Raw genomic sequence first — 72,089 nt, 5'->3', positions numbered from 1 at the left:
GAACTAATATAGTATTACTAAATAGTGAAAAAGGAGTTATCAATAACCTAACTAATGAACTTATGCCATTATTTTCTAAATATCCAAGAGAGATTGTTTTTTGTTATTTAAAAATGAGAACTCTAATTAGAATTAAATATTTATATTCAAAAACTATTACTGAGGCCCAAGACAGGAAAAAAGATAAGAAACTAAAAAAATGTAGTTAATTTTTAAAATAAGCTGCCTTTTTGTTCAGTTGACAGATTTAAATGAAACAAAATGTTCCTTTTTTAATGAATTTCAAAATGTGCCTTTTCTATATTAAAATGTTCCTATTTTTCTATTTTAATAAAAGTTTTATTTAAAAATATAGTTCTTTCTTCTGACCACGTCCGACCACAATAATTGAAATCCCAAAAATAATTCCCAACGTATTTATATTCTTTCACATTCTCCCAAGAATATGCAATTTCACCACATTTTTGCCAAGATTTTTTTTACCCATGACAGACAAACTACACGGTACTTATAAGACACCCTACTCTCCGTGTCTACGGGAAAACCGTCAACCAGCTACGTCACTCGCGCGGGAGAAAGAGAGCTAGCGAGTTTTCTCAAAAGGAACGCCGGGCAAAAACCCAAATGCGCTCCCCTTGGAAACGAACCATCTGAAATTAGCGTTTTTACGAGCATTTTCATTAAATGTTCTACCTCGAGGCGTTTGATGGTAAGAGTTACGATTACGTCGTCGCCGGGTCCCTCGGGGGTGGTTGTGGGTCCGCCAGAGATGTATTTTTCGGATGGCTGGATATCTTGGCCCTCCAAAGCGGCGGGTGACGGACAGTTGGGATAAAATTTGTCGTGTTCCGTTTGGGGTACGTCGCCGGTTTCGCAACTGCCTAACTGTCCGTGGCAGAGGTAGCATTCGACTATGCCGTCCGAGTCTACGGCGAAAAGTCCGGCGTGGGCCAAGTCCTCTTTGTTCACGTGTACGTTGTCCCATTGCTTGAACGTTTCTAGCCGACCGGTTACGGTGTTGAGATCCTCGTGACTAGCCATCCCGATTCTCTTTGAGCTACGGAATAATATTTCTGGGTCTAAACCCCAAAATGACGTAATCTATAAAAATGACGTAATTTAAAAATGACTCACTAAAGATGACGTAATCTACACCATGAAACGTAAAGATTACGTAGATGCGTTGTGGTTTTCATAAGCCAGCCGCTATGGGAAAGAGGAAGATGTCTCCGCTTAGGGTACCAAAGAAATGCTGGATATGCTCGGAAATATATCGGTCCGTGAGAGGTTTCAAACAACATTTAATGACTCATTTATCGTGTAATACAATGAAAGAAGATTCGGATCTGGCGTGTGATTGTGATGCGAGTGAATCGCTCCATTACACGGAGGCCGAGGAAATGTCAGATGATAAAATTATCGATTATCTTAACGAACTTATTGGGGCATGTAAAAAGCGCGGTGCCACAATGGAATCAACCGAGTCAACTACAGCTAACCTGCCAGCCGAATTAAAAATGCCGACTGAAAAGGAAATGGCTGCTTTGATTTATTTTCTAGAATATTGTAAAACTAATCAAAGTCATAATATTAAAACCACTGTAAAGAAAATGTGAATAAACGTTTTTATATTGAATACATTGTTATTTTTAAAGGTGACCGTATAAAGTAATTTTTACATGGGTAAATTGACACTTAATATTTTTAAAATTCTAAAAGACGTTTATAATATTTTTCCAACGTGGGCGAATGAATGGACACAATGAACTATTAATTACGTAATCTAAAAAATGACGCGCTGACATGATGTTATGCAAACAGCCGGTAGCTATAAACCCGAGTAATTGGCCTACTTACCTATAGGTCAATGGGTCCCTCGTTATTTCAAGATGAATTTTTATTTTAATACGTTAAAATAAATTTCGACTATACAAATATAGTTTTCGCATTTTAACTTTAAATATAGACTATTTTACCATTCTCGAGTATCTTGCATCTTGAAATTGTTACGCATACGTGGTTACCATTTAATTTTGGAATACATCACCAAGCTAAAAATATAAAAATTGATAAAAACTTAAATGGCTACGTCCTCATCCGAGAACAGCGGAGATGGATTTTACATTTTTGGTGGGAACAATCGTTTGTTATAACCATTTTAGCGCGAAGAATCCACACCTGATGGAAAAACGACACTTTTAGCTAGCGAGAGGGGACACCCGCTGTGTCTATTTTACGCGCGGGGGGCAAGGGCCATCTTCTATCTACCCTTTACCCCTTAGGGCCGATATTCCGTAAGACGGATAGATTTGCGCATCGTAAAAGTGTTTGAAAATAATGTTACTCGGGGAAAGTGTTTGTCGGTGAAAATAGTTATGATTAGATACACAAAAGGCTCGACCCATTGAACTATTTGGATTTATTTCATAACACCACTCGCACGTGGAGAAAAGTGTTTGACAGATGCCGTAGGGGGCCCATTACTCGGGTTTATAGCTACTGGCTGTTTGCATAACATCATGTCAGATGATTCCACCAGCCCTACCGAATAGGGACGATCCCGCCTCTCCCGTTACTCGCCTTATCGCGAACAATCCTAAAAACGCATTACTAATCGCGTTGATTTTACTTTTAATGGGACTTGTAGAATTTCTATCTCTTTGGTTTACCAATATGGCCGTCGCTATACACATAACACCGCAAAATTTGACTAATCGCGTGAGTCATTGAGTCAACCCATTACGTCATCCTGATTACGTCATCAAATTATTATCGCTATATAAGGGATTCATCCCCGTCATCCATCGGCAGTACACTACAAACCGTTTCTCGAGCATCATGTCTAAACGAAGCTGTGTAGATAACGTTCCTGGGCCCACTAAAATGTCTAAATTTGATCCGACTCAGCGGAAAGTTAACCCTCGGTATTAACTTTCATCCGAGCTTTTCGTTACTACTGTTTTACGTCTAAGCTCGATATATCTGTAGCTCTATGCAATAAAATCACACACCAGGTCTTTGAAATGTCTTCGCGCGCCTGGGACGATTTATACGAGCACTGGGAACAAATAAATGATCCCCAAAGGCTGCCCTTTCGATCACCGTTCCCGTTATCAGACGCGCTAGTGACCGCCGCCATGTCTGACCAAAAAGAATTAACCTTGCAAAGTACGATATCCGAAGCGTCGGTCGTAATCAAAGCGTCGGAAACTCGAGAATTGGACAGACTCAAATATTTCATTAATTCGCACATTCAACTCCTTAAAGTGAACCAAAACTCTTTGAATTAATGGGTTACGTTATAACCGATAATTATCGTAAAATTTACGAAATATTGTATAAAGAACCATGCGCACCCAACAATTTATTTCTATCGGATGAACATGAAAGGTATTATACCGTTGTCCGCTATGCGTCCAATTACGTAACAGCATTTAAAATTATTGACGATTATAAAGAAACAGTGGCCAACCAAAATATGTTTTGTGTATTTAACTTTTACAATTTGTTTACTATGGTATCTACCAACCATAAATATATTAAAAATAAATTGTTTTATCTTTAAGCGTTTTCATCCGCTTAATGTACTGTAACTTTGAAGGTATTAATAAAACCTTATAATTTGTATACCTTCTGCTCTTTTTTTCCAAAACACTTTTACCGATGACCGCCCGCTATTTTACGCTACCCTTAGGTGCCCGAAAGTGTTTGTCGGCGAAAACCAACCAACTCGAAAGACAGGGGGGCAGACATTCACTATGAGGGGTAGGCTGTTTGCATAACATCGTGTCAGTCCACACCGCCATAGCGACATCATCTAACCTATTGACCCAGGTTTTATGAGGTGGCATAACCTCGTAAATCAGCTAACATCGTAAATCAGCTAAACTTTTGACCCGCCGAAAATGTACGGAAAATGGGGCCCCTACAGGGGCCTGTTTCACCCCCGTTTCCCCTATTTAAAGGCTGTTTGCATAACATCGTTGTCCACACCGCCATATTGGGAGATAACCTATTGACCCAGGGTAAATCATCTAACCTATTGACCCCCGCCGAATATTGCCGCAAATGGGGCCCCTACAGGGGCCTGTTTCACCCTACTTAACGGCTGTTTGCATAACATCGTTGTCCACACATCCGTAGTGGCAGATAACCTATTGACCCAGGGTAACATCGTAAATCAGCTAACCTATTGACCTAACCTTTTGACCTGTCGAAAATGTACGCAAAATGGGGGGTAATGCTTACCCCCACAGGGGCCTGTTTCACCCCCGTTTCCCCCGCCCGCAGGGGGCCCCTATCGGTAGACACACTCCCTTATCTCTGTGGTCCGCGACTTCGACAACTGGGGTAATATCAATCCGAGGTTTCGTGGTCGTGGTCTAAAGGACATCGACATGGAAAACACCATACTTGCCTACTTCGTCGCCTATCCTCGAGCGAGCGTCAGGACTGCCAGCTTTGACTTAGGGTTGGATCGAAACTACGTTTGGAGAACACTCAAAAGACACCATTTTCATCCTTATCGAGCGACACTTCAGCAAGGACTGCATGACGGTGATAGACAGCGCCGACTCGACTTCTGCAATTGGTTTTGCCTCATGGCTGACGCACACCAGGATTTTCACGATCAACTTATGATGTCCGACGAATGTTCATTCGGAAGAGATGGGCCTTTCAACCGTCAAAACCAACATATGTGGGACTACGAGAATCCACACTGGGATTTCCTCACCGCCACCAAGTGCAGTTTCGCTTAAATGTGTGGGCTGGTCTGTTAGGTGACAGAATTATTGGCCCGTTCTTCCTGCCAAATCGTCTGAACGGTTAAAACTACTTGGAGTTCCTTCAAAATGAAATATCCAACGTGTTGGACGACATTCCTCTGGCCGAGTACAGACGCATCTGGTTCCAGCAAGTTGGGGCGCCACCCCACCAATATCGTGACGTGGTTGCATATCTAAACGACGAGTTTCCCGGAAGATGGATCGGAAGAACTGGTCCTGTTCGTAGGCCTGCAAGATCCCCTGATCTAACACCACTCGACTTTTTTCTTTGGAGATTCGTAAAGGACTACGTATACCAAACACCTGTGACGAGCGTTGAAGATTTACGACAAATAATCATCGAAGCATCCGCCGGGTGACTCCAGAAATGGTTCGGGGAGCATTTCGCAATATGCAACATCGTGCATATTTGTGCATTGCATCAGAAGGTGGCATTTTGTAGAAGTCATTAAAAAACATTTGTCACTTGGGCTAATTATTATTTGTTTATTTTTCGAAATCTTATAACTGAAATGCATGTTACCTACAATTCGTTAAAGGCTATTGCCTGCTAGTACAACTTTTTCAAATAATCAGCTAGGCTAATACCCAAGGCACCACCTAAGGCCTAAGTCGTCAAGCGACTTTTGAAGCCTTTAATTCAGGTGGCCGGGTTACAATGCGTAGGAGGGTGGTGGTAAGCCCTGCATGGCACGCGATCGAGCCAACAGCTCCCTACACTAACTATTACCGTTCTCTGTTTTTTCCCCCGACCTCCAAACTCTTTTGCAGATCTGATTATTAACTACATAGCTGAAAGCATAAGTTCCCTAAAATAAATGTTCATGTGTGTTGTGATTATGCACGATTGTTTACGTTAAAGCAAGAATGTATTTATTTATTCTCAGGGAGAATGAATATGTCGAGACGATCGACGGACACGTTGAGGCCCTAACCCCCTCATGCTAAGGGGGGGGGGGAGAAAAAGGAGGCGGTCTTTTTTTTGCGTCCTCGCAGCAGCGTTAATCGCGTCGGAAAACGTAATTTTTAAGAACCAATGAGATTGCAGTATTATTTGATTTTATTAAAGCGGAGGAGCATACCGGGGGGCACAACGGGTGGAATTAGAGACACGCTAAAAATAATCTCAACATATTCATTCTCCCTGAAAATAAATAAATACATTCTTGGTTAAAGGCTATTGCCTGCTAGTACAACTTGTTTTTCCCCCGACCTCCAAACTCAGTGAAAAATAGGTCTTTTTCAACCGAACCAAAATTATTTTTACACTTTCGACTATGCCCTACAAATTTTCTATTGAAACATTTTGCGTGACACCTACCGGTGAAAAAATAAATTTTCCAAAACGTCACAAAATCGTTCGATTTTTCTGAAATTTAGTAACCAAAGCCTTCCATACCTAACAAATAAACCCTGAAAATGTCAGAACCCTAGCATAAATACATTTTGAGAAAAATGGCCTGATCGAGCAAATTGAGACTACGCTTCGTTTACTAGACAGGCGTGTTCATAGGAAAAACCTGTTAACACCTCTGTAGCACTGTAAAAGCTGGGTTAATATTTGAACCCGCGGCGCCACTAGTAACACAGCTCAAGCTAGGGGAAAAATTGACCAGCGTCGAGATGGAGCCACAATCGGTATGCAAGTTGAGCCATAGAACACGCCTGTCTAGTAAGCGAAGCGTATATATAGTCTTTGGTACAGTGGCGGCGCCAGGAATTTTCGCGACGGTAGGCAAACCAAATAAATGGGCCCCCGACCCGGGATCTCCCTTTTTTCAACGAAATACTGCGTTGAACAGAGGTTCAGTGTTTTCAAGTTGCTTATAAATATAGTTGAAAATAGGCATTGTTAATCTGTGTTCACTCATGATTATGGTATTAGATGGAAAATTTTCATTTGGGTGGTTTTTTCAAATTTGAATTTAAAATTTTGATACCCTGCACCCTATACCATTTATTTAAAAGCTCAAGCAATTTATTTTTCAAATGTGAATAAACCCTCATTAAAAACAACTTTCCCCAAGTCTGAAACACTTTGTAGTTTAAAAATAAAGTGGTTAAATATTTTTGGGTTCAATAGTTGTATTTCTGGGTGAAACATTTGCATTTATTAAAGTTATCGTGTTGAACGGAGCTTTAGTGTTTTCAGAATTATATGTAAGGGAGGTTGCCTTTAAATATAGTTGAAAATAGGGATTGTTAATCTATGTTCACCTTTTGATTATGGTAGGAGATAGAAATTTTTAATTTAGGCAACTTTTTGAAATTTGATACTCTGCACCATATATTATCGGTTAAGTTAGAAGAGACCACCTATGGACTGTGAGAAGGATGATAAAATACGCGAAAAAGTAGATTAGTCCATAATTAAAAGGGATAATATATCTAAATCCTGAACAAATTTGAAGAAATTAAAAAAACTTACTAATAACTCGTACCGATAGGTCTTCGAGCAAATCTCGGATCAAATAGATCAATAGATTTCCCGCACGGTACTGATGAGTTCCAAATAGAACGAAACCGGTCTACCGTTGGAATTTCTGGCTATTTTATTTAGTTTTTATTTAGTTTTTATGTAGTTTATTACTCGGAGATCTAATTGATCCGAGATTTGCTCGAAGACCTATCGGTACGAGTTATTAGTAAGTTTTTTAATTTCTTAAAATTTGTTCAGGATTTAGATATATTATCCCTTTTAATTATGGACTAATCTACTTTTTCGCGTATTTTATCATCCTTCTCACAGTCCATAGGTGGTCTCTTCTAACTTAACTTATCGTATATACTATTCTCCACCACACTCCCCCCTTTTCGGCTTTCCGTTGCTATGCAACGCGTTTTGAAATTTTTAATGTTGAGGCTTAGTTTCTCTTTTCGATATAACAGTCATCAGCCAGATTTCCCGCACGGTACTGATGAGTTCCAAATAGAACGAAACCGGTCTACCGTTGGAATTTCTGGCTATTTTATTTAGTTTTTATTTAGTTTATTACTCGAAGATCTATTTTATCCGAGATTTGCTCGAAGACCTATCGGTACGAGTTATTAGTAAGTTTTTTAATTTGTTCAGGATTTAGATATATTATCCCTTTTAATTATGGACTAATCTACTTTTTCGCGTATTTTATCACCATATATTATCATTTATTTAAAACTCAAATTTGAAAAAGTGATCTAAATGGAAATTTTCCATATCTTACCATAATCAATGGGTGAACACAGACTTACAATGCTTATTTTCAAGTATATTTAAGGGCAACTTCCCTTACATTAAATTCTTAAAACACTGAAGCTCTGTTCAACATGATACCTTTAATAAATGCTAATTTTACCCAGAAATACACCTATTGAAGCCAAAAATATTAAGCCACTTAATTTTTAACTTACACAGTCTGTCAGACTTGGGGAAGGTTGTTTAGGGTGAGGGTCCAATCGTATTTGAAAATTGCTTGAGCTTTTAAATAAATGGTATAGGTTGAAGGGTACCAAAATATCAAACTCAAATTTAAAATAACTACCTAAATGAAAATTTCCCATCACCTACCATAATCAATAAGTGAACACAGACTGATAATGATTATTTTAACTATATTTAAAGGCAATTTCCATTACGTTTAATTCTGAAAACACTGAAGATTGTTCAACGCATAACCATTAATTTATGCAAAATTTTTCACAACAAAGCAGAATTATTGAATTAAAAAACAATTTCACCATTTTCATTTTAACATACACAGTGATTCAGACTTGGGGAAGGTTGTTTTTAGTGAGGGTTCAATCACATTTGAAAAAAAATTGCTTGAGCTTGTAAATAAGTGATATACGGTGCAGAGTATTAAAATCTCAACAAAGCTCAAGCTTTTTTTTCAATTGTAATTGAACCCGAGTGGTTAATCACTTTTGAAATCAGCTGTACATATCAGCAGTGAAATCTGAAATCAGGTGTACAAAATTTTTCAACAGTTAATAACCCCTCGATTGAATCCTCATTAAAAATGAAGTGGTAACATATTTTTGGTGAAAAATTTCCATTAATTAAAGTTGTGTTGGTCGTGCAGATTCATTGTTTCCAAAGTTAAATGAAAAGGAAGTTGTTATTAAATATAGTCAAAAATAGGCATTTTTAATCTGTGTTCACCCATTCATTATGGTAGGAGATAGAAAATTTTCATATCGACAACTTTTTGAAATTTGAATTTGAAATTTTGATACTCTGCACCATTATCATTTATTTAAAACTCAAATTTGAAAAAGTTGTCTAAATGGAAATTTCCCATTTTTTACCAAAATCGATGGGTGAAAACAGATTAACAATCGCTATTTTCAACTATATTTAATGGCAACTTCCCTAACGGAAATCGCTAATTCCATTGATAAAAACATCCAGTTTACAAATGAGAAAGAAATTGAAAATACGATACCATTTTTAGACATCCGTATAAAAAGAGAAAAAAACGAATTTAAATTATCAATCTACCAAAAACCTACACATTCTGAAAATTATTTAAATTATAAATCAAGCCACCCGAATAAAACTAAAATTGGTATATTAAAAAGCTTAAAACACAAAATAGAAAAGATTTCTGACAACCCTGAAAACGATAAAAAAATTCAACGTAAACAATTAATAAAATGTAATTACCCTGTTAGTTTAATAGATGATATTTTTAATAATCACGTGATACAATACCCTAAACCAAAAGAAAAATTTGAAAATTTAATTGTGCTTCCGTATAAAAAAGGTATAACCGAGAAAACCAATAGACAGCTAAAAAATTTTAATATTAATTTAATAAGTAAAAAATCTGAAACTTTGGCTTCAATTTTAATGAAAAATAGACCTAAAATTGATAAAGATAATGAAACTGGCATTGTTTATAAAATAACTTGCGAATGTAACCAATCATATGTAGGTCAGACTAAAAGAAAATTTAAAGTGCGGAAAGAAGAACACAAAAAATGTATAAAATTTGGTGAAAAACACAACGGGATTGCAAGTCATGTATGGAACACTAAGGGACATACAATAGACTTTGACAACGGGGAAATAATCACACATGAAGAACATTATTTTAAAAGAGATTTTAAAGAGGCGGTAGCCATAAAAAATGTAGGTAAACTTAACTTAGATAAAGGAAAAATATGTATACAAAACTGGGGGAATTTAAAGATAAACAATAATTATATAAAAAATAACAAATATTAAAAATAACAAAGATAAACAAGTTAGAGAATCATAATTTGATATGTTAAAAATATAACCACTCTAGCCGTATAATCGTCTGAGTGATGACGCTTGACAAGGGGTCTCGTACCCGAAAGCTCGCAATGTAAATAAAAGAAAATATGTTTTTATAAAACAATTATTCTTAATTTATTTTAAACACGCCATGAAGTATCCGTCGTCGTATATACTTTTCCAATTAATCAGTATTCTAACCATGGCCAAATTAAACATCTACGATTATATCCAGGACAGCCGCGACGTGTCCCTCTTTTACAGTTACAAGAAGTGCGGAATAAATTTAACAAAATCAAAAAATCATCTTACGTTCCTCTATCAGTGTAAAAACAACGAAATTGTGCCGAAAACCTTCAAAGTGAAACCAAAACTAATATCCACGAAAATCAAGAAGTGCCAAGAACGCCTGGAAAATAGAATTCGGGAACAAGGAATAAAAGACACACGTGATAGAAAAAGACGTTTAAGTAGTGAGTTTAAAACATTAGAAGACCAATTGTATACATATATAGATTTCCAAACCGCAAATTTACTTATAGATAATGTAGAACAAGCTATTAAAACATTAGATAGTTCATTAAATGAGACCTACAAAAAGAAACTAGAGTCCTTAGTAAACAATACCGTTAATCATATATTAAAAAACAGTCATAAGTGTAACTACGACTCAGTAGTAAACATTTCGAGTAGACCACTATCAGAAAATGAATTAAATTAATTATCAAAAGGTCTAAATTTTTCACCAGTTCAGAAAAAAAGTGATCTAATTGATATATGTGCTGAAACTGAAATACAATTCAAACGTCTAAATCTCACAGATGAAATAAAACAAGACATTAGAAATATGGTTAAGAACAGTTATAGTAAAACACCACGAATCGAAAATTTAACCAAACCAGAACAACATGCATTAAAAATGTTAAAAAAAGATAAAAATAAAAAACTGGTAAAAGCCGATAAAGGCGGTAAAATTGTAATAATGGATAAGAAAGATTATATCAGTAAGATCGAAAATATGCTAGAATCCCCTGAATATGAAAAAATTAAAGGCGACTTGACTGATTCGATCGATAGGAAAATTAAACAAATCGTGAATAAGGCGGTCAATAATGGTGAAATTGAGAAAACGAAAAGATTTTTTTATTTCACTGACTGTTTAAAAATTCCGTTTGTTTACGGCTTAATAAAACTACATAAACAGAACCATCCTTTAAGATTAATTGTATCGTCGATAAATAATGCGACTTACAAAACCGCAAAAATGATAGCTAAAATAATTAAACCCCTTATAGGCAATAACGGTCATAATTTAAAAAATTCATATGAATTGGTTTCTAGACTAAAGGAATACCCTGTAAGCGAAAATATGGAATTATGTAGTTTAGATGTTGTAAGCCTGTACACAAAAGTACCTATCGATAAATGTAATTACCCTGTTAGTTTAATAGATGATATTTTTAATAATCACGTGATACAATACCCTAAACCAAAAGAAAAATTTGAAAATTTAATTGTGCTTCCGTATAAAAAAGGTATAACCGAGAAAACCAATAGACAGCTAAAAAAATTTAATATTAATTTAATAAGTAAAAAATCTGAAACTTTGGCTTCAATTTTAATGAAAAATAGACCTAAAATTGATAAAGATAATGAAACTGGCATTGTTTATAAAATAACTTGCGAATGTAACCAATCATATGTAGGTCAGACTAAAAGAAAATTTAAAGTGCGGAAAGAAGAACACAAAAAATGTATAAAATTTGGTGAAAAACACAACGGGATTGCAAGTCATGTATGGAACACTAAGGGACATACAATAGACTTTGACAACGGGGAAATAATCACACATGAAGAACATTATTTTAAAAGAGATTTTAAAGAGGCGGTAGCCATAAAAAATGTAGGTAAACTTAACTTAGATAAAGGAAAAATATGTATACAAAACTGGGGGAATTTAAAGATAAACAATAATTATATAAAAAATAACAAATATTAAAAATAACAAAGATAAACAAGTTAGAGAATCATAATTTGATATGTTAAAAATATAACCACTCTAGCCGTATAATCGTCTGAGTGATGACGCTTGACAAGGGGTCTCGTACCCGAAAGCTCGCAATGTAAATAAAAGAAAATATGTTTTTATAAAACAATTATTCTTAATTTATTTTAAACACGCCATGAAGTATCCGTCGTCGTATATACTTTTCCAATTAATCAGTATTCTAACCATGGCCAAATTAAACATCTACGATTATAACTTCCCTTACTTTGAATTCTGAAAACACTGAAGCAACGTTCAACACGATATCTTAATAAATGCAAATTTTTTACCTAGAAGTACAACTATTGAAGCCAAAAATATTTAGCCACTTCATTTATACCCTTCACAGCCTGTCAGACTTGGGGAAGGTTGTTTTAAGTAATGGTTTAAATAGAATGGGGGAAAATAGCTTGAGCTTTCAGATAAGTGATATAGGTACTTTGCTACCAAATTCAAATTTTTAAAAGTTGTCTACATAAATATTTTTACTTTTCCAGCAGAATCAATAAGTGAACACAGACTGATGATGATTATTTTTAACTATATTTAAAGGCATTTTCCATTACGTTTAATCCTGAAAACACTCATTAACGTTAATTTATGCAAATTTTACACACCAAAGCAGAATTATTGAACTAAAAAACAATTTCACCATTTTCATTTTAACATACACAGTGATTCAGACTTGGGGAAGGTTGTTTTTAGTGACTGTTCAATCACATTTGAAAAAAAATTGCTTGAGCTTGTAAATAAGTGATATACGGTGCAGAGTATTAAAATCTCAACAAAGCTCAAGCTTTTTTTCAATTGTAATTGAACCCTAATTAAAAACAACCTTACCCAAGTCTGACTTGCTGTTTAGGTTAAAAAATAAAGCGGTAACATATATTTGGTGAAAAATTTACAATAATTAAAGTTTTGTATTGAACGCAGATTCAGTGTTTCCAGAATTAAATGCAAGGGAAGTTAACTTTAAATAAAGTTGAAAATAGGCATTGTTATTCTGTGTTCATCCATTGTTTATGGTAGGAGATGGAAAATTTTCATTAAAGCTTTCTTCTATGTGATAACCTTAATATATTCAAATTTTAACCCAGAACCGCAATTATTGAACCTAAAACATATTTAACCACTTTTTTTAACCAACGCAACTATAAGCTGCAGTGTTTATAGCCTGCAATTTAAGGGAAGTTGCCTTTAAATATAGTTCTTTAATAGTCTGTGATCACTTATTGTGTAAGGCACCATTTAAAAAAAAATAATTAGAATTTTTTATTTTAGTAGTTATTTAAATCTTTTCTCTATTTTTTGCAAGTGCATTTAATCATAACTTTTGGAAGACAAAAAAACGCCTTAAACCCTATAGTGCTTAAGGTTCATTTATTAAAATTATTTTATTGTATGGCTGCAGTACACTCAAAGAAAACATTGAAGAGTGTCAATTATAAAACATATTTTTGCAGTATTTATGAAAATCAAGATTGAAGAACATTAAACTGGTAGAATTTGTGTAATGTTATAGGAACTATTAAATTTTAAATAGTCAGAAAAGTTACATTTTGTTGAAATTTAAAAAAAGTAAATGTAATTGATGTTAACGAATGTGGGCAGCATTGTAATTTAACCACTGTAAAAATTGTGAATCTATTTTTAGTAAATTTTCTTAACTTAAGTTGTTTTAATTGTATAGGTGTACCACGTCTTTGAAATAAATTAGTTCATTCAATAATTTACTTTTATATATTTAAATCGAAAATTCCTATTCACATAAAAAATTTGTTTATGTAATTATGTACATACTTACCATGTAATAACTGATATTTAAATTTATTTTGATTATGCCTATAACAACAGCGTAATTCCTTGTCACAACAGGATATTACATTGAAGGTTTTTAAAATACTGTTAATTGCACTTTATACTTCCAAATGTATATTATATATACTGTAGCAAACTGTTTTTACTTGCTAAGTTTGCATGTATTTTCCAGGTAAATTACTGTAAATTTAACAGTAATTGTTAAGTGATCAAGGATTGAGCTGCATGCCTTCGTTAAGTGTTCCCTTTGTGTTCATTTACTGTACTGGTGCTTTTTTCGGTTGGCGTTCCGCAGATGTCCGATGTTCTGTAAGCATTACAGATGCTCCAATTTGGTTTCACTATTGTTCTCTAGGTGTTCCGAAAAGAACACTTGTGGAAACGGATGAAGATCGTCTAACGTACACCTAGAGTGCACTTTATTACATCTGATAAACGCTAAGAGTACATCTGCCCAAGCGTTCTACAGATGTCAGATGCTCCAATTTGGTTTAACTTTTTGGCGTTCTACAGGCGTTCTTTAAACGTCTTTTAGGTGTTCAAAAGATTTGCAGTATAGTTTAACAAAAAGGGAATATATAGTTTAAAGTTTTTTTACGCTAAATATTTATTTTACATTGTTCGCTCGCCCTTCTTCGCTTCAACTTCAAAAGGCTAACTGAAACCAAAACTTTCGTTCGGCGTAGCAGGTTTCTGTCCCTGCGCTTCTGCAGTACAGACTTTGGGACACCCCCAATTCCTCAGTTAGTCACGGCCTAATTGCGACCAGAAACGTCCGCTAGAAGCCTTGAAATGGAGGTCAAAAAATGGACTTGGGCTCTTTCCATTCCTCGCGCCTACGCGTTACATGAGAAGAAAACATAATAATTATAGGGATACAGAAAATATAAACCAAGGTTACAAAAAATAAAACTTATACAAATTTAAACGAATCCAAAACAATTTCTATCACTTATACTTAAACAAAAGGACCTAAATTAAGATTTTACTAGGTTGCCATTTTAACTCCTTCAGCGTTTAGTTTGCAAGTTCTCTCCCCGCTTTTACACTCTAAAAAAGGTTGGGTTAAAACATTTGGGAAACACATATTTTGACCCATTTTGAGTCAATTTTGGTTATTATGGATATTTTGGGTTAGACCGTTTTACCGTATGCAATTGGGTTATTTGGAAATTTACCACTTCAACCATACTTGGGTTATTTCATACCAAAAACAAAGTATAAAAATTTAATTTCGTCAGCTGTGGTTTCTACCTTTGTCAATTTTTTCATTCGACATAAATCTCGCCAAATTTTTATCACTAGTCACTACCAACAGTACTGGCCGTCCGGCTTACAAGCTAATACAATAAAAGGAGGAAAGTTCATGTAATGTTAATTTTATTTTTATCTAATAGGAGTATAGTTGAACTTCATTGGATTAAATTAATAAGCTATAGCTTTTGTTCTTTGTAACAAATGTTTAAAATGAAGAATAGAAAATTTGAAACTAAGCCTTTGATGGTTAACAACAGCACTAGGCTATTGACCCAATTAATTTAGCAAATACGATAAACTAATTAATTGGGTCAAATTAATAGCACAACCCTTTATTTTGCGCTATTTTTTTACCAAAGCCCATAATTTTGGGTTATTTATTTTTACCCAACCATTTGGGCAGTTGTTAATTTACCGAATTTGGGTTGTTTTCATTTATCCCAAATTTATTGGTAGGTGTAATACTGACCCAAAATTTGGGTAGAATTTGACCCAACCACTTTTAGCGTGTATAAGGGTTTCCCCCCGAGTTCTTCGGTTTCCTTTTCCATAAAAACTTGTAGAGGTTAGCGGTTATAGTAAGTGTAGAGAGCTGTTGGCTCGCGTGGCATGAAGGGCTATACACCACTCTCCTACACTGCAAATAAAGAGTTCACCAGTAGATCACTATCGCACACATTCCAAGCGCAAAAGGTTCTCTTTTCGAGTTTTGTTAGTGAGCTATTGTGACCTGTCTGCGTTATCTTTATTTCTGTGTATGTACCTTAATAGCTCTATAAGAGTTGTATCGAGTTGTTGGCTCGCGTGGTATGAATGGATTGACACCAAACCTTCCTACGCATTTTAACTATGCTTTATGACTTGCAGGTGGTGCCTTACAGGTATTAGCCTAGCTGATTATTATTTAAGGTCGCTATCAACTTGTTTAAAGTAGTTTTATAAATTTTTTATATATTTTCCGTTAACATTTCTAAAACGCATCTCGGCATTCCTACAAAATATTATGAAGAAGCTTTGCGCTTCCTAATCTTCTTTAAAAGCACTCAACTTCCCCAGTAGCAATCCGATTTTCGGTCGGGTAAGAGTCCAAGTCGGATTATGCGCGTCTTGCCGACTTAATGTTAATTTAATTTAATTTAATTTCTTACCGAAAACAGCGTTGTTCATTAATTTCAATAGGTCCTTTTCAAAGTCATTGGATGCCATCTTTCTTTTCTCTGTGTTGAAGTCGATATAAGTCTTCAACCAGGCTCCTTGCTCAAATTTCAAAACTCTGTGATATTTTAATATTTTGAGCCCCTTTTCCACGTAGTATTTAAGGTTTATTGAAACATTAGGAACCAGTTTCGGTAGGTTTTTTTTCGATTGGAATTTGTAGCGATGTCATTTGTTCCTTAGAATACGTGGACCAATTTTCTGGTTAAATTGTCATCGATTCTGGTGCCAGTGGGTAGCAATTATGGACATCGTGTAATGCGCTGGGATTTTCTAGGTCTACTTCGACAATAAAACCTTCCGGAAATTACTATTTCCCGTTCACTGTCTGAAGACGGATCAATCCATTTGAAATTTCTGGGTACGGCGTCGCACATGACTGTTCCATATAAGTTATTTGCATCTGTTGATTAAAATTATTAATAAAATTAATTTTTTTAAATATTTTTTAAATTTATTAATTTTTTGTATAATTAAATTTATTATTAAAATTTTGATTATTTTTACCGAGATAGCAAATATAACTCTCAAGCTTGGACGGATCATATGTATCCAGATACTTGTTGTTCGCCACCTCGAATACCCTTTTCCATGTCCTCATCTAGAAATAGGTCCAAGCGCACTTTCGTCATAAAAAGGGCCGCTTGCCACACAAAACGCGGGCCTGTGTACGAATGTGCGGGGTCTAGACTATACGAATTCACGCACATCTGACGGAAATTTTGTAAGACGTCAGACAAAACATATAGGTCGTGATACCCTCCTTTAAAACCAAAACACATAGATATATCCCCAACTTTGAATGTTCTCCAAACGTTTAGCGCGTGTTGCTAATCGGCTTCACTTAATGACTCATCAGTTAGATCGTTGTAAAAGCAATCGATGGGTGGGAGACAAGTCTCTTTGAATCGATCTTCTTTATCCATGTACGAATACGGATAGACCCCTTTCCGGTTGGAAAACCGAGTTCAATAAGGGAAACTTCCCAGGTCCACCTTTTGCTAAATTTCCAACGAGCGTTTCAAGTGAAGCAGGCAAGAATCGGATTCTGTCAACAAAACGCAACATCCTAAGCGCAAAGGAAATGTAGGTTTCACTATTGGTTGCGATGCAATCAATATTTTAATTTTTAATTTTAGCAATTTGTTGCATGATAAGATGAGAGTCGTATCTGAAGGATTTTCAAGTAGTAAATAAAGTTATCTTTAATTATAATTGATACACATTTATATTACCTGCTTAAGTTGTGAAGGAAAACTGGTATTAATTTGAGTGCCTTTAACTTCAAATTGCCACCTTGACACGCACACCCTCTATACGTTCCCTTGTAGTGATCGTGGTCGCGGGTCTTGACGGAAGTTTTCGTAAACGATTCCTCGCAAACGTAACAACGGGTGGCGGTCTGGTATGATCTTTCTTCATCATCCGTAAGTTGCATTGGCATATTCCCCTTTAACTGATCTGATATGAACGAAGAGTCATCCATAAAAAAAGCAATTAAACGGACATAATTACCGCCTCACGACCAATGTGAACTAATTTTCTCCTTAAACGTAACAAATCGGCTCGATTCATGAGATTTCTAATGCCCTTTTGTTTCTGAAATTATCCTCGCTTGATAGAGAAAACCCTTTAAACTACAAAATAACATAAAGGTTTGAACGACGTACCATTATAAGTCGTATTCCTTTAAGTAAAAATAGACACTCGGTGCAGTTCCTGAACACAATTTGATAATTTACTGTATAAAACCGGGTTGCAAAGGATTTGTCTTACGCCCATTTTGGGTTTTAGGGTTGTTCAAACGTTTTCAAAATATAACGCTAGTTAGGTATTTATTTGTATTTCGTTTAAAAAAGCAGCCGGTTAATACTAATTTTTTTTTGTTAAAGTTCTATATGAAAAATAATGCCGTTCGTTAATAACGAATTATCACAGAGTTGAATAATGGCCTATATATCAAACATACTCGTCGTGGAATTCAGATCTTTTATCGAAATGCTAAAAACACCATACAGGGAAGCACAGTTGGTATTGTTTTAATCAATCATTTAGTGATAACAAGTCACTAACGCATAAGTTTTTATTAACAATTGATCACATCGACCTCAATCTAAATTTATATTTCCACACAAAATTATTTTAAATCATTAAAAATGTGGAGCAGGTATTAATAAAATATTCCACAAAGTTTGTAAAAAAACTGGATTATTTAATAATTATAATAATGTTACCGGAAAAGCCAAAGTTTTACAGAGATGTGTAATATTATAGGGCAATTTAAAACAACTACCTATTTTCGACCTAGTGGTAAATTAGACCAACTGTTTTAAAAACACTTGGCACAAAAATTTGCAAAATATATCATGCTCCGATAAAATCCGTAATTATTCTACAACAATTCTGTCATTTTGTTCGTTGCAAGTACTTATTTATTTACAAAAATAAAACACAAATTTATCCAATATTTATTTTAACCAGATAATATGTAATTTTTCCCACCTTATTCCTATGTACCCAGTAGTAAATGAATTTACACCTTGTAAATTGAACTTAGTCAAAATTAATAGACTGTAAACAAAATGATATTAATTTGCTTTTCCCTTTGGTTTGATTTATGTTACATCTAGTTCTTACATCTCTAATATCAAGTTGATGGATTACTACTTTTATAATGACAATTGCATATTCCATTAAAAACGTCTTCTATGAAAATGTTTCTTAATGCGATATTTTACTATAATTTTCATAAAATAACACGACAAATAATTATTACATCTTTTAAAGCTTACTACGCGCCACAATGTTAAATATAGTATGTCAAATATGTTATGATAAATTTTATATTTTTAAAATTTAAAAAAATGTTATCTTTAAACTTTTGGCCATTTATCTAATAAAGCTTTTTTGACCTAGCAATATATTACACAGAACACCATTTTTAAATAAATTTTAAAACCTTAACGCTATAAAGTGTATATGGCAAATACATTAATAATCGCCTAATACCAAGGTTGACAGAATCGGCAACCCACTAACCTCACAATATTACCATAGGCTTGATTGGCTCCATTTTCATCACTTTTACTCAAAGGTAAAACAACTAGAAGTCTATTACCTATCCTTTAATAGTACCGCCCAAGGCTAGAATGCGCTTATGCGATTCATATACACTTCTCCCCGGTAACTGGTACTTATTTTTGTTGTTATATTTGAAATATTTTACGAATTCAAGTATTTAAAGTTTTAAATAACCCTAAACATCACGATAACGAGATTAATTCTTATAAGATTTAATCATACGGTTACTACATAATACATCAACACATGATTTTCTAGAAAATATACTAATATTTTCGTATAAGTGTAAATCTTCTTGTCCTATAATAATCAGACAATTTGTATTTTAAAGCCGAACTAATAAATAAACAGGTACTGTGTAGGAAACTGAAATACAATGCAAAAAATTAATCACTAAATAAATATGTTTCATTATGTGTGTATATATTAATAACTAAATAAATTTGTTTTTATTATGTGTGTATATATTAATCACTAAAAACTAAAAGCAATATTTTTATGTAACATTTTAATTACTTTTGCTATTTTTGAGAAACACTTAAAATCAACAACCACTGCTACGGTTTCTTCAAATTAAGTTCTGAATATATTGAACTCCATTATCTGTGTCGCCAATTCTAAGGTTTGTACATCTATAACTATCGCCAAAAAATAATTATAATCTAATCAATAACAGATGCCAAACTACAAAATGTGTTTTAATAATTGTGCATCAGTGGCTCATCATTCTTCCAACGCTTCTTAATTTTTTTGTTATTTGCAAATTTCAATTTATAAACAATTTCCGCGATTTGACGGTTTATTTAAATACGCTGCTGGTTGGTTTTTACTCTGTAAATAATTAATTTTTATGTTGTTTTTTATCATAGGGAATCTTAAGTAGTTATACAAAGGAAAAAAACGGGTTAATACAATGTAAAGGAGGTTGGTTGACATATTTCATTCGTACTATTTTTGAATATCATTTAGCGAATCTGTTAATTAGAATAAACATTTGTTATTATGACAATCGAAACAAGTTGCTGCATTTAAGGGCAATCACCTTGAAATTTTCCGTCGTACTTGGAAGATGTTACTTTACCTACATAATTTACACGTTCAACCTCCCAAAAATATAAAATATAAAACCAAACTCTCATGTTTCTCTTTTCTTATATTATATTTTTTTTAAATTAGATAATTGCTTTTTTTATTATTTGATGCGTATTATGTTTAAAATAAAGTTTGGTAAAAAATAAAGCTAAAAAATAAAGTTTTGAATTGAGTTTACTCAAATAATTTTTATTAACCATAAGGTAAACACTGATCAAAATGATACCTTGTTGTATGTCACTTCTAGATTTAATAGTAAACATAATTAAAAAAATTACATATAACTAACCTGCACTTTAAACTCTATCAATACAGACGGAGTTTTTCCCGTTATTTACATAGTATTATAGAACCCACTTGTTAAATCCAGAACCCCTCGGGATATCTATTCATTATAAAAAGGGATGCATATTGTGAAAGTAAAATACGTTACAGACTCTGCTCTATTAATCTCCTGTCAAACATTCCTTCACGTTTTAAGGAAAATCATATTTGTGTGGTCGGTACAACGAAGAACAATATAATTAGCGAATAATTAGATTGCTACATTATGAACAGGGATAAAAGCTAAACCCTAAACAAATTTAAAAAACATTTAAAAACTTACAAATAGCTCGTAAAAATAATATTCAATTAACAATAATTTGGTTGTCATTTGGGTTCTGATTTATTAAGTGATAAGCGACTAGAGATTTTTGGAAAAAATATCTTCACGGAAATTGTATGTATAGTTAAAAATTTAAACGTGGTTAGGTTTAATATCCGTTTTTCCCCGAATGATTTACATTCTATTTTTTAAGTTCTGAATAAATTTTAAATCAGAAAATTCTTAGATTTTTAATTGGATTGTTAAAGCGTGTATACGTATTATAAATATTGGAATATAAAAATTTCTACTATAATTAACGCTCGGTATTTTAGATACAAGTATATAGTTATAATTTTATATATTTTTTAAAAACTGAGCAAAATTATTTTGAAAACAACTTTTTTGTATTCAAAGAGGAATAGGTATTTACGAGAATATTGTATTAAAATTAAGGATGTATAGAAACTCCGCGAAACAATATAAAAAATACAAAATTATAAACTGTTTTTATTGACATTTTTTAACCTTTTATTAAATAAATTTAAAAACAATTAAGATTAATTATATTTATATACGCTGTTTTACATTATACTATGATTTGAGATATATATTCACTCTATTTTTAACAGAAAGTGTAACTGCAAATGTTTTACACAAAATTAATACAAATTAAAACATTTTATTCTAAAATATATCCGAGACAATATGAAATCAAGTCAAATATTTCATGTTATGTTAATGTAATTCTGATAAATGCAATAAAACATGAATCGGGTAAAAGATGAATCCATAATTAATTCTAGTGGTAAAGTTATGTAAAAATGTTATTAAATACAATACGGTTCGAATATCTTAAACCCCAATATGTCATCTTCAAAACTTGTTGTAGCCTATTGAACCAGAAAATGTACAAATACAATAAACAGACTAAGATAAGATAATAACTTTTATTCTTAATTTGTTACGTTTATTCAATACACGAAGAGTAAAAGTTCACAAATGCAAATTTTTCATGCGGGCAAATACATGAAATTAAGTTTTAATACGCTTATAGTACTTAAGATACCTAAAAATTCCAGATAATAAGGCGTACGTAAAGTCTGGTACCTTACAATATTCATTTATCTGATTTTAAGTTTAATTTACCCTTATATTTCTTTTTTGTCAATTTATTTGCAGGTTTTACATGTAATTTCAGAAAATTCAAACTGATCTTTTATTAATCTCGTATTAGCTCTATTATTATCCTACCACCGTCTGTAGAAATTTTCGAACCACCTGTCAGATGTGTATTACGAAGAAACCAACCTACTTATTAATCAACTAAAGTCTCTAGATTCTTTACAAGGTTTCATTTATTTTTTATAAATTTTAAATTAATATTTTAACTCTATCAGTATTTTTTTAATTTTATTTGGTGAAATTCGCTCTGCAAACATAAAAACTGAATATTTAAATTTTAAAAACAAACAGATTAAATCAGAAGCGCATTGTGAATTAAAGAGAATTAATAATGACACGTTAATTAAGGTTTAAAATTATAAAATAATCGATTTAAATATCCTCTTTTTAAGGAACATGTTTCTGCAATTAATATTTCTATTTTGAATTCCACAGTTAATGTAAAATTAAAAACGAGTACTTAACAGTTGAAATGTATTTGTGATTGGGAATACGATAACTGATCTGCTTTTAAAACTGAAATCCATAAATCAAACGGTTTTATGATACAGGTTGTAGAACATGTCGTCTAATTAGTAAATAATAATTTAAGCTAAATTGTTCGAAATCTGATACCTTGGATTGAAAACAGAATATAATTTGTGTTAATTAATGTTTAGTTTTTATCTTTTTATTAGAATAACAAAATCTAAGACCGTTGCGCCCGTACGTTCGAAAAAGCACACAAGTTCAACAAGTGACGTTGCCTGAGAAAATTCACTTTATTCTAGTGAGACATTCCAAATCTGGCTTTTTTTAATAATGATTCTTATATATTTTATCTTAAATTATAATAAAGGCTTTTACAGATAATTGATTTATAGAAACTACGCTTACAATATAAAATACAAAAATGATACTGTTTTTATTTATTTTTGCGTTTTTAATAATTAAATTTAAAAACATGATGTTTATATTCAAAAACCAAAGCCATTCCATTATTAGCAATGATGCTGTTGTTCAAATGTAATGTGTAGGGGGAATTCAGCATAAAAACCGCTCTTTTAACTACGTAAACACATTACAACAGCATAAAATCCAATAATTTCTTAGTTAATATTTATCATCATATTCATTAAATTATACTAATTAACAATTACAAGTTTTAGCCCGAATTTCAAACCTGATACCTAATTTGGTAGTAAAGAAATATCTTCTACGAATTAAGGTAAATATAACTATATTTAATTGTATCCTTATAATATTAATATTTTTTTAATGTTCTATTTTTACAACCTTTAATTTTTTTCAGATTACTAATTATCTCTTAATTAAATAGGCTATTTTGTACATATTTTAAGATTGTCTTATTTTTAAAATGCTTATTAATTGTATTATTTAATTTGCAATTGTTTAAAAAATAATTTTATTGGTGTAAATTTTTTATCTTATTTATTTATTGCACTTTCCTGGTAGCCAATACTATTATTGTTATTACTATTATTATTAATGGTTGTTAAGTATTATTCACGATTGTATCTTCAAAAAGTAAATTGTTAATAAGCTTTGTTTTTAAAACAATTCATTTTTATTTACAATTTTTTCAAATTAGAGGATTTATTAATTGATATTTTATTAATATCTAGCGTTTGTTTGTAAAAACCAGTTTTTTCTTCTCACTGGCTCTGTTGAATGTCTCCTGGCGAAACGTGATCTGCGTTTATAATTTTATCGTTTTACCGCGGAGATGTGTTACAATGTAGGTAACAAGATAAGGGTAAAATTGATTTTTATAAACATTTTTGCGTTTGAAAGTGTGATATCGTTAGGAAATTGTTGAAAAATCCAAACTAGTTTTACAAGGTTGTAATGAGTGGATAAACTCTACACGTGACAATAATTAAGGGGTGGTTATCAATTCAGTTTTACAAGGTTACAATGTTCTATCCTAGAGGTAATTATAATTTATGAATTTAAAGATATAGCTCACAATCCGGCAGAATTTCATAGAGTGTGCTTCTGGTAACGCTGTTCAACAGAAAGTTAAAATTATAAATCAAATAAAGTAAGTCATATTTAATTTAAAAATAATTAAAATTATTAAACTTAATTTTGTTTTAATTTAGCCACCAATAAACGGCCGTTCGTTCACTGTGTATAGTCAGAGAAAATTATATCTACGTGTATTCACAATATTGCTATTTTTAATTTAAAAGTTAATTAATAACCAATAGTTGAATACAAATTGTTAAATGCTTAAATAATCGAAAGTGAATAAGCCTATTATTTAAATAAAACAAACAATTATTTAAATAAATACCACTTTTTTTAAAATAAATACAATTTTTATTCAAATAAATGCTTGGTTGCGTAAAAAAACATAATTAAATAAGTTAAAATTATATTCTTTTTCCCAACGTTTTTAAAATAAATCGCCATTTTGTGGATAATTAATAAACAATTCCGAACACTAGTGAAAGTAACAATAAAAACAACATTGTATCTTCAAAAATAAATAAATGAAAGAGTTATTTTACATTGACAAAGTAGTACGTTTTTATTGTAGGTGGATAAAATTACACATTTGAATCGCTAAAACATTGTATCTTTAAAAGTAAATATATTGAATTTTTTATAATACAATAGTGACTAAATCTCTGGCGGATATCGTCCAATCAAGCACATTGTAATGTTTTGAAATGTTTGTTGATAGTTTATGTGATTAATTTATTATTTTAAAATCATTGTTTTTTGGGAATTTTTATTAATTACGTTACTTTAGAATGTATTGGAGTACTATTGAAAACCAATTTCCTGTTTGGGGAAAATTATACCTTTGTAATGCAAATGTAAAAACATTGTATCTCCAAAAGTAAATAAATTTTATTTTATTTCGACCGGGGTAAAACATAAGTGGCTATATCTCTGGCGGATATTGACCAGCCCCATTGTAATTTGTTTTAAAATCTGTATTGATTGTTTATTACGCAATTATTCAAAAAGTAAATAAAGTTTTATTTCAACAGGGGTAAGTTGGATATCACGTGATTGGGTGTGGTTGAAACTTGTCAAGGCTATAAAGCGAAGGTTTCCCCATCTCGTAATTAACTAATTAGCATTTTAAATGGCTAAAAAACGAAAAAATAAAAAAACGATATCAAAAGTAAATAAGTCGAAGTATTTGGTGGGGTCAAATATTACCGCCGATATCTCGGTCCGAGCTTGTCCGATCGTGTTCAAACTTGTTGGGGTGATAGACCGAGGCTTAGGGGTGGTGGACAGTGCTCGAGCATCGAGGCCAAAGGTCATCTTCAAGGTAAAATTTGAGATTGAAATTAAAATATGTTTTTTAATTTTTCCAAGGTCAAAAATTGGTTTTTGGAAATAAATTTGGGGTTGTTTTGGCGGCCATCTTGGCGGCCATCTTGAATTTACATGTTCATATTTAGTTATCCTCTACTTATACTCGCGAGAGGAGGCCTTTCACTGCACGTTTCAGAACCGGCTCGAAAACCCTACTGATATCTATCAAGCGGTTTTGGCATTCCCACGTGACCCCCTAACGAGGAATTATAAAATTTCTTGGTGTACAAAACGATATTCGAATTTTGTCCGGCTCACGGACTAAAGTAAAATATTATAATCTTCCACATCTATTTTACTTTAAATTATAAAAACGTCTTGCCTTAAGTCTTCTATTGAAACCAAAAATTTAATTTTAAATTAAACTTTTTTGAGAAGAAAATAGTTCGACTATCCGCGATAATCCGCCAGATTCCCGAAACAAAGACTGCGTTTAGACTCCTGTTGCACGTTCCGATTCTTCCGAAAGTAACGGTTTCCCTCAAAAGTGTATCACGTGGTATATGTATGACCTTGCCCTTCTAGCTGTTTAGAAGCGTAGGTGGAACCGTGGAAATAGTGTATGGGCCAATTCCGATCGGGACTTTCTATGGGAGACTTTTGAATTTTAAAAGTGAATGCGAAAGCCGTCGTTGCAGCTCTAATATTGTAATAACATGTCTCCTAAATAATAAATTAAATAAATTGTAATATGAGGCAGTCGTAATTCAACGAAATAGCACTCATTGGCGTAGACAAGGGGGTTTCCGGGTCAAAACAACTCCCTTGGGCCTACCTTTGATTCTACTAAATTTCCACTCCCTTCTCAACCCCCCTCTTAATATTTACATACATGAACTCCTCTCTTGGCCACTGGAATAGCAAAAACCAACCCAATTTTAACCACTGAAAGAAGTGTTGGTGTAAGGTCGGGCTTTAAGGCGAAACGTCGTGTGTGAAGTCTTCAGTCGGTAAAACCTACAATATTTTGACCAGAGTATTGCCAAGACGTTATTTAAATTCTAATTTCTACAGTCGGCAACGAGTCGAAAAATTGGACCAATATTATCTGTAATAAAAATATTGGTCGGTATTACCGACTTTAAATTTAGCGGTGGAAAAAAAGTCGGCAAATGCGACTTATCTGAAACTGACTGTCGGAGAGTCCGACTCATGCATAACTATTTGAACATCAGACGGCAAAGAGTAGGAAAATTTACCAAATTTTTTCATATAATTATAATAATATTATGGGATAGCTCCATTAATAAGTCTTTGTCGGCTAAAGCTTGCTCCACCGTGCTACCTCTATAAGAGAATGTGCATTTCATTTCGATTAGACCGACACTTGGTGTTTCTGCAGGATCATAAACAATTCCTTCTGGCGAGGCTCCAAAATAAGGATTTTTTTTATTTATAATAAAACCGCAAAAGATAACTCCTACATCATGCCCAATATTTTTGAAACAATTCAAATATTTATCGATGGCTATTGCCTCATTTGTTATTCCGTATTTTACGCTTGGTATTTTATTCAGGTCTTTACTGAAAACAATATCCGCTATGCTTTTGTCTGACCAGGCTTTAAAGCGCTTGACTGCCGTTCCAAATCGCGATGCTATGTTCCTTTCACAAATTATAAACACTTTGGCTCATTGTGTTTCTCTCAATGGAAGTAGCCTCCAAATAACTGACCTGATTTGCCTATATACAACCCAACGTTTTTGATTAAAAGGAAGTTATTTTTAGTAAATTTTAAATTTACCATTAACATTTGCTCTCCCCTTCTGATAATGGTAGATAATGAGTTTGAGCCCCCAATCCGCATCGTTTATCTGACTAGGAATAGTAAAGTGAACTTTTCTGTCATAAAAATTCTTGGGTTTAATATCTATGGAAAATTTGCATGAAAGCCCATCTGCTATAAGCGGGATTTTAAAACCCAGTGAAGATGCACTAGGAGCTCTACCAAATTGAGTTTTTTCAAATTCTTATTAAATAAAATTGGGTGCCAAGCTTTCAGCGAAAGAACTATCTGCAAGATCATCTTGTAGCTTTTTTACAGCGTCGTTTAACTACGATTCATTTCTCTCGCCGAACCTTGCGAGCTTCGTACAGTCTACTCGTTATATCAGGAGTAAACCCATTTAATTTTAGAGCTCTCCAGTTTATATAATGTAGCTTAAGTGGTTGTACGCTCTTTTCTCTGGGGCAGTTCCATTGCTGGGTAACTTGGAGCATGCGAGAGACGGCGGTGCATTGTTATAATGGTTTTCTTTTAAATGAGATACAAGCCTTAATAAATCAACCACAGGTTCCTTTTGTGCTCGCTTTACACTCATAATAACCATCGGTTATTTGAATTGAGTTTCATGTTCTAATCGCACAGATCCACTGGTTATATAGTTCTCAGTGGCAAACTTGTAGCTCCTCTCAAACGGAATTTTGGCTCTCAATGTTTTGCTTTAGTAATCTAAAATATGGTGTAGACTTATTTTGGGTACTTTGTCTACGGAACTACTGTATCCAACAATTGGGAAAATTAACCTATTATCTATAATATTGGAACCTACTATTCTATTTAAAACATTTAAGCCTTTGCAGCTATAGGCCGCAACGTCCGCATCCATCTTTAATCTAACAGGCTGAAATAAAGAAAAGATCCGAGTTCACTGGGCTCGAACACCGGTATTTGTTTAAGGCTGTGGCAGTCGAAACTCGAGGTTCATTTGGTAAGGAATGCCTGGAACTAATCCACGCTATAGGCCGCCGTATAAGGGTTATCACCGGATAGTCGCGTTCTGTGCAGTTCCTTATCCAAAGAATCGCGATCGCCATTCAGCGGGGCAACGTGGCGTCCATTTTAAACACTTTCCCCAGAGGATTGCCTATATATTAGAGGTGTCAACGAGCCGAGCAAACTCGCGAGGGCTCGCAACTCGACACGCTCAAAGTGTATCGAACCGAGTCGAGCTAAGAATAAATGAGTCGAGTGTCGAAGCGAACAAAAACGTATCGAGCCGAGTTCTAGAGCTCGCTCGTTAATCAGCAGAAAACGAACCGAGCCTATGTCATATCGAGCGAACAAAGAGTCGAGCGTGTTTCTTGGCGAGTGAGCACCGAGTCGAGCTAGTTTCGTGGCGAACGAGCAACGAGTCGAGCTAGTTTCTTGGCGAACGCATCGAACTACGAGCTAAAAAGTTGAGCCCTGAAACGAATCAAGTGCCCTCGCTTGAAAAAACCATTGGCTCGCTATTTAATAGCTCGAAAGCTTACTTTCTAAGGTTAAAGGAACGCATATCGTAACCCCTTTCTAATAATGGATATTGGGTTCATAATATTTGAGGCATTCAAGGACGTTCTTTGGGGGTGGGAGCAACCAGGTAGTTGCTCAGCGATAATCATGGATGGTGATGAATATATAAAACTTTTTGTACATTATAGCTGGCCTTTATTTTAAACTCAGACAATAAACCATTTAAACAAATGTGGTTTCCTGGAGCACTAATATAAATGTATTCATTTCATTAGTGTAGCTTGCCTAAGCTAGGGTCGTAAATAAAAGGGATAATATATCTAAATCCTAAACAAATTTGAAGAAATTAAAAAACTTACTAATAACTATATTAATCTTATATTTAATGAAATATTTATAAATTATATTAATCTTATATTTAATGAAATCTCTGGGCGAGGCAATGTGGACCCGGTAGGAGATCTAAAGGCTGAAATATTACTTTTGGGAGGCGATTGAGGTGGAATACATGGAAGATGGCGATCATCATGGTAATCTTCGAAACTATAACTCAATTTTCCTATTTTCAAGGGCTCTATAAAAAATTAGAGGACAATCGAAAATTAAAATTTATTTTCATGTCACCTCCATAAATTTTGCTTTTCTGGTAATCCAAATCTAACGTTCTCTTTTTTACCTCGTCATTTTTTCAATTTAAGATAAATTACATAACTTCAAAAGTGTATTAAACAAAATTCCACATACTGGATCCTTTTTAGCAACGACAGATTTTGAGTTGTTCTGTTCATCCTCTTCGCTAATTAATATTGACTTTTCCTTATCACTGACAGAGGAAGTATCCTTGAAAATAGCAAATTTTTATTTATATTTTATTTAAGTGAATTAAATTATTGGTTTTATAAATGAAATTAATTATACACACGGAAGTATATGGATTTTGCTTCTTAATTGCTTTATTTTCGAGTATTCTCAATGTTTTTTGGGTTCCATTTATTTTTAAGATTCTTTTAGTTGTACGTCTAACTGCTTTTTTCACCTCTGGTGTCCTTAAATACTTCAAATTTGGAACTGTAATTATTTTAGTACAATCACTTAAATCCTTTTCAGTTACTATAAGATAAGAAACAAAATATTAACAAACCAATATGTTAGATTTATACCAAGTATAGTATAGGCATGAAATCCGTACTTTATGAAATTACACTAGAAAATAATATCTACTTACTGCCCAACATTAAAATTGATACTTATTCATCACATCCTTCAGTTAGTAGACTATATTTATTTCTCTGTCGGAAGTCTTTCAAATGTTCTGGGCCGAAGTCTTTAATTTAGTCAATGAAACAACTTGTCTTTCCTCATTACTCAGTAACTTTACTAAGACAAATTTTGGCACTTGGTCATCTGTACTTTTTACTTTGAAGCTTGTACTATGATTCATCCAAAGTTGACTGATCAATGAGGCACGAAAGGCTTAGTTACGAAAACCAAAGGCTACTATTCTCTTAGCAATAACGAAGTACAAATCAAAAAATAAATGTGAGGAAAATTATGATTCTGGAAGATGCTTTGTGCCCGGAAATTGCCATAGAAACAAATAACAACATCGTAGTTTAAGAATGCCAATTTGAAGAAAGCCGTGGTGACTAGAGTCGAACGTAAGATAATTTTTAAAATTTTAGTAGTTTGTATGTTTGAAGTGTTTTAGTTTTAACCCAAAGCGACTATATTACTTACTAAATAAATCAAATTTATTCACTGAGGATTTTCGATTGATTTAAAATAGAGGGCGTTAATCAAGGATGAACTACATTATTTTGAAATTCGACCGTAAAGTGATCAGATTTAAATTTGGCCTCAGCGAAAGAACTAAGACTCTTCTGCTCCTCGCACTTGAAATGCTACTCTTTCAAGATTGCACCTGACGAAAATTTTTATACATTGAACTCAGTTATCGTATTCATAACTGATTTTATAATCGATGTACAGAACAATAGTGGTCAAGCTTAGAAGAACTACCACGGGACTTGCAACGATATTAGTAATATTAAGCGGTGACTTAAGCGTATCGTAATGTCAGCCATTAGCAAAGGCGTAACTTATTTCGATGGCAGCGCCCTTGAATATCATGTAGTTAATTCCGTAAAGATGAAAGGGGTCTATTCCAATTAGAAAATAAATTACTTTTTAGTAACTCCTATTCAAAAAAAGCATAGCATAAGTCGATTGCTATTTAAACGTCCTTTCTATAGAACTTAAGTTATGTTTAGCCTTGGAGATTTTATAGACTCTTTCTTTTAATAATCGCCGCGATTTAAACAAGGAGGATGAAATTACGAGCCAGTTAATGTACGGTCCACCACTTAGAAAACAAAATGTGAACAATATATCTAAAAATCGATAGGGTGTAGGTCATTTACAAAATTAACGATTTCATTATCCCCGATTTCAAACACAACAACATTAACTTTATAGTTCGTGAATTTAAATTCCAAAGCGATTGAATAAAAATGATTAAAGGGTTTCGCAACCAGACCTACACCACTTGTAAATTATTCATAAGACACTATTTGTACACTATAAAAATGTTAATGAAATATTAGAAACGCGTTACATGTTTCGGTATAATTGGCGTGTATAACACCGTTCTCAAACGCTATTTAAAGACTGAGAACGGCGGCGGATACGCCAATTATGCCGAAACATGTTGTAACGCGTTTTTAATCTTTCGTTAAAATTTTTTAAGTGTATAAATAATCGTAGTAGAGTTTTAACTTAAACCACAACTCCTTGTACTTTCTCGAAGAATTAGTTTTACATGTATCCATTCGTGACGTACTTATTTTGTTTAATGGGAGGAAACTAAATGGTGTGTCTGTCCACATAAACAAAAAACTTCCGAACCTCAGCCTTGGTAGCGGGCAAGAGAGGGGCTGAGGAAGTGGGAGCCAAGTAAGAGGGTGCCAGCGAGTCAGTACACGTGAAATTCGATACGAGGGATTTGCCACCGGAGCACGGAAACAGCCCAATGTCGTCAGCACGTTTTCCGTCATCTCTTGAAAAACCCGGGGGCTCCAGGACTGAAGGTACTTCGGTAGATGCGAGCGCACGACGTAAGAGATCGTTCACTGCGGCGTGGCCCGAAAATCTTCCTGAGCTCTTTTTGCAGCTTAAGCCGGGCGTACCATGTTAATAATTATGACCACCACAGACACAGGTATATGGGTTACAGATGCGGGAACCCAACCGAAGGCCGATACCCATCATATAAAAGGTTAAATACGATGTTCTTAGAGGATAACTCTGCTTTAATGTTTTTTTTCTGTGGAAATAAAAAGTTTCAACTGAGAAATTCTTCTTAAAACTAAATGAAGTCAAAGAACCTTTCCAAATTACTTTTGAATAAAAAGTATTCAAATGAAATCAAAAGAAAAAATTTTAATGTTAAAACATTTATAAACATTTTGTATTAAGATATTGGGAGGATATCAGGACAAAATCTTAGAACAAATGTCATTTTGAAGTTTTATGCAAATTCAAGGTTTATTATATTATAGACGAAAGAGTCGTATTGTTACGGCAAAATATCTTCGGAGCGCAAGTATTGATTAACAACTCCGGCATTCGCTTCGAATCCCATAGCTGGTATAGTCGCAACACATTGAAAACACTAGTACTTCGGATATGGTGACGAATTTGTTGGCTTCTTCCGACATGAATTCAGATAAAGATAAACAATTAAAATCGTATCTTATTAAATATTATCTGAAACATTCGTAAGATGTACATTCTTTTGCATAGTTGTCACTACCCTCTTCGAAAAATCGCTAACGCAAAAATGATCTAAGAATTTTATCGCTGGTAGTGTTTTTTTCTTCGAAATAAAATTATGCCCGCAAGGCGTCTTTTCATAAATTGTCAAGGGTTTCCAAATAATCTTAGAAATGTATACATGCTTATTAATTACGATAAATGACTGAAAGGAAGCAAATCTTATACAATCATTTCTTAAACCTGTAGATTAGCTCCAGGAAATGACAGCAGATTGACCAAACCATCGAGAGCTTAAAACATTTCACCAAATTTGACTCCTGTAATCATCCTTTTCCGTGTCGTTAATTAACAACTTAATTTCCCAAGAATAAATTTTAATAATATATTCAAACGTGATCTTTGACATACACGAAGAACATGGGCCATCGTGTACAAGGAACAATGATAAAGCGGGGCCAACAAAATTATAAGTGTTTCTCTCAAACGCTGCTGGGCTGGTCACTTAAGATCTTGAATTCTCTGGCCTAGAAGAAATTAAACTTCGGATGCACCCTTTAACTAACAACCTCAAAAATTCCCGCGTCGGCCCTCTTTCGCCAATTGAGCCTTCCGCAGTGTCATACAAAAGTCCAATTTGTGGGCTGGGTTAAAACTTTTTCTTTTGAAGGCCAAAAAAAGCTTTACAATAAACATACTCTACTTAAATTAAATGCGTTACTCGAGTTCGATCGATTATCTGCTTCAGATACTAAATAATGTAATGTTTTTTTTAAATGGTGGTTAAAAATCATCCGCTTGAAGCGACTTGTAACAGTCAAACTTCAAATTTAGGAGGCATATGGTCGTCGTATACGAAGTCCAAGATCTGGTCTTACCATCAATCAAATCCGATTATTTTCTCTGCCGTACTTTCTTCGTTAATAGTTGACGAAACTGTGTTGCAAAAAAGTCTCAATGAGTAATCGGTCGTAACTCTATTTTCAGGTCCACTTTCTTTAGTTTTAAATTTTATGTTTGGCTTCGTTGGACTAGTGAGAAGAATAACTTAAGGTAAATCATCATCGATATCTGATAAGGTAAGATCCAAAGCATCATCATCTTTAATATTTGCCAAAGTATCCTCTCAGCCAGCCGAATCAACGTTACTTGTTTCCACCGTTTAGAATAATAATAATTATAATCAGCTAGGCTAATACCCAAGGCACCACCTAAGGCCTAAGTCATCAAGCGACTTTTGAAGCCATTAATTCAGGCGGCTGGGTTACAATGCGTAGGAGGGTCGTGGCAAGCCCTGCATGCCACGAGATCGAGCCAACAGCTCCCTACACTAACTATTACCGTTAACCTCGACAAGTTTTTTATGGAGGGGAAACCGAAGAACTCGGGGGAAAACCGCTTAAACCAGTGGAGGAGAGAACTTGCAAACTCATCGCAGAAGGAGTTGTTCCGAGTTTTCACCCAGTGCCACAAGCTGGGACCGAACCCGGCTCCTATTACTGCGAGGCAAAAGTGCTAACCACTCCGTAACTACTAGCTAAAAAACCCGTTTCAAAATAAAAAAAACTTAAATAACAAATATACGCGAAATTGTCAAATATTATAGTTTAAAAATGGATATATTTTTACCGTCTTTAGCCGCGACCAGTTCCTTTAACAAACAGGGCTACTCTGGAATTGAAGAAAATATTTCCAACGAGATAAATTCGACGGACGCATCCAATATACAATACACCGAATCTAACTTTTCTTTTTATAATAGATCTCGATCAGTGTTTTTAATCGCACGCTCCAAATTTATCCCTTAGCGAGATCCCAACATTTCTCGTCTCGTGCGATCAGCATGCTGGCGATAGGCTTTTCTTGTTTTTCGGCTTTTCGTTCGCGTCGATTTTTCGTTTCAAGGCGACGACTTTCGCTTTACATGCCTCCAAATACGCGATTCTCGCTTCGCATCTCTCACCGTTCACTCTAGCAAAATTGTTATTGCAAGATAGCGTAGTCCAAGCTGTAATAAATATTATTAATCATGTAACCTTAGCCTTATACGAAAGCAGTGAAAACATAGATGAAATTACCTCGTAGTGACCAGCAGCGTTGTCAGTTCCTAAAACGCAAATTATAGTACCACAGGCAAAAAAGTCTCGATCTCAAAAACTATTATCGTATGCCTGAAAACTGGCGGTAGATTTAAATTGTGTGTGAAAAAGTGACGTTAAACTTGTGAAATCCAAAATTTTAATAACACTTAAAGTTCGACCGATTGAAAACGTATGTTTAAAAATTAAAGTTTCAACTGGTTTTCTGCCAATTATAAAAATTATCGTACGGGTGAGTAGAATTATCGAAAAATGCGTTCTATATAGTTCATCATTCAAAATATCGTACGTCCCAAAAATGATGTTGAAATTATCGACGTGTACGATAATTATCTGGTGACCAGCGCTTCAACTGCGATAAAGCTTCGATAGTATTTAATTTTATAATCGAAAGAGTAATACGAAGAACTAACTTACCCACTTATTATTATTATTATTATTATTAATTTAATTTATTGGTGCATTTAAGAGGTTTTACAAACATTGCAAAAGGTATACTACACCTCCCCAATCCACTTAAGTTAAGAAGAAACTTGTGCGTGGTGGGGATATGACTAAATTACTTTAATAATATTAGTCTTTGAAAAAGCAGTATAATTTAACGGTTGATGTTTTTTTAAATTATACATTCTTTTTTAGTATAAACGTTAATTATAAAAAAGTAGAAGTGAAGAGAAGCACATTGTGAAAAACTAAATGAATGAAACTACGCATTGTAACCCGGCCACCTGAATTAATGCCTTCAAAGGTCGCTTGATGACTTAGGCCTTGGGTATTAGCCTAGCTGATTATTAATATACGATTCTAAGACTTAAAACGGTTTTAAAATTCACAATTTATTAATTTAAAAAATCCAACGTTTCGGAGGAACTGTTCCTCCTTCTTCGGCGATTTTTACTGTCAGACTTGTAAAAATCCCTGAAGAAGGAGGAACAGTTCTAATAAAACGGGAGTTAAAAATAAAATATTACCTTTTCCCGCTTTGCCATCGGTTGAAAGAGCTAGGCCCTCTAGCGGGATCAGTCGAAGGTGGTTCGTAAACATTTTTTCAATATATGGACTTACATCTATTTGTTGGATATTTAAGAGGTTCGGAGAAACATGGATTTGCTCACTGGAACAAGGATTCAAACTGTTTGGAAACTCAGTTAGACATTCTTCATTTCAAACATTTTAGGTAGAGTTATCTGACCAACTACTTTCATCAGTGTCATATGCGCAGCTTGTCAAACTATTTCGGATTCCTTGTTTTTCATTCGTCTTTCTATTTAAAGGACTTCTAGATCATTTTTAACTCATTGTTTCTAATCTTTGTGTGCCATTTATAGTTCCACATCGATATATATATATATATATATATATATATATATATATATATATATATATATATATATATATATATATATATATATATATTTATATATATATATATATATATATTTATATATATATATATATATATATTTATATAAATATATATATATATTTATATAAATATATATATATATTTATATAAATATATATATATATTTATATAAATATATATATATATTTATATAAATATATATATATATTTATATATTTATATAAATATATATATATATTTATATAAATATATATATATATATAAATATATATATATATATAAATATATATAAATATATATAAATATATATATATTTATATATATATATATTTATATATATTTATATATATATATATATATTTATATATATATATATATATTTATATATATATATATATTTATATATATATATATATATTTATATATATATATATATTTATATATATATATATATTTATATAAATATATATATATATATATATATATATTTATATAAATATATATATATATATATTTATATAAATATATATATATATATTTATATAAATATATATATATATATTTATATAAATATATATATATATATTTATATAAATATATATATATATATTTATATAAATATATATATATATCGAAGTGGGACTATTGCTATGGATTTATTGTCGTTAAGTGTTTTTCGTGGAAAAGCAACGACACGGTAGATGGAGCTGCGAAAAATAAATTTTGTAAATTATTTTGTTGGCTGCGCTGGGACTCGAACCCAGATAGCCGCAAGCCGCGTAATCTCTTATACCGACGAATTTACCAACCAAGCCAGGACGCTCTGTACAAATTTTACTCGGAACTTCTAGTCTTTCTTTGCAACGCGGGGGGATTTGTCAAGTTAAGTTGTCGCAATTCCCGTTCCTTTTTCCGGGTTATTTTACGTATATTTACGGCGTTTTAGGGTCAAGTTAACCTCAAACTTCGCCTCCCCCCGCCCCCCACCCAGTGGATTTCCACGAAGGGTGATACGGGCGTGGCGGGAAGTTTGAATTACAGTGTGGGGCTACACAACGTTTCCCGATGGCCAGTTTCAGGTCTGCCAGGTAAACAGGGGGTACAATTTAGCCCCCCTTATCGAAACCGTGTATGCTCAGAAGTACTAAGTAAGGGTGGCACTTTCTTATCGAAACCGTGTATGGTCAGAACTAATAAATAAGTGTGGCACTTGCTTAACGAAGTCGTTTATGTGTGGCACAAAATAATATTATCGCCTTCTTGGCGAACTTGTATAGTTTGTATAGTTGGTCCAGATATTTGGTCTCATTCGATAAAACTCTTTGACGCTCACGCAGTGCCGTTAATTTCCGCCCCCTCCGAACAACCCCCTTAAAGGGAGAGTGATCGAAAATACCAATTTTTCTATAGAACAATAAAAGTAAAAGATTGGAATCGTCTACGCTCGCGTCTACTTGAAAGAGTGAAACCAAAAAATCCAAATGGGCTAGCACTTTGCCTAGCACTTTGGCAACAGGCCTTTAAGCTGAAAAGTATGCGACCATGGGGACAGAATCTCCGTCTTGCCATATTTGTAGTACATAAATACATTCTTGCAATGATATGATTTATGCAGTTGTTAATAATTCATATTAAATATCTTCTCTAAGAAAATACTAATTTAATCACCGAGATAATATAAAATCACATGGCCTCAACAGATTTTGTATTGCTTTGCCCACCCGCGTATCCTGAGGGTGGGCGGTGGCCCCTCTTTAACATAGGATGGTAAATGATATATCAAACGATAGGAAATCACATGGCCTCAACAGCTTTTAAATTGGTTTGCCCACCTGCGTATCCTGAGGGTGGGCGGTGGCCACTCTTAAACACAGGATGGTAAATTATATATCAAAAGATAGGAAATCACATGGCCTCATCAGATTTTGTATTGGTTTGCCTACCTGTGTCTACTAAGGGTTTATGGGTTTGCCCACTCGAATACACTGATGTGGAACTAATATTACGGCCTGGGCCGACTTGTTTTCTATAAAACGATTGTCTTTGAAATACAAAATACTTTAAATAAATTAACAGATGTTGGTTTTTACCATAGAACCAAGTTGTGGAGACTCATGGCACAATTTCGCAGCAACAATTACATCAGATGGTGGGTACCTGTTAACGCAATATTTTTAATATAAATAAATATGTATTATTAATTATAATTAATCAATAGAATGCGATTTATACGTACAAAGAGTGTTTATCTATAAGATCATAAACAATAATATTGTTAATTTCTGTATCCTTTATTTTCTTATACTTTTCTGTCAGTATTTCATAACGGACATTTTCACCCACTTGCAATGAAGGTAATTTGTAGGCAACGGAAAATTGACCTCTGCAATAAATTTCACTTTTTCGAAGACATGGTATGTTTTCACCAACTATTAATTTCGGAAAATAGAACTATATTAACTTTTGTATATTTATAATCTGCACTATTTATTTTATAATTTAATGTGATGTGATTCAATTCAAATTAATGGGAAATAAAATTTACCAACTTTTATGTTTAATTTAAACGTGTACGTTTTATAAACCAAAATACTATTGTGTCCATATACCTCCCTTTAAAATCAATACATTTTAGTTACGAATTAGTTCATGTTTAATAATAATAATAATAATAACTTTAGTTGGCTTTAGTGAAAATTGAGTCTAACAATTGTTAATTGGCTAAGTCGCGAGGCGACTTTTATGCCGTAGCACCGAAAAACATTAAACTTCATATTTTCATATTATCGTAGCAAAAGAAAATACATTAGAAAAATTGATTTACAACAACGCAGAACAAAGAAATAATAATTATTAAAAAATTATAATAGTAGAGGACCTAATCAAATAATATACAATTTTATATATGTGGTTGGTTTTTACTTATCTATAATAAAACCGGGGCTTTCTTAATAAATTATCGCGCGGCTTTTTTAAAATTATTTAATCCAATATTGGTTGGCGCAATAAAGTTTGTTAAATAAACTCGTTCTTTTACAGAATATATAATTTAGTTTGAAGCTGTTTTTTGCAAAGGGAGTTTCTATATAATACATTGATTTCCAGTGAAAAATTTCGCTAATTTACTAAGAGTAAATTGGTTATAAAAGGTTTTTACAATTGATTTAAAAATAAATATTAATGAGAAATAGAGAACAGTTTCTCAGATATTAAATAGATTGTACATTTGAAAGATCGGACCTGTAGTGTCTCTATACATTTTGTTGTCAATAACGCGTAACATACGTTTTTGTAGTAAGAAAATTCTGTTTAAATTAGTTTCAGATGTATTTCCCCAAATGGGAATACAAAACTTAATAATTGAATATATTAGACTAAAGTATAGTTGTTATTTGAGAGTAGTAGTAAAAAACTGTTTGCATTTATTAATTTTTGAGATATTGCAGGCAATTGTTTTAGCAACATAGTCGGTATGGGTATTCCATTTTAATGATGGATCGAACCAAAGTCCAAGGTATTTATATTTATCGACCTCGTTTAGTGTTGTATTACCTATAGATATATTGAGCGTAGGTGGTCGTTTTTTATTTATATTATGAAATTTCATGTATACAGTTTTGTCTAAGTTTAATTCTAGGAAATTATCCAAAAGCCATTTCTGAATCCTACACTCTAAAAAAGGTTGGGTAAAAAAATTGGGTAAAATATTTTTTTACCCATTTTGAGTCACTTTTGACCCAATTCGGTTTATTACAACTTAATTGAGTAGTCTTGTTTCACTAAATGCTATTGGGTTATTGCACGTGCCCAACTTGGGTTATTTTCTGCACACAAAGTGGTATAGAAAATTTTGTCGTCACTCGTCAGCTAAACTTTTGGTTTCATTTTCGTTTCCCGCCATCTTGCCTATCAAAGTAACAAACTAGCTAGTCCCTACAACGGACAAATAGGAAAAGTTTCAGATGTTAATTGAAAGATTTTGTTTAATGGTAATTTCACATATTCTACTTCATTTTGTGAAAAATATCCGATGTATAAATGAATTATCATTAGAGTTAATTTGCATTCAACAGTTACTTCTAAGCCTTAGATCTTCAGGACCTTTTAGAAGTTATAACTTGGTCTTTGAAAGTTGGAATTGGAGTACATAATTTCTTTGAGGTTTAAAGTTAGAACTTGTTTCTTTAAATAATTATTAACGAAATCTAATAATAATGAAGGTTAAAAGTAAAGCCTTAAAACACATTTGTTAAGTTAGAATGGTACATGTACATTAAATATTTGGGGCTTAAAACTGGATTAATTATTAATGTAAGCTTCAATATTATATTCTATTATATTGATAATAGAATTGATGATGGTGAAGTTCTTTCAATATGCTAAATTATGGTAACATCATGTTGTTGTTACAAAGTCCAATTACTATTTGACTAATTATTATATAAATAGTAAAAAACTAAAAATGGAATTAAAATAGGTCAAAATTTAAGGTTCAATATTAAAATAATTAGAAAATTTTATAATAGTGTTAACGTGTGAAAAGTCCACAAACTTAACATAGCACCGTTGTTTTAGTAAGGGCTAAAGATCAACGGCGTGTCTATTTACCCCCGATTTTCGGTGGCGAATAGCCTGTGTCTATTTACCCCCGACAATCGGGGGTTAGGTTAGGTTAGGTTAGGTCCCCCGAAGTGAAAGATGATAACATTGATTAAGAAGCAGCCTATTTACCACCGAAAATCGGGGCATCATTTTTTCCGTGGTAAATAGCACCGACCGCGCTAGCAAGTCTATTTACCACCGAATACGAGGTACCCCCGAAAATCATTAGAAAGGGAATTGTGGAATTTAGTTTGGCATTTTCGGTCGTGTAAATATAATAGAATCCAGTCCTGGCTCTTTCCTCGTACGCCTAATAATTGTAGTTTTCTTAAAAGTCGTTTATGGTCAACATAGTCGAACGGTTTTTTAAGATCTCAAAAAACTCCAATTCCGTATTCACCATTGTCTAGCCAATCGATTATTTTTTTATACACTTTAGAGAGAGCCGACTCCACACCCGAATTCGCTCTAAAGCCAAACTGCTTATTGGATACTAAATTAAATTTAGTGCAGAATTTTAGTAGGCGTTTATAAAAACATTTGTCGAATATTTTGGAGAAAATAGATAGTAAAGTTATTGGTCTATAATTTTTCGGGTTGGAGCGGTCACCTTTTTTGAAAATTGGAATGATTATCGATTTTTTAAGCAACGTAGGATAAATACCGTTGCTAAAAGATAAGTTGATAATGACCGATTTGCGAGACCCTTTTAATAATTTTAGGGCTTATATCGTCAAAACACGGATTAATTCGTTTTAAGGCTGCCTATTATTTCTTAGATTTCATTACTCGAGGTGTCTTCGACGAACATGGAGTTACATAATGGATTTATATGTATATAATTTTCTTTATTTTGATTTTCGTCAACCGTTATATCAGGATTAAAGTATTCGGAGAAGTTTCTATATATTTATAATAATGTTTACTAAATTCCATGTTTTCCTTGGATTATTTCGGGAATTTAATAGAGTTGTCCTAAACATTTTGCTCTTGCATTTTTTATAAGATTATAAATATTAAAACTTTTAGCCATGGTTTATTATAAATTGTTAAATTTTAAAAAAGCTGCTACTTCATGACTTAGAAAAAAACTTTATTTTATTCGGTGCTTTCGGACCGTGGTCCTTCTTCAGCGAGTGACTGTTACAAGTGATTCCTTAACACTAATACAAAACCAAAAATATTTCTACCATTGGGCAATGAGCTTTAACCCTACTCTCGGACTTTCATCATTCCAACACGCGATGAAAGTCCGAGAGTAGGGTTAAAGCTCATTGCACTGTTTGGTGTACCTAGATGTTTGAGAACTTCTTCAAAAGTATCAATAAAATTAGCAAAACTATTATGACATCGATATAAGACACAGATATATATATTTCCAATTTTAATAGAAAAGATTTAACAACTTTCCGTTAATATGCATGCTTTTTCTATTATTTCAAAATGCATGTTATTTTTAACAAAAAAAAACCATACCTCCACCCCGATCAGACTCACGACCATTACCAACAAATGTATAAATAGGATAATCTGCAAAGTTTTTGGGTACCGCGTTTCAACTAGGGCAAACACGTCAACTTCGAAGCAAAACTCGGTACAACAAGTAGAATAAAAATTAGCAAAATTTGCATTAGTACTACGTATGTTTTTATATACTACAGGGTCTTTTTTTTTGCTCGGAAAAGTGTTTTTTTTCAAAAACTATTTATAGTACCGATTTCAAATTTGGAAGGTCAATTCTCTATACCGGGGGACAACAGTTTGAGAAATTTGAGCGTTTTCGGTAATGTTTTTCACCAATTTTGAAAAATTATTTTTCGACCACTAGGTGCGAGATAAAAAATTTCTATTATAAAGTTGTAGGCCGTCATCGAAAACCCTTAAAAATTGTTCACTCGACGAAAAACAATTTATTTATCAGTGAAAATTCGAGCTTGAAAAATTTACAAGTTGGTGAAGCCAAATTACGATTGTTTGAAACGATAATTGAAACCGAATTACCTAATCCAGTTGAAACTTTGGTTAAAAAAACGACCGGATTTAAAAAACACGAGGCTATAGGTCAATCCTAAACATGCATTGGGTATTTAAAGGAAAACTTTGGGAGATTATTATCAGTGTTTGATAATATTTCGAACAATGCCTCGTTATTCAGTAGCTGAGCGTACCGAGATAGTTGCCATTTACTATGGAGAAGCAGCACAAAACCTTAGAAGAGTGACTGAAATCTTCGCAGAAAGACATCCAAATGGAGCACTATCTGTAAATACAGTAAGACGAGCAATTCACGATTTCAATCAATTTGGTAACGTGCAACCTAGGTTTCACGGATTGGGTCAACCGGATTTAGACTTCGAGAACAATGTACTCGCGTACTTTGTGGCATATCCTCGCCACAGTTGCGCTAACGCCGCTGCTGATTTGGGTTGTTCTGCAAATCGTGTGTGGAAAATTCTTCGTAAGAATCGCTATCACCCATACAGAGCTACGCTCCACCAAGGACTAATTGACGGAGACCATCAAAGACGTTATGAATTTAGCAACTGGTTACTAAATGCTGTCCAAGAAGAGAGACAATTTTTGCGCCATGTTTTGTTCTCCGACGAAGCGTCATTTTCTAGAGATGGGCCCTTTAATCATCAAAACAGCCATCTTTGGTCTGACATCAACCCACATTGGGGTTTTGAATATCATCACCAGGTTCAATTTGAACGGGTCAATGTTTGGGTTGGACTTGTTGGAAACCGTTTGATTGGTCCCTTTTTCCTGCCGACGAACCTCAACGGCCAAAGGTATTTACATTTTCTACAGAACGAACTGAGTGACGCAATCGACGACCTTCCATTGGCTGAAAGACGTCAGTTGTGGTTTCAGCAAGATGGCGCCCCTCCGCATTTTTCCCGGCAAGTAACTGAGCACCTCAACAACGAGTTTCCTGAAAGGTGGATAGGGAGAAATGGTCCAGTGCATTGGCCAGCAAGGTCACCTGACCTAACACCGCTGGATTATTTTCTCTGGGGATTCGTTAAAGCAAAGGTATACGCCACGCCCATTGAAACTAGGGAGGAACTCATTAGACGAATAATCAGTGCTTGCCGAGACGTCACACCAGAAATGGTAGAGAAAGCGTTTGAGAACTTAATTGTCCGCGCACAAACCTGTGTTGCAGCCAATGGTGATATTATTGAAAATGTTTTGTAAAAATTTATGTGAATAAAATATCTGCATTTAAAAACCAAACGTGTACATTTTTTCAAGTGTGAAAACTCTACTACGTTTGTATTAGACTTGTTCCCTTTTCAATTATCGTTTCAAACAATCGTAATTTGGCTTCACCAACTTGTAAATTTTTCAAGCTCGAATTTTCACTGATAAATAAGTTGTTTTTCGTCGAGTGAACAATTTTTAAGGGTTTTCGATGACGGCCTACAACTTTATAATAGAAATTTTTTATCTCGCACCTAGTGGTCGAAAAATAATTTTTCAAAATTGGTGAAAAACATTACCGAAAACGCTCAAATTTCTCAAACTGATGTCCCCCGGTATAGAGAATTGACCTTCCAAATTTGAAATCGGTACTATAAATAGTTTTTGAAAAAAAAAACACTTTTCCGAGCAAAAAAAAAGACCCTGTATATCAATCATTTGACAAAACAAATAAAAATTCCTACTAATGGAGTAATTAAAGTTAGATTTTCATTTTTTTTTTCATTTTCTTGGTTGCAAAATCTAATCTATAGATGTCTTTGCGATAATAATTTAATTAGTTGCAACCTATTTGAGACGCTCTGGTAATTTGTTTTTACCAAACAATCTTTATTTATAGCGGGTGTAGTCTTGTTCTACGTAGATATTAGTTCCTTTCAGTTTGGTGTTGTTCTTAAGTAGGGACATTTTTTGGTCATATGTTTCAGCTTGGAATATAATAGGTCTATTCTTTCCTGCTAGAAATGCACCCCTGCGATATACTTGATTTGGTTTAACTTTGGTAGTTATCTCTAAGTTACTTATTAAAAGTTAAGAGACTGAGTCGCTCAATTGGTTACGGTCTTCAAGTTCATTGTCTTGAAGACCGCGTATTAGAAGGTTTTTACGTCGGATGACAACTTCTAAGTTCTTTAGCTGTTGATAAGACCTTATCTACTTTGTCTTCTAAATCTGCAATTCCACTTTTAATTGGATCAATTTTATCTACTTTTCCCTGTATTTGACTTAATGTGGTTTTGATTGCTAATTGTTTTTCAGTTAATTTATCTAGTTTTGCATTAAAGCTTATTCGACTTTTACTGAGGACATCAATTTTGGAGGATATAGTTTTAAGTTCGCGAAGGACTGAATTTTTTGTAACTTCTTCTGAGTCAGACGTATCAAAATCATCATCACTTGCTAGGCCAGTATTGTTTAATGGATTTTTTTGCTTTTTTAGAGCGAGTAGATCGACCCATTTTGGGTTATACATTTAATTTAGAGTTGCCAGGCAGAATTCGTAGGTAGGTAATGATATAAAAGTAAAAATAAGATTAAATAAAATTTTAACAGTTATAAGGACGCTTCCGTGTTCGTGGCCGAAAACGGGTACAATTACGAACGAGGGGGTTGCAAGTTTAAGGCTTTAATAGAGCATACCACGCCAATAAATGCAAAGCGAGTTTTTAGGCTTGCTTTGGCATCGTGTACATCACATTTATTTGAGGCTCGAATTGCCCGAGTTGCCGTTTTTGGTACCAAGTGTAAACGAATTGAGGAAACACAACCAATGCAATGATAATGGAGTTTATTGTAAATCGAAGTTCAACTTAATCTAATTCAATACACTTTTAAGAAATACAACTGGGACGCTAGCTTACTGTTCTAGAGGGGCCAAGTGTTCAATTAAAGTTACGGGAGGACTGGTTCTGGAAGACACAGCTTTGATACTACAATAAATCAAGGGATCCGGTACTGGGAGACTCAGATTTGATAATAATTCAAGGGATCTGGTACTGGGAGACACAGATTTCTGATCGGAAGATTACTTACTAAATTATGGGTCGGACCGATGGTTTCTCTTGAAAAAATGTTTGGGGAACCTACCATGTGGTTAGCGGTTTCAAATATCTGAATCTACGGGGTCGAGCTTAATAATTCAAGGGCGTCGCAAAAATAATCATATAACGAGGGCCTGATATAAGCCACTATTATCCCCTATACACTTCAAAATACTAATACAAAATAATGCAAAAAAAGAACAAAAAGTGTTGATACAATTACCGCCAACTTCTGGCTGGACTTCTTGTACTTCCGCGCACAATTACTTTTGTGAACACAGTCTTTGTAGTCACAATACCGCACTGCACAGTCCTTTCTTGAGGGACACGACTCCGCACGCACTTCTCGCGTTTGTACAACTTCGACTTGGGCCCGCTGCCCTCGCCCACCGTTTACTCTGACCTTCTTGACTCTGTCGTCCCAAAAAAACTGCTGTGCTCTCTGCCCCGGGAACTCTCTTTATATCCCTCCCTTATCTAATCTTTATCTTATCTTTAAACTCCATCGGGATACCTCCCGCAACGAAATTAGTAGAACAAATATTTACAGCGCGCCTTCCCGCTAGTAGATGACGCCACCATCTGGCTCTCCTCGGCCCGCTTGGCGAAAAGAACAAATAACACCGTCGTCTGCTTTACTATAGGCAGCTCGTATCCCCTAACATACCCCTTATTTCACCCCAAAAAATGTCAGGTTCCTAACACAGTACCAACCTATAATAATATACAAGAGAGGAGATTATTTCAAACGTCAGGTTTCAACGAATTCTGTCGGCGTTGTGATTTCTTGATCGAGCTGCCCGAGATTCCCGATTGCACAATTGATAAGAGATGATAAAGTCCGATGAGAGCCACATATGATTGTATTTTTTATTTTCCCTTGACTTTTCCTCCTTTTGGCGTTTTTTAATTGAAATAGAAGTAGTTTATTGTTGCCTAGTACGTAATATTCTGTCTTAGCTGAGCACTCTTGGTTGGCACAACATAATTATGCTCCTAAACGTAGATTTAGCAAGGCAATCAACCAACCTATAATAATATACAAGAGAGGAGCTAATTTCAAACGTCAGGTTTCAACGAATTCTGTCGGCGTTGTCTATCTACCCAACAACCTTGAATGTAAACCCTATTAGGAAGACTGAGGCTTTTTACTTAAAATTGCAAATCCACAAAAAGTTATAAAAACAATTTTTAATCGATTACACTCAAATTAAAAATTTATTTGCGCAATGCGTTTTAGTAAAACGTTCCACTAAGATCGCATGTACAAACAACCAATCAGAGTACAACCGCCCTCCTCTTAGACATTGACGTACCGAAAAGGGGTATTTGTTTTTGTCAATTGTAATTTATTTTATTGACCAAAATAATAATAATAATATACGTTTAAAAACCACCTATGGACTGCATTGTAAAGGATTGCAGTCCATATGTGGTTCCTTTTAACTAAACATTGCGTATATACTTACCTCCACCACTTCCCCTAATCGTATTTCCGTTGCTTTGCAACTCGTTTTTAAATTGAAAATGTTTAAGCTTAGTTTCTCTTTTCGGTGTTATAGTCGCAAGCCAGATTTCCCGCACGGTACTGACGAGTCCCAAATAGGACGAAACCGGTCTACCGTCGTCCATTTACGTGAACCAGGCAACCAGAACTCTCCCCTTAGAGCCAGCCCCGAACCGAAAATCGTCCGCTGCGTTCCACTTCGGAAAAACATTATCATACAGTATAGTTCAAATGAATAGGCACATCGGATTACCTTGCCGTTATGCCCCACAACGAACGGTTTTTCGTCACTGAAGACCGACCCGATGCCATTGTTCAGGTGTCCAGTCTAGGTTAGCGGTAGCAAATTCCGGCCTCCCTTGGCGGTTTATTATCCTTTCTTTCTGACCGGCAATCCTACCGCTCAGATTACTCCTTACAAAGGTCCTACTTACAGCCCGTCGTTATATTGAGCTCTTGAAAAATGATTACTTCCCAAGCGTATTGGAGAGGTTTTAAAACGGCAATTTCGATTTTATGCACGACTGAGCGCCAATCCACAAGGCGAGAGCCACGGCAGAAATATTGGAAAGGCTTCGCACTCATTTCAGCTTTAGGGTAAATTTTTAAGATCACATATCTAGAATTAAACTTTGGCCAGCGAGCGAACAGTTGGCGAGATGGTAAAGTTGATTAAATTGGGTCAGTGATGTCATTTCGAACAGCGAAACATTTTGTGTTTTTAGGTGTAAATATAATGAAGTTTTCAAATAACGAATCTTTTGTTCTTCTATTTAGATTATGAATTGCCCTGCCAAAGGGTATGCTATGAACCCCATAGAAAATCTATAGGCAGAAATGGTTCGTGCTATTCACCATACAAACGTAAGGAATGTCCAACACCATCTGGAGGCGGTACAAAATGCGTGGCGTGATCTAAAATTGAACTTTTTTTCGAGCCTATCACAATCGAGAAGTTGTTGAAAAACGTGCCGCAAAGTAGTATAGTAAAAAAAAACGATGGAAATTCCTCCATGTTTGTATTGTATTGCATTTATAAGAAATTGTCATTGGTTGTTAGAGTGTAAATAAACTTTCATTTGAACTCTGTTCGTAACCATATTTAGTTCTTAAATTTTAACGGCCGGTGGTCATAATCCAATTTAGTTCTTTTATTTAAAGCTGACTACTCAAGATGTAGGGCAAATAATGTGGTCTTGAACCCAATTGGTTTTCCTACTTGAACGCCTCCTTCCACGTTAAGTTTTTGTTATGGCGGTTGTGGGTAATGAGTTTGTTGTGTATGCGTTTAGTATGTATGGGTGTTTTCTCTCCAACTTCTTCTTATTGACTTTTCGGACGGACAGAGTGCTGAGGGTCACGATAAACGTCTTAACGTCCAAATGGCAGGGTGTCCAACAATTGTTTACGGTATTCTTCTTAGTATCAATTTGCGATCGCATCGGGCGGGATTCGAACCCGAGCCCTCGTGCATGACAGGCGAGTGTTCTACCACAGCACCACCGATACATGTTACGGTTCAAAGAAAATTATAAGTTCAGCTTAAGCGGAAGAGTATATTAATAGTTTTTAAAGTCAAAATTTTTTTCGTATGAAAATTTAAAGGTAAAATCTTGTTTACGCGCGGTCAGCAGATAAGATGGTTAAAAGGTTAAACCCGTTAGTTTTTTGTAATTTTTTTCCTTTTTTTCCAGTGGTATATTTTTATTTTTTGTGTATTTGGCATATTAGTTTTCAAGCGTATTAGTTCATTTATGAAGAAAATATCGAGTTGTATACATCGTGCTCTTACACTTATGTTGGTCTGGTTTTTAACTGGGTCATCATTACTTCGTTATTTATTTTAAACGTTTTCTCGACTGATTAAGATGTTTAATGCAGTTCATCAATTGGGTTCGTTCGTTTTTATTTATAAAGAGCCCTTACTATTCAGTCTACGGTCATTTATTGATATACGAGCTGTCGTTTAGTCAAGTGGCTTTCTGTGCTTTGTGAATGGTAAGTTTTTCGCTTCTTGTTAATACATTTTCTATTGGTGTGGATATTTGGACATATACGATTCCTAATGCAGTCATTGATTTCCTGGGTGTGCGAGTCATTATATGATATGGGAAATTGGACGGTATTGGTCTTTTTCATGCGGTATGTGTCACAACGTCAACCAGATGTCGAATATAGCTAATCTGCGGTATCTTCATTAAGGGCGAGTGTTGAAATAAAATGACCGTTAAAGATGCGGCAAGTATTTCATAAGCGAGAAAAATACAAATACCCTCTGTAGATATTTCTTTCATTACAATTTGCTTAGTATTATATTTATCTGATTAACTTGTTCTGTAAATAGGGTTAAATTCAATTGTGCATTGTTTTAATACGTCTAACTCGCTGTGGTAACTATTTAATTTATATTATTCTGAATAAGTTACACTCGGTTGTTTCGTCAGAATTATTTTAATTAAAATTAAATTTTTATACCGGGCGGGATTGAACCGGGATTACGTTTTTAAGGGTCGTCTCGAGAAATTTATACCACTAGGTACAATTCTTCCGAGGAGAGGTATATTTTGGCTTGCCAACTTGTTCAGCTGTAAACAGTTATTAATTTATTGATACCTTTGGCAATTTTGAACCTTTTAGAAATTCAAAAACAGATTTGGATTCTGCGTGACATTGCGAGTCAATCGGACCTAGCAAGTATAATTACTATTATTTTTCCACGTGAGAGACCGTAATAAATGTGCATAAACATTTCGTGGGCATATTCTTTCCAACAAGCCATCAAGCAGCTCTATGTCAAACAGAACCGAAATGGCGGCCAAATGAAATCGGCCGGAAACTTTTGTCCGGGACTGTGCATCAAACTTTTCTAATTGCAAATTTCCCTTTTTGACTAGTATATAAGCTCGTCCCGAGTAAGTCAAAGTCATACAGACTTCTGAATTATAACATGCAAACAGGGCACCTTTAGACAAAAGAGTAGTAGTGGCGGTCTTAAAATATACAGCAACCTTTTGCCCAATTCCAGATTTACCCAGTTTCAATTTAAGAACCTTCGAAGTTATTTTTCAGGTATCATGAGTATGATTATTTTTCGAAAACCTTTTTTTTACAAAAATAACTGTGTATTCATATTATTATGTGATTTTTAATAAGCTGGAGAAGATGGATTTGACCATCACTGTGGAGGAATATGTCCATACCTCTACGCTTTATTCGGCAATGAACTCCATCCCATTGCTCTCCACTTCTCTCACATCTTCACCTTCGACTTCTTTCGTAGCAACCTCATCGTCAACGGTCGCGTCAGTATCACCCACTTCAACACCTCAAGCATCGACATCCTTACCCCCCACTTCTTCTACCTCTAGAAAAGTCATTAAATAAAATCACTTAACGAAGAAAAAATTAATAATTAAATAACTATGATTTAGAAGCTTTTCTGGCTTTAGAAGAAATCATAAAGCAAACTCTCGGAGAAGAGTTTCCATATTTATAATTTAAAAAATAAATACAAAAACAAATGTGTTTTTCTTACATATAAAAGACATTATATTTTAGAGCTGAATAGATGTACCAATGAATAATAATGGAGATATCGGTTAACACGAAAAAAATTCAGAATAATACTGGAAATATTGGTTAACGTTAAGGGGTCTCTGAGATTTTATCATATTACAAAATCTACAGTGGGATATATAGATTTTTTATAAATAAAAATCTCTCACATATATGGATTTCAGAGTCTAGCATCTATCAGATTTATAGGCATGAAAGCGGAGGGTTTAAAAGATCGGGTCAGACCTCCGCTCTTTACCAGTTGCGATAAACAGCTAGACCGTACAAATGATTCCGTGTACCGAATGCGCGAAACAGTTTTCTAAAAAGTAAATTTTAAACAACATGTAAATTTAAAATACGTTTCTTCAACCTGTACGTAGCATTAGTTTTGCGCAAAGATACAAAATAATTCATCAGAGTAGCCCACTTTCTGCCACTCCAGACTCCCGCTATCAAAACAACCCCCAACAGCTTCACGATCTCCTAAAAGTCGACGTATCCGAGCGAGGGGCTAGTCACTCGCGAAATGTGTACACCAGATTTCGCGAAGTCGTTAAAAATATCTTAATTTTACAAGCAAAGTCTTTAAAAAAATGACGAAATCTTTTTAGCGAAGTCTAAAAAAAATTCTTTAACCCCTGAAATCTGGCGTAGTCCGACAAAGTCCAATGAAGTGATTGCAAACTTATAGAACCCCAGCAAAGTCTCTGAAAGTACTCAAAATTTTAAACTAAGTCTCGCGTATTCTTATATCGAGTTCCACGAAATATTCATCTTTGAATTTTTTCTTAAATCCTTTTTAATCCTTATCTCTCTCCTGCCATGCCTGCTGCTCAACTCTTTCTTTCAATCACGGGGTTAAACTTTAATACTGGTTCAACACACAATAGGGGTTAGAAGTATGCAATTTCTGGGAATTTCATTTTTGGGTTTTGTAGACGATTCCGCTCGGGATTCCGTGAATTTTCGGACAGTAGTCCCGTGCGTACGGTACGGTCGAGGATCCAATTTCAGGACGAACTTAGTTGCTGAGTTCTAGTATCGAGCGTGTAGTGGGCAAATAGACAAATTCCTTGCCTAGTTACGTACAAATAAATTAGTACGAAGTTATTTTATCCGTGTTTTTTTTTAATACTGGAATTAATCGTACATCGAGTTAAACATGGAAGTAAATATGGATAAAACCACGGATAAAAGACTCGCGGAAACTCCATCGAAGGAAATCTCGAACCAAACACCGAAGTAAAAGCAATGTAAGTACACTTATTACTATTAATAATAAAAAATATCTATGGTAATTTATTATATATATTTTTTTTATTTTAAAGGGATAATGAAATCGGACAATACAGTACCTTGAAACTATTCAGCTTCCAAAACTTTATCTTTTTCTATTTTTCAGTCTTTAGAAAAAATTGAAACTCAAATTTAAAAAAAAAATAAAACTACGCCGCAATCGGCGGACGACCTTCTTCAAAACATCGAAGAAGTCTTTGTTCTTGAGGACGCTATCGTCGTTTCGCGGTTTACCCCGTAAGCCACCCAAACAGACCCCGAAATATTAACTTTGACATGAAAACCGGCATTAATTAAATATTTTAAAAATTACTCAAATAAGAAGCGGGGCTTAAAGTAGAACATATTTATTCGCGTGAGATACGTACGCGAAATGAACGATGGTGCGGAAGTCGAGGTATTACCGTATTTCCGGTGCAAAACCCAAGCAACACTTTAACCCAGATGTAATACCAGGACAAAAAGAATCCAGTGTGAAGCAAATAACACAAGCGATTGGGGAATTTCATGATATGGGCAGTGGCTGTACAATAGACCGTATCTTGTTTTTTTTCAAATCGATAATAAAGCGTACGTACCGCTAGTCGGGGGTACGAATATCAATCTACCCCTGAGCTCGATAATACCGGCAAAGGAGTATTAAACATTAAAACCAAAGACCAATAGTGTTTCTTGTGGCGTGTCCTTGCTAAACTTAATCCACAACCTCCAAATTCCCATCGCGTTAATCAGAATAAAAACGTGATGTTTGAAAAAGAATAAGACTGCAGTGACATTACCTTTCCTTTCGAATTAAATCATTTTAAACCTAAATTTTTTTTTAAATAAAAACAATCTGTCTATCAACGTTTTCGGGTATGAAAAAGTAGTTTTTCTTCTTCTGGTAAGCGAAAACAGAGCCCCCGAAGATCGGCAAAGAGACCTCCTTAATCATTAGTCAAAAGGAAACCAACATTTTTGCCTAATCACTTATATTAGCCGACTATTAAGTCATTTCACAAACCATAACGGGAAAATTTACGTGTCGTTATTGCTTACAAAACTGCGCACGAAACCATAATGAACACGTGAAAAACTGCAACGTTCACACCCCCCCCAATTTGCAAAATACCACACAAAAATCCCGTTTTGAAATTCGATAAAATTGAATGCCTCCAAAAGGTAAGAAATAATTTCGATAATTCATGAATTCACGTGCTTAACACATTTATTTTTAGGTTCCCTACGTCATTTACGCGGATTTTGAATCTATAATTGACAGAATCCAGACTTATTTACCTGATTCCTCCCTATCATCAACAACGAAACTTTCGGAGTACGTAGCTTGCGGTTGAAGTAACGTTGCAATACGACCGGACGGTATTTATTTTTGGTTTCATTAAAAAATATATTTTCGCTACGACTTTTATCATTATTACAGGAAAGCCAAATGACCCTGTTACATAAAGGGGAACCGACGCTATCGAAATTTTTCTTTTAAGTTTGTTGATGGAACGGAGCACCATCACCGAATTATTCAAGGAAAATATTCCAATGTATCTCACTCCAGTCGAAGAAGAATTGTGTCGTAACACGACACAATGTTAGAGAGTAAACTTACTCCTTTGCAGTATTTAAATAGGTGTACTTTTAAAATTACGCCTTTTACAACAACTCCTTTTGAGGTGTAAATTGACACCATTAGCAGTATTAAATAACGCCTTTATTAGAGGAAAAGTATACCTTTAAAGATATTAAACAACTCCTTTATATGTGTAAAATGACCCCTATAGCGTTATAAAATGACGCATTTCAAATAAATTTAACAACACCTTTAGAGGTGTAAAATTATCTCTTTGGCGGTGCAAAATGACTCCGTTAGCAGTAAGGAAATATCGTTTGAGCTTTATGTACTAACCTCGATAGCCGTGTGAAATGACACTCACTCTTAAAAAAAGGGTATACAAATAGGCTTTTTCTGTTTTGTTCCTTAGAGTAAATTTACCCCTTTAAATTTATTAAATGGGTAAAATTTTATTTTACTCCTTTTTATTTCTGCTATGAAGGTTTACAAGTGTAAAAAGGTTATATTTTTTATATATTTATTTTATAAAACTTTTCAAACGTTTTGCTTATCTGGAAAATGAAGTAACAAGGGTGTATTGTTAAAGGCACCGTTTTTATTCCGTAAATATACCATTAACAGGGCCGTGCAGAGGTTTCCTGGGGCCCCGGGTCAAACTTACTCGTCGGCCCTTCGAATTACAACCAACTCGAGCCTCTCGCAAGTTATCATGATTTACACCCCCCTCGAGCCCCGAAAACGTTTCCCACATGCGCCCTTGCCATAAAAACCGAAAAGACGCTCTTATTCAACTATTTTGTTCACTTAATTACTTTAAAATATTACAACTAGGTACAGTCCCGGACATAAGTTTCCGGCCGTTTTCATTTGGCCGCCATTTTGATTCTGTTTGACGTAGAGCGTCGTTGGAGGTCTTGTATGAATACTTACGCTCACGAAATTAGTATCAACATAAATTATTTTGATATATCTTACAAGGAAAAAGAAAAATCAAAATTAGTAAAACCCCACCGATTTGACTTTACCAAATTAAGCGTTTAGTTAGTAACAATTAGGCCCATTAGACGCACAATGTCACGCAGAATCCGAATCCTTCTTTGAAATTTAAATCGGTTCAATATTACCAAAGTTATAAATAAAATAACAACGGTTTAAAACTGGAAAATTAAGCCTAATCGAAATATTTATTCAAACAGATCAACTGAAGTGGGAAGCAGGCGTTAAAGCGGGGGAAACAATTGCGTTCAAGACCACTTGATTTTGCAGTTCACCTTAAGTTGTTAGCGTTAAAATAAAAACACTAAATAGAACAGTGACCAGAATTAAATAATTGCAAATTTTATATCAATCATCACAAACAATGACATATTTAGAAAATGTCTCAGAGTAATTTTGAATTTTTTCAGATTAGCACTTTACGACACTTATTAATAAGTCCAATAACCACATTTGTCTACATCCTCTCGCATACTCTTGGGCATCGATTCGTGATAGGCCTGAAAAATTAGTCGTTGAGCTTCAGATCGCGCCACGCATTTCCAGAAGGCGTTGAACATTTCGTCAGGGCACCAGCCCGCATCTTCGAAATATTTTGTATTTTCTTATTTTTTAAACATTATTTACAGGGCCCCTATAAATATAATATTTTTATTTTAGGGCCATTTATTTTAACAATATAATTTTTGGGACCCCTTAATTTTAACATTATTTTTAGGGCCCCAATTCAACAATATTTTACGGGCACCTAATTTTAACGTTTTTTTGGGGTCCACAATTTCAACGTTATTTTAGGGCCCACAAATTAAAATTTTTATTTAAGGACCCCAATTTTAATATTATTTTAAGTACCCAAATTTTAATTCTATTATCACGGTCCTTAAATGCCATTACGTTAGGGCCTCTAAATTTATCAATACAAATAATTACAACTATTTTTAACATTATTTTAGTGCCCCTCATTTTAATATATTTTTGGGTCCCAAATTTTTGCATAGAGCCTTCAACAGTGTTTATCAGGCTCTGCATTTCGTACGTTTGAGTAATTGATATGAAGAACCATTTCCGCCTACAGGTTTTCATGGGGTTCAAATCACATCGTTTGACAGTCCAATTTATAATCTAAATAAAGAAGGAAAAATAAGTTGTTCGATACCAGAACTGTATTTAAAACTAACAATCCGAAATGTATCGCTGTTTGAATTGACTTTTCTGGTCCAAATTCATCACCTTTCCGCTCTCGCACTCATTCCGGCAGCAGGTTCAATTTCTTAGAATCTAGAAAAAAAGTTTGAGCAATGCGCGAACATTCGGCGAGATCAGAAAGGTGATGAAATTGGACCAGTGAAGTCCGTTCGAACAGCGATACATTTCGTATGTTTTAAATAGTGTTATGGTTTCAAACAACTTATTTTTCGTTCTTCTATTTAGATTACGATTTTGCCTGTCAAAGGATGTGAATTTCAGATTGTGCCACGCATTTCGTACCGCCTTCAGAAGGTGTTGAACTTTTCGCCAGGGCCGTATTAATAGGAATATAACCTCCAACGCGATTTGAATGAGAGATACCCACAATTTTTGGGATTACCTTTCCAGTAAACCACTAAGCAGCGCCGAAACCTCTAAAGCCATAGGAGGGCGCGGCTAACAGCGAAACCGTTGTCAGAAGGAGACTAAAATACCAGAAGTTATATTCCCTTTAAGGCATGTGCCAAGTGCACTATCACCCAGGGCCCCCCGAGGTCAAGTCTAACATAGCGGGCCCTATAGCCCGCATCTTCGAAATAATTTTCATATATTTTTTAATTATCTTTAAAGGCCACAAATTTAAATATTATTACTTCAGAGCTATTAATTTGAACATGATTATTTTTAGGACTCTTGAACATTGAGTGAGATCGAAAAGGTGATAAAATTGGATCAGTCAAGTCCATTCGATTAGTCGGAAGAAGGTGTTAAAGCGTTAAAAACAATTACGCTCAAGACCACTGGATTTTGCCCTTCACTTTGAGTTGTTAGCGTTAAGTAGGATTATGACCTGAATTAATTCTTGAAAATTTTATTTGAATCATCATAAACAATGACATATTTTTTTACAAATAGTTTCAGAGGTATTTTGACAGTTTGCCCAGAATACCACTTAACGACACTTAATAGTGAGTCCAATAGCCTTGTTTTTCAACAACTTCTCGCACTCTATTGGGCATAGATACGTGATAGGCCTGAAAAAGTTCCTCGTTGAGCTTTAGGTCGCGCCACGCATTTTGTACGGCCTCCAAAAGGCCTTGAACATTTCGAACGTTTGTGTGATCGATAATGCGAACCATTTCCGCCCACAGGTTTTCTATAGGGTTCATGTCGCAACCTTTGGCAGGCCAATTCATAATCTAAATAGAAGAACAAAATATAAGTTGTTTGAAACAATAACTGTATTTAAAATACGAAATATATTGCTATTCGAATTGACTTGACTAGACCAAGTTCATCTCCTTTCCTCACCGAATTTTTGCACGTTGGTCTAAGTTTAATTACGAAACTTACCCTGAAGCCGTAATGAGTGCGAAGCCTTTCCAATGCTTCAGCGGTTAGTCTCGCCGTATGGATTGGCGCTCGGTCTTGCATAAAATCAAAATTCCCGTCTGGAAACCTTTCCATTACGCTCAACGTACCGACGAGCAGTATTTCGTCCCTCTATGTTGACCAAGCAACTAGAAAGCCAGCCCCATACTTGAACCGAAAATCGTCCGCTGCGTTGCACTTCCGTTATGTATGGTTCGTTGTATCGGGTACCAACTGGCCTTCGAACCCCGATCTTAAAGTTCAGGGAAAACATTACATGGAAATATTAGAGTTTTGTTCAAATAATTGAGCACATCCGCTTACCTGGCCGTTATGCCCCACAACGAACGTTTTTTCGTCAGTAAAGACGACACGTTGCCATTGTTCGAGAGTCCAGTCTAGGTGAGCCGTAGCAAATTCAAGCCTTCCTTGACCGTAATTAAATAAAAATTTTAATTTGTGGGCCCTAAAATAACGTTGAAATTGTGGACCCCAAAAAACATTAAAATTAGGTGCCCGTAAAATATTGTTGAATTGGGGCCCTAAAAATAATGTTAAAATTAAGGGGTCCTAAAAATAAAATTTTTAAAATTAATGTCCCTAAAATAAAAATATTATATTTATAGGGCCCTATAAATAATGTTTCAAAAATAAGAGAATACAAAATATTTCGAAGATGCGGGCTGGTGCCCTGACGAAATGTTCAACGCCTTCTGGAAATGCGTGGCGCGATCTGAAGCTCTAATTTTTCGGGCCTATCACGAATCGATGCCCAAGAGTATGCGAGAGGATGTAGACAAATGTAGTTATTGGACTTACTAATAAGTGTCGTAAAGTGCTAATCTGAAAAAATTCAAAATTACTCTGAGACAATTTTTCTAAATATGTCATTGTTTGGGATGATTGATATAAAATTTGCAATTATTTAATTCTGGTCACTGTCCTATTTAGTGTTTTTATTTTAACGCTAACAACTTAAGGTGAAGGGCAAAATCAAGTGGTCTTGAACGCAATTGTTTCCCCCGCTTTAACGCCTGCTTCCCACTTCAGTTGATCTGTTTGAATAAATATTTCGATTAGGCTTAATTTTCCAGTTTTAAACCGTTGTTATTTTATTTATAACTTTGGTTATATTGAACCGATTTAAATTTCAAAGACAGATTCGGATTCTGTGTGACATTGTGCGTCTAATGGGCATAATTGTTACTAACTAAACGCTTAATTTGGTAAAGTCAAATCGGTGCGGTTTTACTAATTTTGATTTTTCTTTTTCCTTGTAAGATATCAAAATAAATTTATGTTGATACTAATTTCGTGAGCGTAAGTATTCAAACAAGACCTCCAACGACGCTCTACGTCAAACAGAATCAAAATGGCGGCCAAATGAAAACGGCCGGAAACTTATGTCCAGGACTGTACACCTATGGATTGATGATGGAACCGAAATTAAATAGGAACAGTTCGTTTAAGAACCATTTTTATTCATCATTCCGAGTTTTTAAGATTTTGTATCCAATCTGTGTTAAATTATTGATTTAAGTTTAGCAGCGGCGTCAGACACTCGGTGAGGTTGGAACTCCCTCAATTTTAACCGTAATGCCGTGTTAGAATATATTAAATGTAGTCCAATCAAAGAATAGTTTAATATTTATTCCCAAATTTTAAACTAGACCAGTCTCTTAAATTACGATGTTATTCGCCCATTTTCCGATTTTTAAACAATATGTATAACACAATCCAAAATGGGTTCTATCAAACATGTAGTGCATATTGATGCTTCCGTCACGGCACTCGGAGCAGCTCGAACTTTATTCAGACGCCTACAATGAGTTACAAATCAGAAAACATATTTTTAATTGAAGGTAATTCACTTAGAAAAACGGAAAATTTGGATGTAGTTTTGATATCTCTGATATCGTTATTTAAAGATTTTTCAGATGTATTTTTACCAACATCGATTAGGAAAATCTAATTGCATCTTCTTTAGCAGCAACCTATTTGGGTTTCAATGGCTAAACAAAGGGAGCGTAGCGGTAGTTTTATATAGCGAATACTGTTACAAATTTTTGCTCGATATACTTTTCTTACAACATGTGTATTGTAGAGATGATTATAGTGGTAGGGCCCTCTTTCTTTTTTCGAATTTTCATAAGGCTTGACCTTGAATTTTTCCTATCACTTTCCCCATCTAGAGGATTGTAAAAGGGATTTCTTACTTTTGGTGCCAAAATCACTTCACTCTTAGTTTAGAGTTCTTTTAGCTTAGTTCTTAGATTGGCTTTATTAAGATTTGGTCTAAAGAGTAGCCCAAATCTTTTGACTTCCTGATCTGTGAGTTTACTGTTAAACTAAAGAATTTCAGTTTGTTTCCCACAATTTATTGTTGGAAATAGTATATTTTTATAACTGGAGAATAATTGTATTACAATACCAGTTAGCCAGTCCTAATTGTGTGGTTTGAAAAAACGTAGGACGAAAATAAACAATCTAATTCTGGGCGTTACAGGTTTTCTACAACTTCCCAGTTAAAAATTGGACCGAAGTATACGTTCTAATTCTGTGAGTTACGGGTTTCGTAACAACGAAAGTGACGTCCTAGCCTATATACATAATTATAAATGCTTTTATCAAAGCAGTTTAAAGGTAATTTATGGGGGGGGGGTGAGTTGGATCCTAGAAAGGTGCAGATGTTTCTTTAGATTTTAAGAGATATTTTTTGCAATTACTTTCAAAAGCCAAATATATTTTATTACATTTCATCAATTTTCCTCTCCTTTTCACAAATTGATATATTTTAAAACCCTTTTCTTAAATTTGAGCCTTGAAACTGTAACAGGAAACTGATATAATATTAAAATGCAAAGGAGTACGCGTGTACGTCCAGGGTTTTCTTTTCGGGGGGGGGGGGACTATATTGGAAATCACTCACTTTTAAAAATTTTGAGCTTTTTCCATATGAAAATAGCGAAAAGAGACATAGCAAAATACACGTATTCCAAATAACGAAACGTTCATACTCATAGCAAGCAGATTTTTACGTTAATAACCTTATATCTGGCCCTTTGTTTTAAAACATTCGTCTGCTACGGTGTCGTCACTAGTTTGAATAAATAAATAACTACACAGTTATTGTAAAGTAATTATCATGCTTTTTTATTTGTATTTAATTAATATGTAAGCGAGTTTTACTTTCATTTAATTTATAAATTCTGTCTGTTTGCATTTTATATTTTAAAATGAAGTGGCACTTGGTTTGTATTGTTATTTTTAGGGCTAGATAATGCTTAAAACTTGTTGTACTACGCTACCCAATAAATTAACTCCAGTTTACTATTATACTGAAAACTATATATATTAAATTTATAATATTTGCACATTAAATTAGAGTTTGAATCATGACTAACAAGATGCTAGCCTGTGGTTTGTGACTTGGGTATTAGCTTAGCTGATTATTATTTTTATTATTATTAGAATAAAAATCCTGATCAGTTCTTTTCTTTTTCTGGATATTACTGGAAAACATAACACTCCCCTTATATAGTTGCAGTCTCTCTCACATCTCAATGGGTGGAGATCAATACTAAATTAATCATCAAATTAGGGGCTATGTAGTTGATAATATTCTTGATTGGGTAGATTATAAAACATTTATACTGATTTAATAGTGTATTTTCTTTGGTGAGTTGCAACAAATTAAATGATCAACTTACACTTAATCTTTTGCACTTTAATATTTTATCAGTTTCCTGTTACAGAGGAAAATTGATGAAATCTAATAAAATATATTAGGCTTTTGAAAGTAATTGCAAAAAATATCTCTTAAAGAAATATCTGTACCTTTCTAGGTCCCAACTCACCCCCCCATAAATTACCTTTAAACTGCATTTTTAATTAATATCTGGCTCTTTTCCCTGCCCTACAGCGCATATTTATCGTATACATTACTATTGTAAATATAAGCTATAAGTAATCATTCATTTACAAGATCCAATAATCAATAACTTAATATCGTTATTTGTAGGTCACTTTGAATAAACAATTCAAGATTTTTAACTTTTCACTTTATAGTAAAAAATGTTAGTTTTGTTAATGACAGATCCTACACTTTGATTCAAGCAAAAATGTAAAGAAGCAATGTTAAAAATGTTGAAGACTATGTTAGTATCTAATTAATAACTCAATGTAAAGTGGGAGAAAGAAATAGCGTGCTTTATTTGTTTACAAAATACGGCGGTGATTTTTCATCTTTGGACTAGGAATGATTTTGGTGAACTGATCCGCTAGGTTTGATTCGGTCTTCACGTACGTGAGTTTGATCAGTTCTTCTTCGACCAGTTCTCGAACGTGAAATAATTTCAGATCTATGTGAGAGAGAAGGATGATGATATGGTTAATGAGACAATCAGTCTGATATCTTATCTCATTAACCATATCATCAGCAGTAGTCTCTCTCTGCTCCCCCCTCAAATTCTATTGGCTGTCTCTCTATGAGATAACAGTTCTAGACACTGCATCTAATGATACCCATTGACGTCATATAATTTTACCCACTTGAAAAAAAACCCATTGTTGACGTCACATAATTAACCCAGTTTAATATCTAAAGTGGAACCCATTGTTGACGTCACATAATTAACCCACTTGAAAAAAAACCCAATGTAGATTCCTCTCGAGAGCTTTTCATCATATGCTAGAAAACAATACAATTAATAGAAATATACATTAAATTAGTATACTATTAAAACCATTTTGCGAACTACAGTGAAAAAAGTTACAATTTTACGGTAGAAACGTTTTCAAAATACCATTCTCATTTTAAACGCTTTTTCAATAAGCTAATTGTCTAAAATATATAGTCTACTACAAAAACAAAATACTAAATTACTTTCTACGCTAATCTTAGCCCTACACGACCTAATTTTGGCCTAAAAAAAGCAGAATACTAAAATTCATTTTTATCTCTAATTCAGATTCCTACCTGGTAAGCCTAAATTTAGTATACTAAGTATAATATGCCTTAAAGTTCAAATACTGTCTAATACAATAAACATTCATGAAAAATACTTACTTTGTATGTACAATGAACGCTCCAAAAGCCTGAAAATTTAACATGGAACAAGACAGAATTTCTACTCGAACCTTTCCGATTGTAGCGTCAAATAAAATAAAGATCTCGCTAAGTCAAAGTTCAGTTATCTTATCAATCGTACGCGCGGGCACGGAAAAATGAACGAGTCACGTGAGAATCGGTACGTCACGAGCCCCTATGCATAAATGTTAGGGCGCCATACCACCAATAGATCTAATCGCGCTAGCACATTCTCGAAAAATAAACCAGTTCTCGGGAATAAGTGACTTTTTTATCAAAGATAAGCCAAGTTTATAGTTTATTGTATGAAAATATTAATTAATTTGGAAATATATTCGATGCTTACTGGTTTTTTACCAGTTCATTTTAAGAGCGTTAATCTATTTTAGTCCTATTTAGGACTAAAATAGTTTAACGTACTTAAAATGAACTGGTAAAAAACCAGTAAGCATCGAATATATTTCCAAATTAATTAATCTTTTCATGTCTTTTTGTTGAAACACTTCTACAGGCGCACATAGCCCTAAAATAGACGTAAATAGGACTAAAATAGATTAACGTACTTAAAATGAACTGGTAAAAAACCAGTAAGCATCGGATATATTTCCAAATTAATTAATATTTTCATGTTTTTTTGTTGAGACACTTCTACTGGCGCACATAGGCTTAAAATAGGCGTAAATAGGACTAAAATAGATTAACGCTCTTAAAATGAACTGGTAAAAAACCAGTAAGCATCGAATATATTTCCAAATTAATTAATATTTTCATACAATAAACTATAAACTTGGCTTATCTTTGATAAAAAAGTCTCTTATTCCCGAGAACTGGTTTATTTTTCGAGAATGTGCTAGCGCGATTAGATCTATTGGTGGTATGGCGCCCTAACATTTATGCATAGGGGCTCGTGACGTACCGATTCTCACGTGACTCGTTCATTTTTCCGTGCGCTCGTGCGTACGATTGATAAGATTTCATTGTATGGATTTTTAATATTGGAGATTGTTCTTGCTATTTAACAAGGATACTTTTCCTACAGACCCACTAAAATTTATATGACCTACCTCAACCTGACTAGAATTAACATTTTTTTCTATTAAAAAATAAAGAATTTAATATAAATTATATTAAATTGATATAGCTCATTATTGAAAATAGACATAAAATAAGTGAAACTATCAATCGTCTTTGCACCAACTTACGTGTTGAGGAAATACCCGGGAAGTTTAACTACCCTTGAACTTGAAATACATTTAAAAATTATCTAATTAGATCTATTGGTGGTAAGGCGCCCTAACATTTATGCATAGGGGCTCGTGACGTACCGATTCTCACGTGACTCGTTCATTTTTCCGTGCCCGCGCGTACGATTGATAAGATAACTGAACTTTGACTTAGCGAGATCTTTATTTTATTTGACGCTACAACCGGAAAGGCTCGAGTAGAAATTCTGTCTTGTTCCATGTTAAATTTTCAGGCTTTTGGAGCGTTCATTGTACATACAAAGTAAGTATTTTTCATGAATGTTTATTGTATTAGACAGTATTTGAACTTTAAGGCATATTATACTTAGTATACTAAATTTAGGCTTACCAGGTAGGAATCTGAATTAGAGTTAAAAATGAATTTTAGTATTCTGCTTTTTTTAGGCCAAAATTAGGTCGTGTAGAGCTAAGATTAGCGTAGAAAGTAATTTAGTATTTTGTTTTTGTAGTAGACTATATATTTTAGACAATTAGCTTATTGAAAAAGCGTTTAAAATGAGAATGGTATTTTGAAAAAGTTTCTACCGTAAAATTGTAACTTTTTTCACTGTAGTTCGCAAAATGGTATTAATAGTATACTAATTTAATGTAAATTTCTATTAATTGTATTGTTTTCTAGCATATGATGAAAAGCTCTCGAGAGGAATCTACATTGGGTTTTTTTTTCAAGTGGGTTAATTATGTGACGTCAACAATGGGTTCCACTTAAGATATTAAACTGGGTTAATTATGTGACGTCAACAATGGGTTTTTTTTCAAGTGGGTAAAATTATATGACGTCAATGGGTATCATTAGATGCAGTGTCTAGAACTGTTATCTCATAGAGAGACAGCCAATAGAATTTGAGGGTTATTTGAAGTTTAGTTCACGTGATGAATTAATCTCAACAAGATAGGAACTGATTAATCTCCCACGCGTCATTTCTCTTCGGCGCATTGACTATTTTTATTCGTTGTAATAGACTATATTTTTAGACATATTTAAAACAATTTGCATATTGAAAAAGCGTTTATATTGGGAATTTTAGCGTAGAAATTTAACCATATTGAGAAAATTTGGTTTAGTAAGCTTAGTGATAAATTTAGGTTTAGCATATAGGCTTAGTGATAAATTTAGGTTTAGCATGTAGGCTTAGTGAATGTATTATTTGAAATTATAGAACATATTTTGTCTAGATCAACTATGGGAATCGAAGCGTATCGACTTGAAACGTTTCGTCACTGGAAAAATCCACATGTTTCCAAAGAAAAACTAGCGAAGGCTGGATTCTACTATATTCAACGGAGATGAAGTACGATGTTACAAGTGCCACGGAATCTTAGAACACTGGGAATCAGGAGGCGTACCAGAACTTGAACATGCCAGATGCTTTCCAAACTGACCGTCGAGGGATAATTCACCAACGGAAAAAAGTACCTCTCGCAAGAATGGGACATTCCACCTACGCCAAAAGCAACTACTGTCATCGATAAAAGCTTCTCACCTGCATCTGAAGAAGACGACGTTTGTGACTGTCCCTCGTATGTCAGACGATACTGCTGTTAGACATATCACGACCCTTTAACTTTCGGGAGTGATCATCTTGTTTTTTTCCACTTTTTTTATATTTTTCCCCTCAGTATAGCCATCTAGGGACCAACCATTTATATTTTTTTGTTGCGCTTCATTTCTCTGGCCTATTCTGGCAGACCCGTAGCTTTTTCGTTTTTTTACACATCCCGATAAGATAAGGGGTCATCTAATTATCTAGTATAAAAAGCCAAGCCAGCTTTAATGGGCATTCAGTTTTTCTCCAGCTTTTGTTTTAATCGTTTCTTCAAGTGTGATCAGAATGTGGCGTACGGCATTCGGTGACGCGATTCGACGTGAAGGTTAAAAGTGCACGGTACTTGTGCGGGTATTTCGGTCGAATTCGTGGTTGTGCGTGATAACTTTGGTGTAAGAAGTTATGTGCGGTTCATTCCTTGGAAGGTTACTTGAAGAGCGATAAGTACTTTGAACATTTCCTTTATAATTTTTCTTTATTTCATTTAAATGTATTGTATAACTGAAACTCTTATGTCCCGACCTAATTTCCTGCGAGTTTAGCAGACGATTATATGCCACCCCTTTTGTTAGACCAGAAACCCCGTAGATTAATTCTTTTGTTCAAGTTCAACTGTCAGAGCAGCCACACTCCTTGACTATCTAGCCTATCAAATCCTCCACATCCGTAATTAAATATTTAAATTGGTATTGTAAAACTATTTTAATTAATGTCAGGCTAATCAAAGCCAGTTTATTTATATTTATTTTGTTAATATTACCAACCACAGTACTCTCTTTTATATATATTTATTTATCGTAATCCCCAGGCCCACCATAGCCGCGAGGTGATAATTCCTTTAATTAGGTAAGATATTACTCAAGATATATATATATATAAGAATAATAACTGTTATAGCAAGTACAAATAAAAGAGTTACTGTTTTGCATAATTGAAGTTGATTTCATTTACCTACTCTGTGACAATACCGACTCTAAGGATCCCGAACAAATAAATTCGATACATACGGCACGGGGAAATAAGTATTTAAATTTCCCTCGAATTTAGTGCGTGGGTCAGATTCTCAAGGTTGCAATTGGAACTTTTTGAATCTTCCCTCCCTTCCAATCTCCACGACTCCCCTAAAAACCCCTGAAATTTATAGTGTCGTAATAGACACTACAAATACGTAAGTTAGAACTTTTAATTATATTATTTATACAAGTTGCTGAATGTAGTTCGTTTCAACCCTTTAAATGAAATTGTATATATCCATTTCGAATTAATTACAATTATATAGATAAATTACGATTTAAACGAATTATATATAATATCGGATTAGTCATAGAACCAATTTTACGTAATCATGTAAACAAAGTTCTAAAATAAAAATTAATTAAATTTAAATAACTTGTTATTATTAATTATATTCTAGATATTAGAAATTATAGCTAACGGGGGTGAACAAAGAGGGTGGGGGAGCAGAGAGAGTCTACTGATTACGGACTTAGGATTGAGATATAATAATTATGGTTAACGGGGCGGGGCGAGGGGGCGTGCGGAGAGAATATAGCGATTATAATCTGGTTAATGAGGTAGCTCGGGGAATACAGATTCTGGAGAATGAAAAATTCTGGCAATTGGGGAGGGGTGAAAGGGGTGAGAATCTTGCTGTTACAGTCTGGTTAACGAAGATAACAGCGCTGAGAAAAATGTTCCGGGGATTATGGTTAATGGGTGGAGCAGAGAGAGTCCACTGATTGCTATATGGTTAACGAAGATAACAGAGCTGGAAAAAACGTTCTGGGAATTATGGTAAACGGGGGAGCAGAGAGAGTCTACCGATTGCTATATGGTTAACGAAGATAACAGAGCTGGAAAAAACGTTCTGGGAATTATGGTTAACGGGGGAGCAGAGAGAGTCTACCGATTGCTATATGGTTAACGAAGATAACAGAGCTGGAAAAAACGTTCTGGGAATTATGGTTAACGGGGGAGCAGAGAGAGTCTACTGATTGCGATACGGTTAACGAAGATAACAGCGCTGGAAAAACGTTCTGGGGATTATGGTTAACGGGGGAGCAGAGAGAGTCTACTGATTGCGATACGGTTAACGAAGATAACAGCGCTGGAAAAAACGTTCTGGGGATTATGGTTAACGGGGGAGCAGAGGAAGTCTACTGTTGCTATATGGTTAACGAAGATAACAGCGCTGGAAAAAGCGTTCTGGGGATTATGGTTAACGGGGGAGCAGAGAGAGTCTACTGATTGCTATATAGGTAACGAAGATAACAGCTCTGGAAAAAACGTTCTGGGGATTATGGTTAACGGGGGAGCAGAGAGAGTCTACTGATTGCGATATGGTTAACGAAGATAACAGCTCTGGAAAAAACGTTCTGGGAATTATGGTTAACGGGGGAGCAGAGAGAGTCTTCCGATTGCTATATGGTTAACGAAGATAACAGAGCTGGAAAAAACGTTCTGGGAATTATGGTTAACGGGGGAGCAGAGAGAGTCTACTGATTGCGATATGGTTAACGAAGATAACAGCGCTGGAAAAAACGTTCTGGGTATTATGGTTAACGGGGGGGAGCGGAAAGAGAATACTGATGATGATATGGTTAATGAGATAAGATATCAGACTGATTATCTCATTAACCATATCAACATCCTTCTCTCTTATGTGTTTTGATCTTTCTGATGTAGTGGGATTCTCAGCGATTTTCATTGCGCCTTGATTATCAATTTTTACTTTAATAGTTTTCCCCACAAATTCTTCCATACCTATTTCTTCTAGTAAGTGTCTTATCCAGGAGCACTTTTTGGAAACTTCGCTGAGTGCAACGAATTCTGCTTCAACAGTGCTGAGGGCGATACATCGTTGCTTTCTACGTGTCCAGCTGACGGCCGCTCCTCCTAGTTGTATGACATTTCCGCTGAATGATCTGCGATCTACTGGATCCGATCCCCAATCGGCGTCGGTGTATACTTCTAACTGTTTACCAGTTTTCTTAAATTCCAGTGAAACTGTCTTCGTGGCGTTTAAATAGCGTAGTATATGCTGCATTCCTACATAGTGTTCTTGCGTCGGATTCTTGCTAAACTGGCTCATGTAGGTTGCTGCAAATGCTAAATCAGGCCGAGTATGTGTTGCCAGATACAGCAAACTTCCTACAGCTTGTCGATATTTCATACTCTTTTCTTCATTTAGTTCATCGCCTTCTTTGCCAGGTTATAATAATAATCAGCTAGGCTAATACCCAAGGCACTACCTTAGGCCTAAGTCATCAAGCGACTCCTAAACAAAGGGGTGATGCTACACTTTTCGAACTGTCCATTCCTATAGTCTTCAACAATTCGTTTACATATAGTGTTTGATCTAGTGTAATGTTTTTCCTCGTTCTTTTTACGCGAAAAGATAGGATGTGCTTTATTACTCCTACGTCCTTTACCTCAAATTCTTCTTTCGCAGCTTTCTTTAGTCTATTTATTTCTTCTAAACTTCCGTACAATACTAGATCATCTACGTATGTTGTGACTATTAATTCTTTTCCTAAAGCGTAGTACACGCAAGGGTCAGCTCTGGAACGTTTAAGGTCTTGTTTTTGTAGAAACGCATTTAAATGCCTGTTCCACAGTCTTCCAGACTAGTGAAGCCCGTACCTACTCTTCTTTAGTTTCCAGACGTAGTCGTTTTCTTCCAATTCCTTTCGTTCCTGTAGGTTCGACCACATGTTTCTTAAATCATCAGTTATTTCTTCAAAATATTCCGGTATTTCCATGTAAGTCTCTTAGTCTATTTTTGCGTTCAAGTATGCAGCAGTTATGTCTAAGTGATGAATATGCCAATTTTTCTCTATGGCGATTCCGAATAAAATTCTTGTGGTCTTTATTTTTACGACTGGCGCGTACGTCTTGTCAAAATCAAGTCCAGGTCTTTGAGTATGGCCCATTGCTATCACTCGCGCACGATATCTCATCGGGTTTCCATCTTCATCACATTTTGTTTTATAAATCCACTTCGCCTTTATTGGCTTCTTATATTTGGGTCGTGCTACAAATTCAAACGTATCGTTTCTTAGCATATTTTCTATCTCTCTTTCCAACGTCCACTGTTCTTTGAATCTAATGCTTCTCTCGGTGTTTGTGGATCAATTAAGTTATTTTCATTAACGATCGCTTGTTTGCATTGTGAATCTTCTTCACTTCCATCATTTTCTACCTCCTCTGTATAGTCTTTCATCCAAACAGGAGGTTTAATTTGTCGCCCCGATCGTGTACGTCATTCCCTTTGATCTTGAGTATTATTATTTGCTGCTTCCAGTGGGTGTGCTTGGTCGTTTTCGTGAAGACTTTCTATTACTGAATCGTCACTATCGTCGTCCTGGCTGTTTTCTCTTTCAACTTCAGTCGCATAATCTTCACTTTCTTCCGAGTTGTCATCCGATTCTGAAGATGAATGTTCTATTTCGGGTCTAACATTTTCTTCAGCTCTCTAATTTATTTCCTCAGGTTCTACTTTCATAGAACACCACATCGAGTCTTCTAATGATACATTTCTTTCGGATGTTTCTTCGCGTTTCTCTTTCATTGGGAAAACGTTTTCCTCAAATTTGTACGCCTTCGCATAGGAGTCGTACCCAATAAAAATACACGCGAGTCCTTTCGGAGAAAACTTGCTAGCTCTTCTTTTATTGTTGGCCCAGGTTCGGCACCCAAAAACCTTCAAATGTGATATATTTCTTGGTTTCTTCTTCCACAACTTTAATGGTATTTTTCCTTTGTTGGCATTTTTTGGGCATCGGTTTCTCACGTATGCTTCCGTGTTTATAGCATCGGCTCAAAATTCTGTAGGCATCCCCGACTCTATATAATCATGCATCTCGCCGTATCCAGAAGTGTTTGGTTCGCTCGCTCGGCAACACCGTTTTGTTGGGGAGTTCCTGGGATTGTTAGTTGCCTATCAATTCCATTATTCTTAAGCATTTCTTTGAAAGAATTGATAATATATTCTCCACCATTATCACTACGCAACGTCTTGATTCGGGAAGTATGATTATTTTCTACCCTTTTTCGGTAGGTTTCAAAACGTTCTTCCACTTCATTCTTTCTTTTCAGCATATGTACTTCTGTATACCGTGAGTAGTCATCTATAAAGGTAGCGAAATAACGGCTTCCTCTCTTCGTAATTGGTTTTATCTGACCAACAACATCCGAATGAATCAACCGTAAAGGTTCTTTTTCTCTCGTAAAACTCTTATTTGGAAAGGGTTTAGTTTTTAATTTACCCGTCATACAAGTTTGACAATTTCAAGTAATTATTTCGTCGTCCAATGTAATTTTAGGGCATTCGGGCTTTTGCATTTGTTTTATGGCTTCTATATGCAAATGCCCTAATCGTCGATGCCATAACTCTTCAGTTTAAGACATACTTTTCGCTTGAAATGCTTGTGTTTCCTTCAGTGTTGGATGTATGGATATTGTCGTTGATGGGGTTTATTCATAAAAAATAGTACAATCCTCCCGCTAGCGTTCCATCTTTCAGCTGACTCCTTATTTAGCTTTATCTCTAGATTTTTGTCGGTCATTTGTGTCGCTGACAATAAATTTCCACGTAATTCCGGAACATACAATGAGTTTATTAAAGTAAAAGTCCATCCTCCATATTCTTCATTGAACTGAATTTCTATACTTCCTTTACCTTCAGCGAGTAGCGACTATTACCCCTTCGCCCCGCGCCTATCGTTTGTATTACGACGTTGCAGTGCGTTGATGATAATAAGTAAAAGAAAGATGATAATATCGGACAGTAATTAGGATACTCAATGAAATTCTCGATTGAAAGGCTTTTATTGATAGATTAAAATCATAAAAATACACAATATAAACGAAAAGTTAAAAATGGGACTTCTTACATAAATCGGGCGTATCCTCTGGATACCTGGCAGCCATGGTGGGGATTATAAAATATAGCGAGAAAAACTTGCTTTAAGCGCTTAAATTTACTTAAGAGATTTAATAAAACTTATGGGGAGAGTAGCTCTAAATTTAAACTGGCGTCGAGAAGGTAGAAATCGGTTAAGATATTTTTTGGTTTGGGGGCTTGGTTTTTATACGGGTTGGAATAACGGGGTATTGTTCGGGGCTCTCGACACGGGGCTTTTCTCGTTCTCGGGGAGTATTGATTTAACAGGGCTTTCGGGGTTCTAGATTCAATCTTTTAACCCGTCGGGATTAGCGTATTTTCTTAAACGAAGTTTTTTCGTCTTAGGGGGGGTTTCAAGGAAATTTTCAACGTTACGGTTTCGCTGTCATGGGATGTTGTCTTCTTTTCGCTGGCTCTGTTTCTTGGTGTCTCGAATATCTGGATTACTGCATAAGCGACTTGGACGACTTATTTTTCGATAAGAAGGGGACGGAACCCAGGAATGTCCTTTGCCAGTGGGATGATTTCTCGACGACAGTTGAATTTGGAGGGGTGCCTTTAGTTGACTCGATCTGCTGATAGTTTTTCCATCACGGGAAAACGTTCTTGGATTTAGGGATTCATTTGAAATTCAACGCGATGGGCATTTCGTCTCTTTTGGGTTGACCGTTAAATTTGTGCATTATGCATCTTTTATTGGGACATCGGGGACTACGTTCTTGGGATATCGCGGCCTAAGCCCGGACTGGGTTGGGGATCTCCTCTAGTTCCGATTCTGTTCGAACTCTTCCTGTTAGATCTTGCTGTTTCCTTTGCGTTCTCTGGTTTTGTTGTTCTTCCGTCTAAGGGGGTGGAAAAGTCGGGTGTCGGAAGTGTAGGCTTGGTAGTGGTTTTTACTTGCAGTTATGGTTTCTTGGGGGGCTGGAAGGCGGCGTTATTTTCTATCGGAGGGGTCTCTGTTTCTACCCCTTTGGATGACTTATTTTTCGTCTTTGGCAACTAAGTTTGAGGGATTTTTCCAGAGCCGAATATGACCTTTCACACTGTAAGG

General features: G+C 34.6%; 1 long non-coding RNA gene across 1 annotated transcript; it reads right to left on the bottom strand.

Annotated features, from left to right (window-relative positions):
• Positions 1–38,390: 38,390 nt before the first annotated feature.
• On the bottom strand, positions 38,391–53,640 carry LOC149923338 (uncharacterized). The gene is made up of 3 exons (XR_016476956.1): positions 53,392–53,640; positions 50,460–50,623; positions 38,391–38,552 (listed from the first exon to the last, which is right to left on the bottom strand). It is a non-coding gene; the product is annotated as an uncharacterized LOC149923338 (long non-coding RNA).
• Between the last annotated feature and the right edge of the window lie 18,449 nt (positions 53,641–72,089).

This window comes from Leiobunum rupestre, chromosome 10 (assembly GCF_980474605.1).
Source record: "Leiobunum rupestre chromosome 10, qqLeiRupe1.1.hap1, whole genome shotgun sequence".
NCBI lineage: Eukaryota > Metazoa > Arthropoda > Arachnida > Opiliones > Sclerosomatidae > Leiobunum > Leiobunum rupestre.
This window is presented reverse-complemented; position numbering and strand designations above follow the sequence as displayed.